The sequence below is a fragment of the Henckelia pumila genome, chromosome 2 (genome assembly GCF_033568475.1).
Source record: "Henckelia pumila isolate YLH828 chromosome 2, ASM3356847v2, whole genome shotgun sequence".
Taxonomy (NCBI): Eukaryota; Viridiplantae; Streptophyta; class Magnoliopsida; order Lamiales; family Gesneriaceae; genus Henckelia; species Henckelia pumila.
Window position 1 is genome coordinate 10,131,597 of NC_133121.1, and position 70,591 is coordinate 10,202,187.

General features: G+C 35.3%; 9 protein-coding genes across 16 annotated transcripts in view; 5 read left to right on the top strand and 4 right to left on the bottom strand.

Annotated features, from left to right (window-relative positions):
- Positions 1-816: 816 nt before the first annotated feature.
- On the bottom strand, positions 817-4,259 carry LOC140881876 (ubiquitin-conjugating enzyme E2 5-like). 2 transcript variants are annotated; one of them, XM_073287514.1, is made up of 7 exons: positions 4,035-4,259; positions 2,962-3,045; positions 2,721-2,800; positions 2,381-2,495; positions 2,155-2,207; positions 1,490-1,618; positions 817-1,118 (listed from the first exon to the last, which is right to left on the bottom strand). In XM_073287514.1, exons 2-7 carry the CDS (start codon positions 3,003-3,005, stop codon positions 973-975), a joined length of 567 nt encoding a protein of 188 aa, XP_073143615.1. In that variant the 5' UTR covers positions 3,006-3,045; positions 4,035-4,259; the 3' UTR covers positions 817-972. The 2 variants fall into 2 exon arrangements, with proteins under 2 accessions (XP_073143615.1, XP_073143614.1); XM_073287513.1 differs by having other exon boundaries at positions 2,962-3,029; positions 4,035-4,258.
- A 2,290-nt stretch (positions 4,260-6,549) lies between these two features.
- LOC140880321 (DNA repair protein UVH3) lies at positions 6,550-14,398 on the top strand. 2 transcript variants are annotated; one of them, XM_073284661.1, is made up of 16 exons: positions 6,550-6,756; positions 6,836-7,086; positions 7,216-7,373; positions 7,454-7,589; positions 7,767-7,844; positions 7,929-7,982; positions 8,248-8,432; positions 8,656-10,324; positions 10,857-11,051; positions 11,268-11,353; positions 11,502-11,754; positions 11,859-11,995; positions 12,258-12,342; positions 12,673-13,245; positions 13,326-14,007; positions 14,262-14,398. In XM_073284661.1, the coding sequence occupies exons 1-15, from the start codon at positions 6,669-6,671 to the stop codon at positions 13,953-13,955; spliced, it is 4,578 nt and encodes a 1,525-aa protein (XP_073140762.1). In that variant the 5' UTR covers positions 6,550-6,668; the 3' UTR covers positions 13,956-14,007; positions 14,262-14,398. The 2 variants fall into 2 exon arrangements, with proteins under 2 accessions (XP_073140762.1, XP_073140763.1); XM_073284662.1 differs by having other exon boundaries at positions 6,659-6,793; positions 6,868-7,086.
- A 2,335-nt stretch (positions 14,399-16,733) lies between these two features.
- On the top strand, positions 16,734-18,909 carry LOC140884188 (uncharacterized). Its single transcript, XM_073290855.1, has 2 exons — positions 16,734-17,020; positions 18,007-18,909. The coding sequence occupies exon 2, from the start codon at positions 18,012-18,014 to the stop codon at positions 18,558-18,560; it is 549 nt and encodes a 182-aa protein (XP_073146956.1). The 5' UTR covers positions 16,734-17,020; positions 18,007-18,011; the 3' UTR covers positions 18,561-18,909.
- A 322-nt stretch (positions 18,910-19,231) lies between these two features.
- LOC140878412 (CRM-domain containing factor CFM2, chloroplastic) lies at positions 19,232-25,979 on the bottom strand. The gene is made up of 13 exons (XM_073282014.1): positions 25,196-25,979; positions 24,191-24,719; positions 23,728-23,858; positions 23,292-23,603; positions 23,055-23,211; positions 22,663-22,955; positions 22,111-22,170; positions 21,962-22,018; positions 21,765-21,869; positions 20,639-20,881; positions 20,315-20,525; positions 19,999-20,129; positions 19,232-19,918 (listed from the first exon to the last, which is right to left on the bottom strand). Exons 1-13 carry the CDS (start codon positions 25,889-25,891, stop codon positions 19,652-19,654), a joined length of 3,192 nt encoding a protein of 1,063 aa, XP_073138115.1. The 5' UTR covers positions 25,892-25,979; the 3' UTR covers positions 19,232-19,651.
- A 7,756-nt stretch (positions 25,980-33,735) lies between these two features.
- Positions 33,736-35,727, top strand: LOC140878413 (protein transport protein SEC13 homolog B-like). Its single transcript, XM_073282015.1, has 2 exons — positions 33,736-33,873; positions 34,554-35,727. The coding sequence occupies exon 2, from the start codon at positions 34,620-34,622 to the stop codon at positions 35,523-35,525; it is 906 nt and encodes a 301-aa protein (XP_073138116.1). The 5' UTR covers positions 33,736-33,873; positions 34,554-34,619; the 3' UTR covers positions 35,526-35,727.
- A 1,104-nt stretch (positions 35,728-36,831) lies between these two features.
- LOC140882696 (uncharacterized) lies at positions 36,832-38,736 on the top strand. Of its 2 annotated transcripts, none has more exons than XM_073288847.1 (8): positions 36,832-36,958; positions 37,121-37,290; positions 37,443-37,505; positions 37,599-37,678; positions 37,786-37,830; positions 38,137-38,204; positions 38,342-38,472; positions 38,592-38,736. In XM_073288847.1, the coding sequence occupies exons 1-8, from the start codon at positions 36,886-36,888 to the stop codon at positions 38,724-38,726; spliced, it is 765 nt and encodes a 254-aa protein (XP_073144948.1). In that variant the 5' UTR covers positions 36,832-36,885; the 3' UTR covers positions 38,727-38,736. The 2 variants fall into 2 exon arrangements, with proteins under 2 accessions (XP_073144948.1, XP_073144949.1); XM_073288848.1 differs by having other exon boundaries at positions 37,659-37,678.
- Positions 38,737-39,334: 598 nt separating this feature from the next.
- LOC140882694 (type I inositol polyphosphate 5-phosphatase 4-like) lies at positions 39,335-42,016 on the bottom strand. 5 transcript variants are annotated; one of them, XR_012150266.1, is made up of 7 exons: positions 41,559-41,834; positions 41,250-41,360; positions 40,567-41,175; positions 40,087-40,350; positions 39,749-39,906; positions 39,517-39,655; positions 39,335-39,378 (listed from the first exon to the last, which is right to left on the bottom strand). XR_012150266.1 is itself a non-coding variant. In XM_073288845.1 (7 exons), exons 1-6 carry the CDS (start codon positions 41,838-41,840, stop codon positions 39,753-39,755), a joined length of 1,326 nt encoding a protein of 441 aa, XP_073144946.1. In that variant the 5' UTR covers positions 41,841-42,016; the 3' UTR covers positions 39,518-39,655; positions 39,749-39,752. The 5 variants fall into 5 exon arrangements, 4 of the variants coding, with proteins under 4 accessions (XP_073144946.1, XP_073144947.1, XP_073144944.1 ...); XM_073288845.1 differs by lacking the exon at positions 39,335-39,378 and having other exon boundaries at positions 39,518-39,655; positions 41,559-41,649; positions 41,744-42,016; XM_073288846.1 differs by lacking the exon at positions 39,335-39,378 and having other exon boundaries at positions 39,518-39,655; positions 39,749-39,897.
- Positions 42,017-62,863: 20,847 nt separating this feature from the next.
- Positions 62,864-65,093, top strand: LOC140881796 (inactive LRR receptor-like serine/threonine-protein kinase BIR2). The gene has a single exon (XM_073287385.1). It carries the CDS (start codon positions 62,973-62,975, stop codon positions 64,773-64,775), a length of 1,803 nt encoding a protein of 600 aa, XP_073143486.1. The 5' UTR covers positions 62,864-62,972; the 3' UTR covers positions 64,776-65,093.
- Positions 65,094-66,500: 1,407 nt separating this feature from the next.
- The window catches only part of LOC140880062 (glutaredoxin-like), a 4,299-nt gene continuing 208 nt past the window's right edge, over positions 66,501-70,591 (bottom strand). The window contains exons 2-4 of the mRNA XM_073284155.1: positions 70,235-70,323; positions 66,826-66,924; positions 66,501-66,745 (exon numbers count right to left, since the gene is read on the bottom strand). Of these exons, the coding sequence (XP_073140256.1) occupies positions 66,666-66,745; positions 66,826-66,924; positions 70,235-70,323 (268 nt within the window). The 3' untranslated portion in view covers positions 66,501-66,665. The remainder of the gene's footprint in view (positions 66,746-66,825; positions 66,925-70,234; positions 70,324-70,591) is intronic.

Below are 70,591 nucleotides of genomic sequence, written 5' to 3' on the forward strand. Positions count from 1 at the left end.
GGAGTGCATCGAGAAATGGCTGAAAAGAAGTCATCGTTGTCCCGTTTGCCGCTACGAGATGCCCGCGGAAAGCAGAGAGCGAGTTCCTTATTGAAGATATATATGCTTCACTTCTTTTTAGGCCATGCAACGATTTAGGCATCTTATTTTGTACAAGTCAATTCTTTTTAATTCACTGTCTTACTTGAGAGTAATGAAAAATTGTAATTTTTACTCTTATAAATTGTGCTCTGTTTTTAGATTTATTTTGTTTTGATGTTAAATTTCAATGAAACTGAAAAAAAACATTATAATATTCTATGATGATGTTCTCGCAATTGTGACCAGACTAAGGCCACCCGCCCTGCAAAAAGATAATAAGGAAAAAGGAAACGAGAAAATAGTTTTTCCCCCATTAAATTGTTCATTTTTCTTGGTTTTAGTTCATCAATTTTTTAAAGTTTGGTTTTTATATACTAAATTTTAATTTTCAACTATTTTGATCCTGACATAAAATTAAAAATATTGATATATCAAAAGTGTCAAATCTACAATTGAACCAAAATAAATAAAAATTAAAAATCAATTTACAACACCAAACTTTGTAAAGTTAATATACCAAATCCAAAAAATAAATTAGTTAATAAAAAAACATTTTCCCAAAAAAACACGAACATATGATTATACAGGGGCACTGTGTTAAAATAAATAATAAATAAATGAAAAAAAAATACAAGAGCTATTAAGTACATGTTTATTTTAGATAAATACTTGCTATACATAAAAAGCCTGCCTCCCGGAAGACTGAGTTAAAATAATGTCCATCAAACAAACAGATACAAGAGGATGACATGGTTATGAATTAGTCTGAATGTAAAACCATTTTCTTCATCTGCTTTACCAACACATACAACAAGAATTTTCCATCATTACAAAAATAAACATAAAAATAACACATAACATATTTTAAAAAATGGATCCCTTGCGGTTTGCCTAAGGATCCACACGTCCTGCGATTTGATCATCGTCGCTATCAGTCCGGCCATCACTGAACGCCTCGTCCTCGCTTACTTCCTCGTCGCTCTCTTCCGTTAAAGTGTTTACGATGTGTTCTTTCTTCGCATAACGCTCACAGTATTCTGCACATGCACATATAATCTTGGTCGGATTTTTTTTTTTTTTAAAAAAAAAATTGTAACATTTTTCTACGTCTTCATTTAGTCACGACCTTTAATCTCATGCAAAAACTGCAATGCTTGAATAATACAGCATATATAAGCATAATCCTAAAGGTTCAACACAAGTTAGAAAATTTAGGAGGTTGTGTCCTTGCATATCAAAATATCAGTCGAACAAATATGAAATAGCTAAGATTTTCACCAGTCCTCTATGCATACACAGAGAAAAATGTAAAGGTGGGACTGCAACTAACCAACTACATTATTATTTTCTCGTGTTAGTGCGATTTGAAACTACGAATTCATAAGAGAAGAAGAATAAATTGAATCACCTTTCACTTTTTGATCATATTGCACCTTATCTTTCATCATGAGAGATGCCGCATCCCCATTCAGAGGATCAGATGGGTTCGGATAGAGCAAAAGCTGTGGAAGGAAGACCTCAAACACATTCAACAGATCTGCACAAAAAATTATAGGATTCGTGAGAGACCAGTTGCTAGAGCCTAGAAATTCAATTTAAATTTATATTTTTCATATAGTTTAAATTTAAAATTATAAACCAAAAGCCAGTCCTATATCAAAAAACGGTTACCTGCCCGTGTGGATGTCCCCATATAGGGATCGAATACGTATAAAAAATGATACCATACGATTAAGCATGGGTCGGATAGCAAAAATAACGCAGATGCGGATATCCTCATTTAATGGAAGGAATATAATTCGAAAAATATACTATCAAACTATGTTGGATACAATAGCGAAAATAGCACATGGATTGAACTTTTACCTAATGGCATTCATGAATCATGAATCACGATAGGGTCTATAATGGATAAATCATGATATCTATGAAGTGTCTATTTCTTAAAGGATCGCGAGACATGATAAATCCAAACTCATGAGTAGACTATGCCATATTTTATATTACGAATCACATATGTAGCATAAAGATACATAAAAAGTGACCCCTTTTTTCTGGGAACTCTCAACTTACCAAACATTGGGCTCCATGACTGGTTAATGACATCCAAGCACACAGAACCGGACCTATTACAGAAAAAACTGGATTTCATCAGCACCATAAACTATGCAACACCTGAAACAACTGAAAGCTATTGTAAACCAAGTATAGGGATGTACAGGAAACATCAGGATACTAAACAAACCTCCATATCTTTATTTTCCAATACCTACCATACGAAAAGGAAAAATAGACTTACAGCTCATCGACATTTGGGTGGAAAATTTTGTTGAGAAACCCAATGGAAGGAGACTTGTAAGGATAAGCATCAGGAAGTTCAACACGAACTTTCCAAACTCCGCCTTCATAAGGACCTGCAATAATGTAGCAAGAATATCACATTCATTTGTGGCACTACCATGTCATAAGCCCACGGGCAAAGTCCAAACTCAAAGATTTTATCCTATAAGGTGACAGTCCTCAGAAAATTCAGAAATCATTCCATAACCCCAAGGAACTGATGTGGGCTCGTTACAGCTCACATCATGAGGGTAAGTGGTAACCATATAATGGAACCTATAAAGCCATGGTGACATTACTTTCTTTTGGACCGTGAAATTCCACATTGAACTCATTGATTCCATCATTAATCGGTTCCACACTGTAGTCACTCATCATTCTACAGCCAGAAAAGCAAACAAATGATAAAAGTATTAAAAGAATGGTTATGATACTCAGAAAATAACATGAAAGAGTAAAATATTATTTAAATAAGATTCATATATAATTAAAATGAAGTGGTTGACATATATTAGAGAACAACATCGACGGAGCCCTTACAATTTCATGACATCCATATCTCGCCTTTTGCTCGGAGATGACATTTTGTAGAATTACCCGTTCCCAGCCTGTAGAGGAACGCGACTAAACAAAATCATATGTTTATTTCGAAACATAGAAAAAAAATACTAAATAGTGGAACCAAGATCACAAGGGTATCCGTCAGAAGAAAAAAAAGAGAAAGATCACGAGATTACAACTACCTGACATAAAAATATTCATATCGTATGCTTAATAAATCTGTCATTTCATGAACTGAAATGGAAATAAATAATCCCCCTGTTGTGGTAAAGACCATGATGGACAAGCCATGTTCTTAGATTTCATTTAAGTAATAGCATAGGCCATTTGCATATAATCAAAGGAATAACAGGGGAACTTCACAAGAAAATGACTTGTTTTTACTACAATTTCTCTTTTTAAAACTACATTTCATAAATGATGCTGATACCACTCTTAAACTATGTAAGTTTTTGTGTATCGTTTCTGGGTTCGCACTATTTCAAACTCTTCTGGTTGTCTGATCTTATAAACTATTCTGCTAACCATGAATGGTTGAAAACACATCAGAGTACTAGGATGAAGCATGAAATATTCATCATTCTGACTTCAAAAACTAATTTTTAAGCGTTAAATAATATTCAAGACCAAATCAGGAAATACCTCGCTTAAAATCAATAGCCCCTATTCCCTAATGTAAGTTCAACTGATACCCCAATGTCAACCATTTTGTTTTCGCTTCATTTTCCCTCTCTTGGTACATGAAAACTAAAACAAAATCCCCATAAACAAACTGTGGGACACGTGCAATCATCAACCAAGGTAAACACATATTCAAGCACCAACCAAGAATCCAACCTCCAATGCATAGAGAAAACATATCCAATCCAGAAAATAACAAACATCCACCAATCAGCATATAAATCAAGAATCAGCAACAAAAATCACAACAACCCACATCAGAACAAACCAAAACCACTCACTTGAAAACCTAAAAACGAAAACCCAGATCATTTCTTTCCAAGAAAACAGCTTTAAAAAAAAACCAAGATTAACATCATCTATCAACTTACCCCCAAAACGATCCAATCTCGATCACTAGATCAATAACCCACCAGACTATAAACAGATATAATTTTCCGTTCAGCGGGAGGTGTACGTATCGAGGATAATAATGAAGATAAAGAAACTATAGCGGCGAGGAAAGTGAAACAATTTTAGATGTAGAAACGTAGATGGGTAATAGAGCCACAGTCCAGCCGATTTTTTTTTTATCGTTTGAGTTTGTCTCGATTATAATCGAGTCGATTTCGAGCTCCCAAACTTCTTATGAATATTTAAATTTATCTAGTTTATAACCGTGTCGAATTCGAGCTAAAGAATATAGTTATGAGTTACCAATTTATTCGAGATTTTATTGTATTTAGATTTAGATTAACTTAATAAATATAATCATGACTCATGATTTTAAATATTCGTCGAATTCATTAAATTAATAATTAAATTTTTTGTTTAGAAAAAAATATAATATTCTTATTAAAATTCTTGTAATTTATTTTTAATAAATAAATAAAATCAATTTTTACATATTCGTCGTGAGTAAAAATGTAAAACATATAAATCGAATATAAAAATTATCATTTTTCATCGAGCTGACTCACCCTGACTCACGAGTTTGTTTACAAGCTAATAAACTGAATATTATACAGTTTAATCTTAGTTTGTCTATTTCAATGAGCGCAAACGAATTCTTATCGAATCGAATTTCGAATAATTTTTCAAGATGTTTGATTAGTTTACTATTTAATCAAATTTCAAAATCATCATTTTTCATCGAGTTGGCTCACACTGACTCACGAGTTTGTTTACGAGCTAATGAACTGAAAATTATATAGTTTAATCTTAGTTTGTTTATTTTAATGAGCACAAACGAATTCTTATCGAATCGAATTTCAAATAACTTTTCAAGAGGTTTGATTAGTTTACTATTTAATCAAATATCAAAATCATCATTTTTCATCGAGCTGGCTCATACTGACTCACGATTTTGTTTACGAGTAAATGAACTGAAAATTATAAAGTTTAATATTAATTGTCTATTTTAATGAGCTCAAACGAATTTTTATCGAATCGAATTTCGAATATCTTTTCACGAAGTTTGATTAGTTTATAATTCGTTATGAAATGTTAGGGCAAGTTCTCGTGATCAGGGGCGGCCCTTACCCAGGACGGGCAGGGCACACGCCCAGGGCCCCACCCAAATATTTTAAAAAAAATATTATATATATATATATATATATATTTAAATAATTATTATATATAATGAGATCCAAATAATTATTTTATATTATAAATATAAATAATGAAAGCAAACATAAAACTTTCAACGTCGTATGAATTGAATTGTCAATATTTGAGAAAATATTGTGTAAATCTTGAATCTGTTTTGAAAAAGAATGAAAAGTCTGATATTGATGCTAATATGATCTACTTTTAGAATTACAAATGTTCAATATATTCTATCTCTGAAAGCATATGAAACAAATAAATCTTGAATAATCATTAAAATTTTGAGTTTGCATTGAAAATGTAAGTTTTTCTTATGATCGTGGTTGCATATCAAATTTTATTAATTATTCATGTGACTATAGCATCAGCTGAAAGTAGATTTTTCAAGTTGAAATTATTAAAATTTTAATTGAGAGCACAGTGAATTAAGATAGTTTCAAAGAGATTTTGGTTTCAGGTTTGCACGTGGCTTTGCTTCAACGTCACACATCAAACAGTGGCTAAATGTGGGAAAAAGACAAGGCCTCGTCACCTCCACGATTTTCTCACGATCGCATGATTTACCTCAGTTTTCGCAGGGTAATTTTTATCGGTTAATTATAATTCAGTCCCCAAATCTAAACAAAAATTAATGATTAGTCTTTGTCAGAAAAAAATTTTGTTTAAACTACCTGGGCCCACATGTTTTTTTTCGGATAAAATTCAGTACAAAACATGAAAAATATGGTACAAATACATGATATTTGAGTATCAAATATGTTAGATCTAATATAAATATATGATTTTCGAGTACTAAAAAATATTGATATTAATAATACATTTATCTTATTTGGATGAAAATCGATACAAAACATTGTAAATATGGTATACATATGTGATTTTTGAGTACCCAATGTGTTAGATCTGGTACAAATATATGATTTTTGAGTACTCAAACACATGTTGCAAGTTCACGTTAATAAAGATGTTTAGATTTACTCAAAATTGTATTTTTTGTACTCGATCTTGAACAATTAGTGCTCAAATATCTTGTATTTGTACCATATTTTCAATGTTTTGTACTTAATTTTATCCGAGTAAAATAATGTGGGCCCAGGGAGTGCAAACAAATTTTTTCTGATAAAGGACTGATTCTTAATTTGCTTTTGGATTTAGGGACTGAAAACCAATTCACCCAATTTTCATTCATTTAGTGACATGGTAATAAAATCAAATATTTGGACCGTATATTGGGCTTGGTTTGATTGTTTTGGAATTTGGATTCGGCCCATTTCAAGATTGATGTGTCCAGCTACAAGCGGCTCCATTCAACTGTTTCGTGTCTCCACATTGGCGGCAAGAACTCACCAGACAACCCCGCCACAACGCAGTTACCAATTCTTCAGCGCCATTGAGTGAAGTGAAGCGGAGCTAAGGGAATGGGAGTCCACGGCCTCTGGGAATTGCTGGCTCCGGTCGGCCGCCGCGTCTCCGTAGAAACCCTCACCGGAAAGAAACTCGCCATCGGTATGGAAAATCCCTAACCTGAATGGCTCTATTGTAGGTATTCCCATTGTTATCTCTTACTCCTTTGTGTGTGTTTTAGATGCGAGCATATGGATGATACAATTTTTGAAGGCGATGCGAGACGAGAAGGGAGAGATGGTTCGGAATGCTCACATTTTGGGATTTTTCCGTCGGATATGCAAGCTACTCTACCTCCGCACGAAGCCAGTTTTTGTGTTTGATGGTGGCACCCCAGCTCTCAAGCGCCGTACAGTCATAGCACGACGCCGCCAGCGTGAGAATGCCCAGGCTAAGATCAGAAAGACGGCGGAGAAATTGCTGCTTAATCACGTGAGTGCTCTAAATAGCTGCTCTTTGGGCAACTTGCATTTGTAGGCAAATAATAATAACGAATAAAAATTCGATTTTTAACCGGAATCTCGAATTCTTCCATGTGATTTTCTTCATGGCTCTTCATAGGTCAAGGCAATGAGGCTGAAAGAACTGGCAGCTGATCTTGAAAATCAGAGACAGCAGAATGATGTCAAAGGAAAGAAGGCCATCGTTGATGAACCAAACACACGGAAAGGAAATGACGAGGCGCCCAAAAGTTGGAGTCGGGAAGAGCTGGATGAAATGTGAAATTCTTATATGGATTTTTACTTGATTGTTGTTTTAGAGTTGATTATGTTCTGACTTCTGTCGTGTATTGATTAAGGTTGGCAGCCTCTCTTGCTGCGGAAGAAAATGATGGTTTTACTGCTGATGGACTCAGATCAGATGCAGCTAGGAGTCCGGGTGACAAAGTTTTCGAAGACGAAGAAGATGATGACGAAGATGAAGAGATGATACTGGTAAAGTTATATTTTGTAATTCCACCCTCTCTACTAGGCCTGCAAAGCATTCGTGTGCATAAAGAGAAGAGGGGGTGGGGGGTGGGGCATAGTAACAGACTGAGGGTAATTTTACATTATATGTAAGGGTGTTTTTCGTCGTGTTTCTATCTAACTGTCTTCCCGTATTTCCTGCAGCCGGAAATGCATGGTAAAGTCGACCCTGCCGTACTGGCGGCTTTACCTCCATCTATGCAACTTGATCTCCTTGTTCAGGTAAAATATCTTTGTTTTCCAAGTTAATGTTCTTGTTGGAGCTGTTTGCGGCCCTTATCTGAACTGTTTATTTCCTATTTGTAGATGAGAGAGAGACTGATGGCCGAAAACAGACAAAAGTATCAGAAGGTGAAAAAGGTATGGTAACAGAGATTGATATGGATGAAATCCTACATTTAGGAATTCTTTTGTTCCTTTTCCATGTATGTACATTTTCTTTAGCAAGACAATGTCCACTAGCGGTAGAATTGGCATCGATGTAATCATAGAGCGGCCCATGATAGTGTTTTTTTGTGGTTTAATTTTGGTTTTGTATTATTGACGCATTGTGAGGCCAAAATGTCCTTATTAGAGAGCGTTGTTTATTTGTCCACTGTTGATAATCAGGTATTATCTTGTTTAGGTTCCCGCGAGGTTTTCAGAACTCCAAATACAGGCATATCTCAAAACTGTGGCTTTTCGGCGTGAGATCGATGGGGTGCAAAAATCTGCTGTGGGAAGGGGGATAGGTGGCGTGCAAACTTCAAGGATCGCCTCCGAGGCCAATAGAGAGTTTATTTTCTCATCGTCATTTACTGGAGACAAACAGTTAGTAAACATTTGAATGTTTCTTAGATTGATGGACTTCTATTCTTTTTATGAAAATTTATCATTTCTGATATAATCTGTTCTTTATTGTTTCTTGCATTGATGGACATTTTTTCTTGTTGATGCATTTTTTTTCGTTTATCGTGGAGTCTAGTTGATTTCCCCCTGATGCATCCTGTCTTGTATGGCTGTCTGATTGAATATTCTGCTTTAATTCGATCAGAGTTCTTACCTCTGCTGGACAAGAGAGTAGTGGCAGTGAACAAAATCAAAACTTGCCTGTGAATTCTTTTAAGAGAGCTGTCAGAGAAGTCAGGTCTATCGCTAGATCTGATGCACTGAATGGACTGACTGAGGATCAAACTGGGAATGCATTGAATCATGATGTCAACACCTATTTGGACGAGAGAGGTCGTCTTCGAGTCAGTAGAGTAAGAGCAATGGGAATTCGCATGACTCGAGATCTGCAAAGGAATTTAGATCTGATGAAGGAGATTGAGCAAGAGAAAACAAATGCAAATCTGGAGAAGCTTAATGGAACTACTACAGCTAAAACATTGGATGATGTCCTGAGTAATGCACTTGAGAGAATCCAGCATCATGAAGTTGAGAATCAGAACAATGATGGAACGAATAATAAAGATAACGAAAAAGAAGATACTTCTGAAAAAATTGGTACCATGGAGATTTCTTTTGAAGACACTGGTCGTATTCATGGCCATGATGATGATGATATATTTGCTAGTCTTGTCGCAGGCCACCCATCTGTTGTTGATTTGACCCCAGATTATTCTGCCTCGTTGAAACAGTCCTTGGATTCTGATTCTGATTCAGATTTTGAGTGGGAGGAAGGAGTCATTGAAGACAAAAGAAATATTGTTCCCAGTCACTTTCAAGCTGAAACTAAGTTATCCTTCATGGAAGTGGGCACCAGTAATGACGTCGATGTTGAGTGGGAGGAAGGAGTTCAAGGTATTCAAGTGAACTCATCGTCTTTTTCAGATGAGATCCCCCGAACTGTTAGAAAAGGGGCTTTGGTAGAGGAAGCAGAGTTTCAGGAAGCAATTAGGAGAAGTCTTGAGGATCTGATAGATAATAGAGCTTCGAATAATCCACGTGAAGATCAAGAACAAGGAAGGTCTGAGAAAATGGTTGATGGGGACACTACTTGGAGACCTGTTCATGAAGCGAAAGGACCTCAGGTTGAACGCACAGCAAGGGATACGGTCCAACCAATTGAATCTACCCAGCCATATGATATTGCGGAGACAAATCCTAACGACAGCAGTCAAAATCAAAAGCTTTTGAATCAAGACGTGGATTACAGTGAAGCTTTGTCTGGAGAATTAGTTGTGGCGCCAGACGCTCTGCTTGAAGAAAAGGATTTGTGCAGGACTAAAAAGCAGATAATTGATACTTGTAGTATGGGTGGTGATGAAGATGGGATGAACAAACCAGTGGATACTAGTGATGGAGAGCTTGCACATAATAGAGATAGTTCCTTGTTGAGTTATTCCTTCAACGATTCTAATCCTGAAAATCTGCATGATCCTGATCTTATTGATGCTCAACATGGCATGTCTCATGCGGCGATGGATGAGCCCTTCTGCAGAACTGAACAATCGACAAGGATTTCTGCTAGTGATTCTGTGACTGAGGAAGATTGTACAAAAGAGTTGGCTAAGGAAAATATATTTGTTGGCTTATCAATTGAAAATGACATACATGGGAGGAACCCTTCCTCTATAGTCGTTGAACATGAAGTCAAGGAGATTGATCTGCAGGAGGAAATGATATTTCTCCATAAAGAGCGTGAAGAACTTGGAATTGAACAACGGAAACTTGAGAGAAATGCTGAATCCGTGAGCAGCGAAATGTTTGCCGAATGCCAGGTTTTTTCCCCAAACTAAAGATGAAGTTGATAATGGAATTTAGACAACTTCCTGATAAGATAACATGACAATTGTTGCATTCAGGAGTAAAATTTGGTGGGGTTGTGCTCTACTGGGTGTGTTACATCCGGTGGAGCACAACCCTTGGATCAGTGGGCCACACATAACTCGCCTGGTGGAGCACAACCCTTGGATCGTGGCCCCACATGAAAACATCATGTGGGGTCGACATTGATCCAAAGGGTGTTCTGCACCTGGAGTAAATCTCCAGGTGCAGCATAGTGTCACCCAGCAAAATTAGCTATACTTAAGAAATCAATGTAAATACCTTAAAACTTAAATGTTTCTTTTAGGCCATGAATGAACTTCAGTTGCCATCTCAAGGACTGGCGATTGGGTACTTTGAAGCTTTGAAAATTGTCTATATTCCCATTCTTTAAAGCATTTACATCGTTGTTAGTTAGCACTTTGCTGTGATGTCATGAACAGTGGGAACTTATGACTTGACTAACCAGATGTTTGTATATTTTAGGAGTTGCTTCAAATGTTTGGCTTACCATATATTATAGCGCCAATGGAAGCTGAAGCTCAATGCGCATACATGGAATGTCTTAACCTTGTCGATGGGGTGGTTACTGATGACTCTGATGCATTCTTGTTTGGAGCACGGAGCGTGTACAAGAACATCTTTGATGATCGCAAATACGTAGAGACATATCTTTTGAAGGTTGTTTTTCCCCTCAAAATGGCAATTATACTGTGAACCAGCTGTTTACTTATAATAATCTGGCTTGACCTGATGATGATTATGCAGTTGTTTAAGATTCTATGTTTATTATGTACTATACAGAATATTCATGCCATCGAGATCTTACCCTTTTATTGAGAAATATAAACTTTTTACTTTAGTGGTTGATCTTGGTGGTGTTCTATTATTTTTCAGGACATCGAGAATGAGCTTGGACTAAATAGAGAAAAATTAATCAATATGGCCCTCCTTCTCGGGAGTGATTACACTGAAGGTGTCAGGTAATCTCCGTCATCCTAGTCTGCAGTGCGTGCCCTTCTTGGTAGATGCACTCTTTAGCATCCTATGATTGATTCAAGAACCTTTGTTGTTCAAAATGAACTATGTCAAATTGTGTGTGTTTCTTATTCATCTCTCAAAATGTCACAGCGGCATTGGCATTGTCAATGCCATGGAAGTCGTAAATGCATTTCCTGAGAAAACTGGCCTTCATGAATTTCGGGAGTGGATTGAGTCACCTGATCCTACCATTCTCGGAAATTTTGATGGACAAGGAGGGAAACCAAAAGGCAAAGGGTCAAAAGATCAAGATATATTAAAGAGTTCTTCAAGTAGTAATGCTGAAGAGATGTCTTGTGATCAAAACATCAAAATGATGACGCACATTTTCATGGATAAGCATGTAACACTTTTTTTTAATCACATTTATCCTTTCAAATGCTACTGTGATGTTGATTCTTCTCGCTTTTATTTGCATATTCAAATTCATGAACTTTTGATGTACAGAGAAATGTCAGCAAAAACTGGCACATTCCTTCTTCTTTTCCTAGTGATGCCGTGATTTCAGCATATACTTCTCCACAAGTGGATAAGTCCAACGAACTGTTTTCATGGGGAAAGCCGGATCTGTTTGCTCTTCGCAAGTTAGTTTATTCCCTCATTTGCCTGTGGTGTTTCCCCTTGAGTGCTTGGAATTGTTGACTTGATATTCCATTTGACTTTATGCATGCTTGTCTTTGTTCTGGTCCATGCTTTAGGAGTTGTGCTCCTACTATATCATGTACTTCTCTCGTTCGTTGTATAATGCAATAGTAACCTCAATATGAAAAGATAACTATGTTGTTTGCTATGTTTCTCTAATTAACAGAATACGTAATAGATACCTGACTAGCTGTTCACGTGCAGATTGTGTTGGGAGAAGTTTGGGTGGGGCAGTTCAAAAGCGGATGACTTGCTGCTACCAGTTTTGAAGGAGTACAACAAGCATGAGGTTGGTGCCTGGTCACTAAATTTGTAATTTAGTAAGTTTTCGTGATGTTGTTGGCATGATCTGACACATCTATTTTTGTTTCAACCTTAAGAATCTTTGATAGCTTTAAGTTTTTGGGCGACGAAAGTAAGATGCTTAGGTGTCTCGAGATCATATCGAAGGCATTACATCTTTTGAGAGCATTCATTCAAGATGATGTGTTGCTTTAAGATGAGATCAGGGCTGAGGGTCGTTGATTTTGCCTGTCACATGTTAATATTATGGAGATTGTTGGGGAAGAAGAGAGCTTAAGCTGACATAGTTTTTGTTTGTCTTGTTTACTCTGTGTAGACACAGTTGCGATTGGAAGCATTTTATACATTCAATGAAAGATTTGCAAAGATTCGAAGTAAGAGGATAAAGAAAGCTGTTAAAGGAATCACAGGAAATAAATCTTCAGAGCTGATGGATGAGGAAATGCCACAACAATCGAGAGTTGGTAAGAAAAGAAAAGCTAAGTCCAGTGGATTGGAGGATGATACATCAGGAACCGGATCGAAAGAACCAGAGCATACTGGCGCTGCTAATCAAATCAGCACCAAAAAAGAAACAAATGTTGGGGTTTCAAAAAGAGGGAGAAAAAAGGACAATGCTTCAAAGTTGGATGGAAGTACTTTAGAACAATCTACAAGTATAAACCAGAGCCTTAACATGAAGGGAAAATCAGGTGCAGGAGGAAGACAGAAAGCACGAGGCAGACAGAGAGAAATTGGGGGAGGTTCAAGAAAAAGGAATTCCCGTTTCGAAGATGCTGAAACAAGCTATGATGATGATGATGATGACAATGGTGGTGGTGTTGGATGTAGAGAAAAAGAGGGAGGATTGCAATTTAATGGATCCGAAGAATCACATCAAGTACGGAGGGTAAGTTTATCTCTTTCTTTGTTTTTACGTGATTTTGTTACTTTTGATTTTTAGTAATATGTTTTCTATGTATCTTTCAGTCCGGACGTCTTCATAAGGTTGTGAATTATTGTATTCCTGATGAATTCGATGACCGTGACAAGGAAAGTGAAGTTGACAAAGACACAACCACCAAGGATTCAGCAATGGAACCACCCGTTTCTGATGGGAAGGATGCACATGTGGATGGGGTTGAAGACCCTGGAATTGGAGGTGAACTCTTTGTAGATGAGACTAAACAAGAAACTATGACTGATAAGAGGGACATTACTCAAGATGATGATTATTCCGGCAAAGACCAATCAACAAGGGAATATCTTCAATTCGGAGGTGGATTTTGCTCAGACGGGGAAGATGGAGGCATTGAGTTTGGTGGGCGTGCAGCAAGCTCTATCTCTGAAAAATCAAACATGATTACTGATTTTGATTCTGAAGAGGAAGAAAATCCAGAAACTGGTTCTTGGAATTTAAATTCAAACCGAAGAGCAAATCTGAGAAGAACTGATGTATCTGATTCACAGATTATGAATGATAATGTTGACGATGATTCCAATCCATCGAGTACTGTGTTGATGAATTCTTTGCAGGATGCTGGGAACGACCGTGAAAGTCGCTCTATGAGATTTCTAAGAGCAATGCCGAATTTGAGAAGGAAAAAGAAGACAACTTGAGGATATTCTCTTTCTTGAGTAGGTGATGGGAAACCTCCTGTCTTTTTTGTAGGTAAATTACAATATGGATTTTGCCATATTTCAGAAATTCTGGTAGATTTAACGCTATGCGCTGCATTTTTACCATGTGTAGAATTATAAAATGGCATTTATATATTAAATTATTTTAGAGCTTAATTTAACTTAGTGTTTGAGATTGCTTCTAAAAAGTGCCTGAAGGAAAAGCTCATAAGGACTGTTTGGAAGCAATCCCAAACACTACATAAGAACATATACTGATCAGCTGTGACATTGTTTGGTTTGCAGAATGTGGATGGATAGTTTTTAAATCCAATGTCGTCCCCCGTATGTCTCAATTGATGAGAGGCCCACATCAAACATTGGCCACTCATTTGACATTATTACTATTCAAAAAAGAGAACAAATCCTTCAATGTCCATGTGATAATTCATGTTACAACTACGGAATGAGTGGTGGTATGAATAATATTGCATATTTGTCCTTGTCTCTGTAACAAAGAAAGCCCTACTACATTAGATGACAGCTGCAAAGAAATCCTCGATCTTGTGTGGCCTGGGTTCAAGGAAACTGAAGAGATACACGTATATGGAAGAGCGTCTCTGCAAGGTAATTCCCGGTACACATCTTTGTTCGCGCACATGTTTCAAATCCATGTGGTGTTAATCCAATCAGTTATTGTCAATGGAATTTAGCTCTGAGAAAGAAGATGTGTTTGTTGATGTGATGATTCATATGATATGAATACCCTTTATTCTCCTTTTCACGATTTTACTATTTTGAATCCATATTCTATTTGAAATGGTCATCATATTGGAAACTCGGCATTGCATGTTTATCGGTTTTTAATTTGTTTAAATATTATGTTCATCACTAAGGAACGTTGTCTATTTTCTGGTTCTGTGCATCGACGCGGGGCTCGGCTCATTATTGCTCTATGTCCTTGTTTCTTTTGCCAGGTACTCGATAGACTTGACACACAACAGCTTCTCAACATGACAATATCCCATGATCTTCAATACACTGGGCAGTTTTTTTATACTGGTGATTGGCTGGTTGCCAGGTTCCCACTTGTACACAAGTGTGTGTGTATATTTGGAATCAATGCTGATCAATGAATTGTGAACTCCATGAAGTCGCTGGATGCAGCAGGTGTATCTCAGCTGCAATACTTGGATCCTTACCGTATAGCAGCATGTTGCGATGTTTCAGAGCAGGAATCGAAGGAAAACATCACTTCGTCAAATACAACTGTGATGTCTTTCTGGTTTTGAACAAACCGCTATCTGCGAAGAACATGAAAATCTCGTGTTCGTGATGACGGGAGGAGTAGGGCAATATGTGCCGAGTTACCAGCTTGAACATGCGCTTTACCTTCTGCACATCATTGTTAGCTGGGCAACTTCCTCCCAAGTCAAGAATTAGATAGAACATCAAGGAAAATCCAAAGAGTCTTGAAACTTAACATGTTATCAGTTAAGGAACTTAATAAACTATACTGAAAACATCTATTATCATAATTCATGGATATAAAGCTAAAGATTTCAAATTTATAAATTGGTTTGTTGGAGTAATTTCAGTTGACAATGAATCTCTAAGTTTAATTGATTATTTTTCGAGTTATTTTTTTTTAGATAAAGAGTTATTGTTGAGCTTGTTTGCACTGGTTAATGATAACAGGAGACGATGGGAGCTACATTAGCAAACGGGGTGGATTGGTTAAAAGTGAAATTTATTTAAAAAATTATATAAGAAATATAATATTTAATATGTGTGTAACATCTATACAATCCTCGTAAATTAATATAAAAAAATTTTAAATTAATAAAAACAAATTTTTTTTTGAAATCGTCTCATAAGTTAATTTTATAAAAATATTCAAAAATATTCGATGTAATTCGACTTATGAAAAAGTTACTTTTACATTTAAAATATTATTTTTACCATAAAAAGTTTTAATTTTTTGTTGTAAATATAAAACGAGTGAACCAATCTCAATCCGTTTAACTTTCAACGGAAGACCAATTCTCTGTTAAAAAAAATACCTAGGACAGAATTGGCAAAGTTTATTTCAAACGAGATAGAACTATTTAAATAAACTTCAAGTTTATCTATGATGATGTATCATTTTCTTTTAATTTAAACAAATTTTGCTTCTTTGTTTTCAAGCTAACTTTTTAAATTGATAGTTTTATTTTACATTAATTTAAAAGAACAAGAATTGTTTTTTTTTAAAAAACACAAAAAAGGTTATTAAAAATTAAATTTGTCTGAAGTTGTACTTTTTCGATAAAATATTAATTTTAGTTATGTAAGTTGACCTATTTTGTGTTTTAGTCCTATAACTTTTTAAAGGTTAGTTTTAGTCTAATAACTTGAATTTTTTTTGGTCATTTTTCCATTTGAAGTCACTAAATTAATTGAATATTACTTATCTGGTATCGTTATTTTTCACAAGATTTTTGTGATTAGAATTAATCTTATATTATATATATATTAAAATATACCTAATAAAAATAAAACAAAAAAAAAAGTTTTTTCTTCACAAATATTGAGCGTCGTTTTTTCTTTATATTTGCATAATAAATTTTAATTTGTGTAAGATATGTTTATTTCTTACAAGACGAACCATATAAAAGAGAATTGATGTCAAAAAATAATATTATATTGATTTAATGACATTCGACCGAAAAAAAAAACCAAAACCTAAAAAAAAAAAATTTACTTGCTCAAACAGATCACATATAACCAACTCACCGCACTGAAATTGCATTGCAGTTTTCCTGTTTTTCCTTCAAACCTGAACTGAGAACTTGTTTTCGATTCTTGGACTCTTCACTTTCATCTTCGCCTTTCGGATTTGGAAATTCATCGCGAGTTGGTTTTTCAACGCCCACTCCACCATAATTCCTCAACCCCTTTTTTCTCAGGACATTGATACTAATTTTGCTTTCGGCGTTCCCCATTTGGCGACTCTTCGCTTCTCAACTTCCCAAGTTTGCTCCTTACACAGATCCGGGTGTCTCAGCTTTCTCGAATTAGATTGGGTTTGTGCCAAATTTGCTCTTATCGCATTTGTTGATTTTTGCGTAAAGTTTTGTGATTTTCTGTATTCGACTGCCACAAGGATAAGCTTTAATTTCAGTTTGCTTTCTGCTATTTATGATGTTATTGGGAAACCCTTTTCGATTAATCTTTGAATTCAGTTCGTATTGAGTTCAGTATTTTGGGAAAAAAATGGTTGCTTAAGGTTCGTGCGACTTCTTTTCTTTGTTCACTGTCCACAACTATTGTTCTCACAATCTTTGGATCTTAATTACTGTTTTTGGGGTCATCTTTGAATTTCTTACTTTTGGCATAATTCTTTGATCTCTTTGAGCATGTTTGGATTTGGTAGATATTTTTTAAAAAAAATGCTTTTTTAAGCTATAATCTTTTGCTTTTGAAAAAGCTTTAATTTTGTTTAAGCACTTATTTTGCCATTTAAACACCTTATTAACTAAAAAAGCAGCTTTTTTAGCCTGGCTTTTGATACCAAACGGAACTTTTGTTCTGTCACTCGTAGTCTCCAAGTTCAATATGTACATGCTGATTTTGCTTTTACTGTGTCAAATTTAGTTATTTACAGTTTTGATTTGACATTCGTGTATTATATTCTGTATTTTGGTAAATATTTGTTGTCAAAGGTTGATGATTGATTTTCCTTAACTTGTTTGTTGTCTAAATCTTTTGGCCTTCTAATCATTAGATGATTTCATAATTGTCTATCTTTGGCTATTATACTCTTTATCCTTTTAGATTTTCTGTTTCTTTTCCTATGTCTTTGCGTCTATTTGCAACTGGACATGCATTTTTTGGGCTCTTATTTTGAGTTTTAATTCAGCTTCATGCTTTGAGTTCTGGATTTTTGGAGAATTTTACTGTTCAAGGATTGTGGGGTTTCTTCACATTGTTGTCTGATTTTATCGGTTATGTAATTTGTAGATGCTGATTTCATGTTATTTAATTATTTGATCTCGAATTTTTTTTCTAGTGACAATGCCGCAAGGATACGCGATCGAGCTTTACTTCGACCCAGCCCTGGAAAACCAAGTCCTGAAGGCCTGGAATGTACTTGCTCATCGCCAAATCAGCACACAGCTGATCAAGATTGAATCCAGACCTCATATTACGTTGTTTGTTGGTCCTTTAACTGACATCCCTAAACTGGAGCATGTTATTAGAAATTTTGCTTCTAAACAAGAACCATTATATTTGTCCTTCTCTTCAATTGGAAGCCTCCCAAATCCCAACAATGTTCTGTTTCTTAGCCCAACCCCATCTATGTCTCTCCTTCAATTTCGTTCCCAGCTATGTGATGCCATGAAGAAAGAAGGGATCCAAACAGGGGAGAACGACTCTCCCAATATGTGGATTCCTTACTGTGCAGTGGCTGAAGAGGTGCCAAAGAATCGTATTGCAGAGGCATTCACAGTTTTGCGTGACTTGAAGCTGCCAGTTGGAGGCTACGCAACTGATATTTCACTGGTAGAGTCCTCTCCTGTTCGCGAGCTCTTCTCTTTCCCCCTTGGTGACACATCGGAGTAGTGAAATTAGAGGCATGTTCATGAGCTATCTTGAGTAATCTTCTTGTTCTTTTTCCAATCATTTTAGCGTCTCCATGCTTTTATTCCTACAGTAGAAAATACATAATTTTGGTCCTTTGTCGAGTCCATGATATAGCTAACATGTGGATAGAGAATTTTGAGGTCGCTCGATGAAATCCACGAGGGTTGAAAATTCCAAGTGTTCAAAGTAGTTGTAATGTTGAATTTGTAGGTTGTTAATGTTTACATTTCTTCTACAGTTCTTATGTCACAGCTGATTGATGTAAATTTCACAATGCTGTCACCTCTTTGGTGATGATAGTGGTGGAATTTGTGTGCATCTATTCCATATGTGAAGCGAGAAGATCTCCTAAAAAATTGTTTTGGCCAATTATGTTATTCTACATTTCATCAAGTAAAAATTCGCGATTATAATATTATCTCGATATTATGATATAAATCAAAGTATAATTATAAAAAGTTGATTAAATCTTAAAAAATTTTAAAAAGTAAAAGATTGTATAAACATACAACGTGGGAGAGACGAGTTCTTCGTTAATTGTACGCCAGGTATGTTGTTTTTCTTGGAGACAGAATAAAAGGTTTCATTTGATCTAATAGAAGCAAGTGATACAAGGAGTTAACACCACTTGGCAATTGCTCCAAACTATCAAGAGTAGCACATAGAATAAGGAAAATTCCGAAATCCACAAAGTAATTTTGGCTTTTGATCCCCTAAACTGTCAAAATGTACGCATAGCAAATATTTGTTCATATCATACAGAGCAAGAGGCCATTGACAAAGCCTTGTACACATACTTGGACACCAATCCTTCAAGATAATGTAATCTTTACGTGATACAAGAATGGTCTATACAGTCTCCTGGATCAATGAACATGTCCGTATTTTCCTTGAATTCCATTTGAATTTAAGGTTCTATACCTCCGGTTAGATTTCATGGGCAGAAAGTGTGACTTGTGGTTCAACCATTGCGTTGCCACTAAGAAGAAATCAGTGGCAACATAAGCCGGGAATTTGACTCTGTCAACCATTTTATACCTTCAATTCAACTCCATGGCCCTGAATGATAACTAACTGGCAGCACCATCCATTAGCCGCTTCCCCCCGTCATCTGTCGCCTCTGAAGCTAACTTCAATCCACACTCCATCCTGATTGCTGACATGAGCTCAGGAGATACAAGTCGTCCTCGTCCCTTTCGCTCAGCATCCACTCCATAAATTTTCGAGTCGACTTTGGTGTTTTCACCATTTTGGATAGGTTCCTCTTCTGATCCTCGACGCTTATAAAGTATGACTTTGCTAGGTTCTTGTGACACAAGAACAGATCCCGTTGCTTGCTGAGAGAATAAGACGGATATGAAAATTGTTGATTCTATGATGGTTAATCAAGAGGTGGAAAAGTTTCCCAATTACAGACCTCTAAACTGTGAATCACCTCCCGTATTGATGTCCCATTGGCTCTACCTTTGATACTAACTATGGCAAGAGAATGTTTCTTGAAATGTGCGTTGATTGTTTTAGCGATTCCAGACATGATATTTCGTTTCCCTAGTAAATGATAAATCATAAATTAGCTCAAATAGGTAACATAAAACTTAAAAGGCAGATTATATGCACTGGATTCAAACCCACTGAGCTCTGGCATACAGGAGTCCAAAAGATGTTGAGCCACATTATAGGCGGTAAACAGTATAAAAATAAAACGGTTCAAATAGTGTAAAACATTAGATTACCTACGGCCAGCACAGGTCGGTTTTTCATTCTGAGGGCCTGCTTTCTTAGAATAAGCCTCTCTTTGTTAGAAAGTTGTGTAGCCCTGTAAAATGCCGACTCATTTTGTGTAGCTTTCCCAGCTGTGTGTTCTAAATTAGCCTTTGAATGGTCCGTTTTAAAGTTGCGAAAGTGAGGCTGAATTAAAGTGGTGGCTGAAGTATTAAACTGATCCTGTGACCAAATAAAAAAAAAAGGCATCAATCATTGTTGAGTAAAGTTTTCGCATCCAAAGTGAAAAATGCATGCACATAAAACACACCACCCAAACTTTTTCTTGACTTTACCTTCCGACGAAGTGAAAAATCAAGGTGTCGCTCAGCAATATTCAAAGAATTTTGAGGATCTTTAGGCACTGATATAGGTTGAGGCTCTTCCATTGGCATGTCATACAAATCTTTGCCATCAATGTCTGAATGTAAACTCTCTCTTGTTAAGCCCAGTCGGCCAACACTCACAGAACCCTTTGAACTAGGCACAAAGTCCTCTCGTTCCACAGAATTTGTATCAGTTTCTTGGTTTTCCCTGATCTTCAACCACGAAGGGAAAACGAGAGTGAGATGCAATTTAGTTTTGTGAAGGTACTTACTTACATTTTCAAATAGAAGTAATGAATCATTGTTCCGGCAGCATAAAACAGAAAACAGAGGAAAAATATGAAATAGTCAATCGAGTTTCATTAACACACGTCTCACAAACAAGATTGATAGATCACAGCTATTGTTAATCCCAAGGTTTGAAGCTATCAGCCTCAGTTACATGCGCACCCACGAACCCAGGAGTGAGAGAAGGGGTTCATCATATGCATGGTGTAAATAAAGGTGCATTCAAGAGCATGAGGGATCCGGAGTCTAAGAACAAGGTGCAAGGAGAGGCACGCAATATTGAAGCGGGTTTATAATGGTAAAATTTGAAAAACTATAAACACGTGGCGAAAAAAAATGTCACATCACATCTAATATATGCTTTACAAACTATTTGTAGAACAATAAAAAAAAATTTACAGTCGTATAAGCAGATACGAATTATTACACAAGGCATTTTACATTCATAATCTTTACATGTGAGGAATGGCTAGGACAAGAACTCCATGAAATCGTAAAGCTTTACCGTGTCTCAAGCAGATGTGTATAGTACGTCAAATTAATTTGAAGTTCCACCCACAAAATGAAAGGAGAAACGTATGTTAGGTAACATCAATTAATGTTCGAGGTGAGGATTTAAGATTATGTCTCACAAAGCAAAACCCAAGTACAGAAGAACTAATTTGATGATTGCAAAGTGACTTTTTCAGGTGCAATTTAAGAACTGTGAAGGGGTAAATACATGAGACTAATCATTAGCCCAAAATCTGTTTAACAAGATGAACCATAGATGATAATAGAGCCAGAGTCATAAAATGCTCATTGATACCTCCTCGGCAAGATCTTCAAAATGAGACTGATCTTCACTGTCAAGATCTTTATCAAATGATTTCTCTTTGTTCACATAAATCTCACCAAACTCCGGCTCCTTGACCTGGATGACAACACAAGCTCAAAGTAGTTTAGATGATCAAATTTTCAACTCACAATAAAATAAAAATAGGAGGATCTACTATCAAATGTGACTAAGCCAAGTTTTAAATCTTTGGCCAACAGCAGATCTTTGGTATCTTTATCTTTAGCCTAACACAAAGAGTGTAGCCAAAATCACTGAAACACCTAATTTATAAGCTTAATGACTGGAAATGAATAATGTTGGAACAAAACATACCTACCATTTTAAGCTTCAATTCGTCAACGTTCTTGGTGAGCTCCAAAACATGAAGTTTCAAGGACTGCATTCATGAAAACATATGCAAGACCATGTGGCCACTAATCAGCTGCTTGAAATGACAGAAAAAGTAAGGGAAAACTGAATACAGAAAACAAAAGGAACAAAAAATTCAATCCAAGTACATGAGGCAAGAATGTATTTCAATTTCCCAAAATACAAATTTTCATCCAAGGTAATAAAAAAAGGCACAATTGTTCCATATAGTTTTATTAGGCAGCTGATAAGTGATAACCTCCCAAACAGTACAACGAATCAAAAAGACTTGCAACTAATTTACTGCTCTACAAACCCCATAATAGGAAGTTAGATAGGTCATCAATTCATAAGATATAAGCACTACCCAACCCTGAGTCCTGAATCATATGATATAAATCTTAAGTATGCTTCACTACTTGAATTGCATTTCGAAAACAAAAACTAAAGGATATGGAATGTAAAAGTAGACAGCCGTATTCATAAATACAAAAGCAAAATCCTTGTCCACTAACTACACCTGACGACGCTGAGCCTCTTTTGAACGTTTCAATGCTTCTCTTTTACTTAGAAGTGTTTGTGGCCTTAAAGAAGCTGGGCGTTTATAGTTCTTCCCACGGTAAATGATGATTGCATAACCTTTACTGACTTGCTCAACTGCTACCAGTATGCCACCACTTTCAGCTTCTAAAGTTTGTGCTGCTTGATGTACTTCTTCAATGCTCCTCCTGCCTATAAGTATCTTTACCAATTCCCGATATTTCCAATGAAGATGCATGTTCTCAACTGTTCCATCAAAAACTCCTCGACGGCCTGTGAGTGGGAAGAGAAAAATTCACTTTATCCTCGATGCCTCTTCATTTAAGATTGAATCAGGCTTTCATCCACGAACTAGTTTCTTACTATACTTACCCATTAGTAGGAACGGTCTCATTCTAAGCGCCATTCTCCTCAACATATACCTTTCTTCTTCAGTTATACCCTCCTTATCCGCTTCCGGTCGTTGAGAAATTTCTTCCTTTTCCAAGTCTTCTAAAAGCTTTTCAGCCCTTGCTTTTTTGGCTAATGCCTACAGTAATAACATTAACATCAGGAATGTGTGGAACAATTGAGGAAAATTTTAAATTAGGGTTTTTCATCAAGACCTACAATGTTCAACTTTGCACTAGTTCTCTCAATCGCTGCCTCTGAGAATATTAGCTTCCTTGGTTCAGAGAGGACATGAGATTTCTGGTCTTTTTGTTCATTAAGTTCAACTTCAGGAGAATATTCGTTGATCCCATTTGCATATTCCTTTGTATTAATTATTACGTTGTTATCTGTCCTGGGTTGTGAAATGGCCAACATGCGTCGCCTTCGCCTTTCTATTGCTGAAGAGACTGCAACCGGTAAAAAATCCTTTCCTCGGTAGAGAGAAATAAATTCTCTATCCCTTGACAGCAGTATCCCTCCAGTAAGCTCCTGCAAGAGTTCACTTTCAGGTTAATAGAGGTCTTAGAAACTGAACCAAAAGGTTGAAGATTCAAGACAGGCCAACTAATGAGAGTTTTAGTAACCATCACAGAACAGAATTCAAATAACAAACCTTTAGCTCTTCAGCCATCAGTTCACTATTTGTGTTTTGGACGCCTCTCTTGACAGCAATTTTTGCAATTTCACATTTCTCCCAGAGCTTAACAATGGAAGCAGCCAATCCTTGAAGTTTCCTATTCCTGCCTGCAGAAAGAACTAAGTGAAGAACTCGCAGGTACCAGATAGAAGAGAAAAATTATCACATTCTTGAATCTCCAAGACAAAATATTTTCACTCTAATGTACTTATTCCAATAAATTTAAAGAGCATCATATTTCACGTCACCTGCTATGATCCATAGATAATGCAGTACACGTGTGATCAACTCATTTCACAATCCAGTCAATCCAATGTAGAATACACTAATACAACCCCACTAATACAAAGCAAAATGACATACAAACACTACAACAAGTAATGGGTTGTTTCATTGTTTAGCAGCAATTGATCTCAGTCCGGAGAAAAATATATCCAACCTAATGCAAAATGACAAGGTAAAGGCAGACCAAGTCTGCGTAATGTAGTCATCTCATCGTTTGTAAGTTTCGGTTTCACTCCATATGGAAGTAGACGGAATGGCCTCCTGTATCCAGGAACTATTGCCGGCAAAAGATCAGCATCTACAGGTAGAGGATCATAGCCCCACCAATCAGTAAACCGCGGACCAAGCCCTTCAAGAAGCTTGTCAGCTTCTTCTACAAGAAGTGCCTCGCCAGGAAGCTGGAAGCGAACTCTATTTGGCAAACCCACTCCTTGAATGACTGGTGCACAGGATACGCGGGTCCAAGAATTATGTACAGGAGATTCCATAGCCTTGTTGCCTTGCGAAGACATCCCTATTTCACCATTTAGTCCTTCATCGGTGATTATATCAGGAGACAATTCAGAATAAGAGTCATCTGACGAAGTATTGTCAGTAAAGAAGTAAGGATACTTGTATTCAGCTCCTCTATACAGTATTATGTTACTCCCAGATCTCCAAATAACTAAACCTCCAGTTTTTCTCTGAAAACACATTACCAATTAATTTGGTGAGAGTAGAAAAGTATTGCACAAAATTTGCCACATTAGGCACAGGCTAGGCAGTAGGCAAGCACTGACAGTAATAGGAAACTATTCATCTCGCATTAAACTCTATGACTCGAATATCCTTCAGATATCATGAGCAACAAAAATCTCCATTTATTGATCGAATCTCCCTGTTTGACCATTATAATGAATAATGATAAAACAAAATATATGAAATAAAATGTTCATCTCTCAAATCTCATATCATTTTCTAACTCTTTTCTTCAATCACTACTTACCAAACATTGTAACTGCATTGAAACAGTGAAACTTAATAACCAGTTCGAGTAAAGAGTTTCAACTACAAATTACTAAATTTATGCGCTGAACAATTCATCAAAGTCCCTTTTTTTATAATGTAAACAAATAATGTATCGTTTATTCAGATCCTTAACATTATAAACGCTGATTACCTCTAACAAATCATGTGTCCTCTTCATGTTCAACCTGCATATATCCTCACATGCGATCCTCACAACCTCGTACCTCCTCCATCGTTCATGAATCCCATTCACAATCCCCTCAGTTATCCCGGCTTTCCCAACTTTCAACTTCTTCTTCAACCCAATCCCAAGACTCGTCAGTCTCTTTATCTCATTCACCGGCAAAGTTAGCTCCGCTAGCGTTGGAGCTCTCTCCTTCTTTTGGTTCCTCAACCTCTCCTCCTCCTTCTCCTTCAAAGCTCCACGCCTTAACTCGTGAAACCTCTGCATAGCATCACCCGACCCGGGTTCGGGCACTGGGTTCTCGGGCGTGCTCCAACTCGGGTCGAGCGTGTGCCCCACCCGATTCTTTGGCAAATGCGATCGTAATGGGACAAATATCTCACCAGGGGAAAGAGAAACAGCGCGAGAATCTTGGGTTTCTTCTGGGTTTTCCTTGTCAATTCCTTCTTCCACGTAGCCAAGGCTGCGGAGCTTCTCTGCGATGCGCTGAATGGCAGATTTCGGAAATGTTTGGGTGTCCTCAGCGAGGGCGGCGTACACTCCAACCGAAGTTCGCTGTTGGCTGGAAGAAAGCGGTAATTTCGAACACCGGAATACTGAAATCGCAGAAGAGGGGAAGTATAGGGGAACATTTCGATTGCAATTGCAATATGAAATCATCATATTTACGATCAAAATTGAGGAAACTGAGGTTCAGACTTCATCTGTGAAGAAGAAGAGATGCCATTGATATTACCCAGCTTCGCTTATGCAGTGCAGCTGCCGTATCTTTGTACAAGCTTATATTCAGATAAATATAGATTAATAAAAAAATAAAAAATTAAATTATTAGATATTTTAATATCACAATTAATAGAAAAATAATAATATTGTTGAAAATATATTATTATTATATAATTTTGAATGTTGAAAATTGAGTTGTAAAATTTGGAAAATTAATGTGTGATGATGTAGATGATGATGTTTTAATTTTTGGACTAATTTCCAAATAAGATCTATAAATAGATCTCTCCATTTGTGTAGAAAATCACAATTAAATTGAGAGTAAAAAATTTGTTAAAATAAGAGTTTGATATATTTTGAGTTTTGGAGTTTTTACTTTTTACCATATTATTTTACTTTTTCACAACACGTTATCAGCACGATCGCTCGAAGGTTCTGTATAATTTCCAAAGCTCTCAAATACAAGGAAAAGACAAAAAATATTCAACAAGTAAGAATATTTATTTTTACTGTTTATATATTTTTATTGTGTATATATTAATATATAATTTCATGTTATTATATAAAAGGATGTCTATGACTCCGACCTTATAATAACGTGATATGATATATATTTTTGATGTGTATATATTAATATATAATTTCATGTTTTTATATAAAAGGATGTCTATGACACCGACTTTATAATAACGTGATATGATATATATTTTGTATTTATATACTAACCATATTCGTATAATTTCATGTTATTATATAAAAGGATGTCTATGATACCGATCTTATAATAATGTGATATGATATATTATACCTAATTTTATACTAACTATATTAGTATAATTTCATGTTATTATATAAAAAGATGTCTATGACACCGACATTATAATAATGTGATATGATTATACTATATATTAGTGCTTATATTTTTTTATTGTGCATACTAACCATATTCGTATAATTTCATGTTATTATATAAAATGATGTTTATGACACCGATCTTATAATAATGTGATATGATATACATAATTATTTAATTATGATTATCATTATATGCATCGCATTATTATCACAAATTTTTATTCAACACGTAATCAATATTTTTTGACTCCCAACGGTCACAAAACGGTAACAAAATGGCTATTTTTTTGCCTATAAATATGATCACTCAAACACATTTTAATCACACCAATCTTGTATTTATCGGTGAATATCCAACTCACACTTTTTATTTATTTTTAAACATGCTTGTACTCGTCGTTTTTCCATTATTTTGTATTGTCATATTAATTGAAATTAACTAATGAAATGCATTGTTATTTTTCTAGTACCACCATGTCAAATTTGGCAAAGTTTGAATTCGTTGCTCTCAATATCATTAGAAAAGAACAACGAATTGTTAATGAGAAATCATCAATCCCGACCCACTGTATCTACGGCATTTCTAGAAGCAAATGTCATAAGTAAAAATGAAAACCAAAATCAAAGGCATAAACTAGATTTTGGTCGAGGTCGATGACGTGGGCATGAACGTGGACGTAGAACGATCGCGGTCGTGGTTGCGGCCGTGGATATGAAAATAATCGAGATAGTTACTTCAATAACTCGTCTCAAAAGAACGTCACGAACCACCCACCAAAAAAGGCAGCATGAAAATATGAGTGAAAATAAAAATCACTCAAAAAAATATGAGAGTGCTTGTCATAGATGTGGCACTCCAAGACATTGGTCACGTACCCCTGAGCACTTATGTAAGCTCTATAAAGAATTGATAAAGGGGAAAGAAAAAGATACCAATTTTGTCAAAAATAGTAACCATTTAAGTGGCTCAACTCATTTTGATGCTGCTGATTTTTTGAATGATTTTGAAAACATTAATTAATAAATTGGTGGAACTAGAATATAACATACTGTATTTTTCATGTATTCTTATGAAACATGTTATATTTTGCATATATATATTATCCTTGATTTTTTATATTGCATTTTTTTGAAGTTAAATATGAAAAATGCTATGAGCAAAGATAAACCCATGGAAGTTTGCATACCCGATAGTGGCACAACGCACACTATTCTCCAAGATAAAAGATATTTCTTGGAATTAAAACCAACAAAAATAATGGTGAATACAATATCAGATCTTGTAGATTTGATTGAAGGTTGTGGTAAAGCACATTTTTTGTTACTTAATGGTACAAAAATTCTGATAAATAATGTTTTATATTCACCACAATCAAAAAAAAATTTGTTGAGTTTTAATGTCATATATTCTCATGGGTATGATACTGAGACGATAACCGATGGAAATAAAAAATATATGTGTCTTACCAGATATAAATCAGGAAAGAAATATGTAGTTGAAAAACTACCAATGCTCCCTACTTGATTGCATTATACACATATAAGTCAAATCGAATCAAATATGGTGGTTAATAGTTTTTCAATATTAATCAATTGGCATGATCGATTGGGACATCCTGGTTCAATAATGATGCGAAAAATTATTGAAAATACACATGGTCATCCACTGAAAGGCCAGAAGATATTTCAGAATAATAAGTTTCAATGTAAAGCATGTTCTCTTGGAAAACTTATTATAAGACCATCGCTACCTAAAATCCAAACAGAATCACCCATATTTCTTGAACGTATTCAGGGTGATATTTGTGGGCCAATTTATCCACCATGTGGATCATTTCGATACTTTATGGTATTGATCGACGTCTCTAGCAGATGGTCACATGTATGTTTATTGTCAACTCGAAATGTGGCATTTGCAAGATTAATGACTCAAATAATAAAATTGCGGAATCAATTTCTCGATTACACAATCAATAAGACTTGATAATGTTGGAGAATTTATTTTCAATACTTTCAACGACTATTGTATGTCGATGGGAATCACTGTTGAACATCTTGTAGCTCATGTTCATACACAAAATGGATTAGCTGAATCATTGATCAAACGTCTACAACTGATTGCTGAACCAATGATTATGAGAACAAAACTTTCTATTTCTATATGGGGACATGCAATTTTACATGTTGCTGTATTGATTCGCATCAGACCAAGTGCATATCATAAATTCTCCTCATTGCAGCTTGCATTTGGTAAAGAACCAAATATTTCTCATCTGAGAATTTTTTTATGTATGGTGTATATGCCTATTGCACCACCTCAACGATAAAAAATGGATCCTAAAAAAATCGGTATTTATATCGGTTATGATAGCCCATCAATCATTCGATATCTTGAGCCTCAGACAGGCGACGTGTTTACAGCACGTTTTGTTGATTGTCATTTTAATGAATAAATATTCCCAATGTTAGGGGGAGAAAAGAAGCACATCGAAAAAGAAATCTAATGATATGTACCATCATTGTTACATTTGGATCCAAGAACCAAACAATGTGAAAAAGATGTACATCAAATTGTGCATTTGCAAAGAATAGCAAATCAAATGTCAGATGCATTTGCAGACACAAAAAGGGTAACAAAATCATATATATCTGCTATAAATGCCCCTGCTCGAATTGAAATGCCAAAAAAAACAAATTGATGACACTCATGATGTTATAAAACGCTTGAAGCGTGGAATGTCAGTCGGTTCCAAGGATAAAAATCATAGGAAAAGAAAAGTCATAGAGAAACATGATGATCACAAAATAGAAAATGGTGTTCCAGAAGAAACACCTGATGATGAAAATGTTTTGTCAGAACACAAACTAACGAGAATCGTGAAATCTCTATCAATTATATTAATACTGGAAAAATATGGAACCAAAAAAATATAGAAGATATTGATGAGATATTTTCTTATAATGTGGCATGTGACATCATAAATGAGAATGAAGATCATGAACCAAAATCTTTTGGTGAATGTAAAACTCGGCATAATTGGGCAAAATGAAAATATGTCATCCAGGTTGAATTGGATTCGCTAAATAAACGTAATGTTTTTGGACCTATAGTCCTTACACCTGAAGGTGTAAAACAAAACCTGTTGGATACAAATGGGTTTTTATTCGAAAGCGAAATGAGAAAAATAAAATAGTAATATATAAAGCTATACTTGTTGCACAAGGTTTTTCTCAAAGGCCTGAAATTGATTATGAAGAAATGTATTCTCCTGTTATGGATGCAATTACGTTTGATTTTTGATTAGTTTGGCAGTGTCTGAAAATTTGGAAATGTGTCTTATGGATGTTGTTACAACTTACTTATACGGATCACTTGATAGTGATATATACATGAAAATCCTTGAAGGATTTAAGATGCTTGAAGCACAAAGTTCAAAACCTAGATAATTTTATTCTGTAAAATTGCAAAGATCATTATATGGGTTGAAGAATCCGGTCGAATGTGGTATAATCGACTAAGTGAACACTTGATGAAAAAGGGATATATAAATGATCCAATATGCCCTTGTGTTTTCATCATGAAAACAATATTCGGATGTGTAATTATTGCTGTATATGTTGATGATTTAAACATCATTGGAACGAATAAGGAAATTCAAGAAGTTATGATGTACTTGAAGGAAAAATTCGAAATGAAGGACCTTGGAAAAACCAAATATTGTTTGAGTTTGCAAATCAAAAAAAAAAATGTGAAATTTTTGTTCACCAATCAAATTATACAAAAAGGTTCTTAAACATTTTAATATGGATAAATCAAATCCATTAAGTACTCCAATGGTTGTAAGATCATTAAATATCGAAAAGGATCCATTCCGTCCATGTGAAGACGGCGAAGTTATTCTTGGTTCAGAAGTACCATATCTAAGTGTCATTGGTGCTCTTATGTATCTTGCAAATTGTACCAGACCTGATATATCTTTTGCTGTAAATTTATTGGCAAGATTCAGCTCATATCCAACAAAAAGACACTGGAACGGAATTAAACATATATTCCGTTATCTACGAGGAACGACATATTTGGGACTTTTGTACTCAAAAGACACCAATCAAATTATCATTGGTTATGCTGATGCAGGATATTTATCTGATCCACACAAGACACGTTCCCAAACCGGATATGTATTTACTCGTGAAGACACTGTAATTTCTTGACATTTACAGAAACAAACACTCGTAACAACTTCATCAAATCACGCCGAGATTATTGCATTACATGAAGCAAGTCGTGAATGTGTATAGTTAAAGTCAATAACCAAACATATCCAAACATCATGTGGATTGTCAGTAGACAATAAGCCTGTTACACTATATGAAGATAATGCTGCATGTGTTACTCAAATGAAAGAATGATACATCAAAAGTGATATAACCAAACATATCCCCCGAATTTATTTGCCTACACTCAATAGCTTGAGAAGAATAAAGATATTGATATCTGTTATATTCAATTAAGTGAGAACTCATCAGATCTCTTCACAAAGGCACTTTCCACGACGATATTCAGAAAGCATATATATAATATTGGGATGCACAATCTACGAAATATGTGAAGAATCGTTCGTATTAACATAGAGGGAGTTTACGTGGCCGTACTCTTTTTTCCTTATTATGGTTTTTATCCCAATAGTTTTTCCTAATAAGGTTTTTAACGAGACAGTATAAAACACGTAATAAAAACAGTCATCATATCACACCATCACAAGGGGGAGTGTTGAAAATATATTATTATTATATAATGTTGAATGTTGAAAATTGAGTTGTAAAATTTAGAAAATTAGTGTGTGATAATGTAGATGATGATGTTCTAATTTTTGAACTAATTTTCAAATGATATCTATAAATAGATCTCTCAATTTGTGAAAAAAATCACAATTGAATTAAGAGAGAAAAATTTGTGAAGTGTAGAGTTTGATATATTTTGAGTTTTGAAGTTTTTACTTTTTACCATAAATTTTTATTTTTTCACAACAAATATAACACTACTACACAATAATATATTAATTATTTTATGAAGATGCTGAAATATTTACAAAAATATTGAGAATACGTGGGAGTGGCCCAACTTTAAAAAAAAAAATACTGATATTTTACAAGTTTTTTCAAAAGTATTTTACCAAATACGTTTGTGGCAAATCGCTGGCATCTTATGAATTATTCTGGAAAACTTATAAGCTCAATTGAACATTTTTTAAATTAATTTTTTAATATGCTAAATTTATTAGTTTTTTTCTCGTTGATATAGTAGATTTTTTTTCATATGTTTTTAGGACAATTATTTTATTAAATTAAATTAAAGAAATGCTAATTTGCTATACATACTCCAAAAATTGCTCATTACATTATACCTTATTTTGTTATTTCATTAACCACCAACATTCCTATACAAATTTTAGTTGATTTCCAAAATTTAAAGGAAAAAAAACTTTGCATATTAAATAGGATAATAAAAAAGAATTTATCATAATTTCGTAATAATAGTAAGAGCAACAACAAGCAACAACATCGTGGATATTTCTAATTTCTATACATATTGAACCAATTTCAAATAATTTAAATCAAATATTTTTTAATGTTGCTAGTAGCTTCTCATCAAACACATGTTTTTTGTTTTACTTTTTATTAAAATAATAACTATCGACACGCAATACAAATATTTCAAACATATACGCTACATCACAATTCTAATAATTTAGCAAAAATGTTGAATCTAAACTATAATATAAACTAAATATTTTAATTTATACAACAATCCAAATAACGGTTTTGTTCATGCCACCCGTAGGATAGTACCCTACGGACGATGTGTAAGTTGTAACCCATGATTGGTCAAAATTAATGGATTTTATGTGAAATCCATTAATTTTGACCAATCATAATCCGCCAGGATAGCCCAAATAACATATCTTAATTGTTCTCTCGAATTTTCACACGAAGGGAATAACTTCTTAACAAACATAAAAAGCGAGTAAGCAAATTGTGTATGGTTTCCAAAAATATATTCGTTCTAAGAATAAACCATAAAATTCAAATCTGTTAATAGTTTAGTTAAACAAAAACACAGGGTAGTGTAAATTCGACAAAAGACTACGTGAAGGAGATGAATAAATAAGTAGCGGCGGTGCTCAACAATTATAGAACCAGTGAAGCAGCCAAACACTCCCTTATTTTAATATATATGGAAAATTGCATATATCACCCCTGTGAAATCTCGAGTTTGCTAATAACTTTCTATGAAAGTTTTTTAAACTAATAATCCCCTACGATTCAAAATTTTTAGCATACACACCCTTTTCAATTAAAAATTGACAAAAATACTCTTACTTAAAGAAATAATTAAATTAATTTTGTTTTATTATTCTATATTTAATTGAGTAAAATAATCAAATTTTATTTAAATAACTATAAAAATTATATATAATTATTTTATCATAATATTTGTCATACACGAAATATATTTTAATATTAAATTGTATTATAACATTAAGGACATTTTAATAATTTTTCAGCCAGAAGGGGGTGTATGCTACATATTTAAAATTATAAGGGGCTTCTAGCTCAAAATTTTTTATAAAGGATTATCAGCAAACACACGATTTTACAAGGGTTATATATGCAATTTTCTCATATATATATATAGAGTTCTTTTATGGTGCCCAACTCATATGCCCAACTCCATGCCCACCATGTACAATATGTGAGTTGACCAACACAATTGATGAGTTGACTTATCACATATTGTACATGGTGGGCATGGAGTTGGGTATATAGAGTTGGGCACAATAAAAGAACTCTATATATATATATATATATATATATATATATATATATATATATATATATATATATATTTTGTCACTCAGTGGAAAAAAAAAAAAGAAGATATTTCATTGTTTCTCAACATTCATTCAGCTCTCTGGCGTTTTTGTTTGTTTTTATCAGAATTCATATCCAAGCCACGCAGCTATAAAAATCAGATCCATTTCGCTCAGAATCTCACGTTCTCTCAGGTTATTAAGCAATTTCCTGGGAAATTTCTGTTTTTTTTAAATCTTGAATCATTATGTGCAAAAATTGTTGTTTAAAGGTTTGATGATCGAAGATTTTCTTTTTAGATCCGGTCGAATTTCATAGATCCGTCAGTTTTATGCTTAAACATGGGTGCGTTCTACATTCTGTTATTAGTGCTCTGTTTTTGGAGTCGTGCGTTTTGGGTAATGTTTCGTTTTTAACTGAAATTTCGAAATTTTCTCGAGAAGGATTTGTGGGGTGAATTTGGTTGATTAGATTAATTGGTTCTGAACTAGGTTTATGGTTTTCATGCATGTATTCGGTTTGCTTATTCTTGTGATTGATTTGCTTATCTTTTGTATTCGGTAGTTGGAGATTGTATGGAAGGCGATAATTTACTGATTTTATTTTTAAAAAAAAATGATTGAGTAGGGTTTAAATTGTTAGACCATTTGCGGAGCACTATTGACCCTGTTTTTTCCCATCTATGGATTCCCGGAATTTTTTGCTGTGAGCCTTGCTTTTTTGTGAAAGTTTGGTGTTTATGTTCTCATATTATATCTGGAAAAATATGTCATGGACATTTAGCGTGCCACACCGTATATGTTGTGATACGAATTTGAGGGGTTCGAAGTTTGTTTCTTAAATTGATTGATTACATTTGACACAAATGTTACAGGAGTTAATAAGTTTAGGATTAGCAGTTTGAGGAATTTGATAATTGGACCTAGAAAAACTGCAAAACATGCCTGCACAAAAGATAGAAACGGGCCACAATGATGTTGTCCATGATGTCTCAATGGATTACTATGGGAAACGGGTGGCAACAGCTTCATCTGATGCCACTGTAAAAATAAACGGTGTTGGCAATAACTCGGGATCTCAGCACCTGGCTACTTTGAGTGGGCATCGAGGCGCTGTCTGGCAGGTTTCTTGGGCACACCCCAAGTTTGGTTCAATTCTTGCTTCCTGTTCTTATGATGGAAAAGTTATTGTCTGGAAGGAAGGTAATCAAAATGAGTGGTCACAGCTCCATGTCTTCGAGCACAAATCATCAGTCAATTCTATTGAGTGGGCGCCTCATGAGCTTGGACTCTGCTTGGCCTGTGGCTCTTCTGATGGTAACATCTCGGTATACACAGCTCAATCCGATGGTAGCTGGGAAACCACAAAAATAGACCAAGCACACCCCGTTGGGGTTACATCTGTTTCTTGGGCCCCTTCAATGGCTCCTGGTGCACTAGTTGGATCGGGGATGCTGGATCCTGTTCAGAAGCTGGCATCCGGTGGTTGCGATAACACAGTGAAGGTATGGAAATTATACAATGGAAACTGGAAAATGGACTGTTTCCCAGCTCTTCAGAAGCACTCGGATTGGGTGAGAGACGTCGCATGGGCCCCGAATTTGGGGCTTCCGAAGTCCACGATTGCGAGTGCCTCGCAGGATGGTACGGTTGTTATATGGACCGTCGCGAAGGAAGGCGATCAATGGCAGGGTAAACTTATGATGGATTTCAAGATGCCTGTTTGGAGAGTATCGTGGTCTCTGACCGGAAACTTGTTGGCCGTGGCAGCTGGGGACAACAACATCACACTGTGGAATGAAGCAGTTGGTGGGGAGTGGCAAGAGGTCACCACAGTTGATCATTAGATTTCAGGTTATTGCCCTAAGGAAGATGGAAGGGTGGATTTATCTTGTTTGTTTGTTTCAGTTTTGCCTCATTTTTTACCTAAGTTTTTTGTGCTTTAAATTTGTTGTAGTTTATTCATTTCGTTTGTATAAGATGATCATGGACTTGAGGGTAAAAAATACATGTGGTATTCTCGTGCATGAATAATTCCTTTTAGTTTAAGCATAATGTTTTTTTCGAATTTAAATCCTTCAACCTCTTCCAACAATGCATGATTACTCTTTAAAAAGAGACCTCTTAAAAATGTCCTTTTGTTATTATTTGGTACTATGAAATGATTTTCCCTTATCCCATTAAATTTTTTTAACGATCGTCAATAATTTTTGTTTAACCACACACAAAATAAGGGCTCATAAAATAAAGTACAAATCCCTTAAATTAAATGTTCGACTAAACTACTTCAATATCGAGTAAGTATCGAGTATCGAGTATCAATGTATCATACTTTTTCTATATTGCTTCAACTGTTCTAATGTTCTTGGATATTGTTTGTAAAATATAAGTGATTTTGGATTTTTTTTTATTTTTTTTACAAATTTGTTAAAAATATTTATAATCATTTATTTTTAGAGGTTGCAATTATTAATTTAAAAACAAATTATCTATCTATCTATCATTTCTATTTAATTCAATCAAATTTACATATATTTTTTATCCATAAAATTATCATCCATGAACAATATTGTTGTTAAATTCCAACACTGTATAGAGTTGCAACAATAAAATTGATTCATGTCAAGATTGGTAAACAGAATAGCTCATCGTTTGGCTCGTGAAACCGGTGAATCTTCTTGTTATGTTGAATGGTGTAATGGTGATATACCACAATATCTAAAAAATGGAATATGGAATTGAATTTGGAATTGAAATTTGAATTGGAATTGAAATTTAAATTCATGGAATTCAAATTTCATTTTGGTGTTTGAAAAAAAAGTTAAAATACATATTGAAATTTACTAGCATAAATTTTAGGAAATTGATATTTTGTAAAAAAAATATTAGAAAAACTTAAATTTATTACTAAAGTTTATAAATTTATTGTTAGAAATAATTTTATTGTTTTTATAAACCGAAATTCCATCAAATCCCATGAAATCCCATCAAATATCAATCTTATTTTAAAATTCCATTTTATCAAACACCAAAACAGTATTTGCAAATCCAAATCCAAGCACTCCAAATCCAGTCCACTAAACACACTTGTAAATTTAACCGTTGATTAAAACGAGAGGCCAAGATTCGTTCGTTCATAGTCGTATAATTGAGGCGAAAAATATATTTCACGCCAAATACTTGGAAACCGAATTCTGGAGGGGGAAAATGGCGGGAAGTGATTCGCAGAGACAATTCCTGTCGCTAATCCGGGATTTCGCTGCCGAGAAATCTCAAGGAGGTAACTCCAAACCGTGAAAGAATATTTGATCTTCCATTGTTTATCCAGCATTTAGTTCCTGATATTAGTCTTCCCAAGCAAATCGGTTGTGAGGATTCAGTTGTTTCGATGATCGAAATGGAATATACTCATCTGGCTCATGCTTTTGGTTTATGTTTTCAGAGCGTCGAATTGTGAGCCAGAAGAAACGAATTGAAGAACTACAGTATGAGTTAGAAGCTGCGAGCAAAGAGCTGGTAGAAGCGAAGCTAGAGAGGGAGACTACGGAACAAGAGCTCAAGGGGTACGAAGTTGAATTATCCATGAATCAAGTTTCGATTCAAACCCTAGAGGTTCGTGATACTGCTGCAGACTCAAAAATTGAAAATTATTGTGCTATGATTATGCCAAAAATATTTTAATTATTCTGGAAAAAAGTAGAATTCGTCGCCATAACGTTGCATGGATAAATACTTGAGCGATCGTCCTCATGCCGTGCTTACAGTCGAGGAACGCTCAGACTAGCAAGGAGATATCAAAACTTGGATCTGAACTGGAGGCTTTCAAGGTATACTGAAGCAATATTTGAATGAAAATATGAACCTAATTTTTCTTACACGTTTCAATTTATGTACATTAGTATACTTACTGAGACTGATAGAGTTTCGAATGCACGTGTTTGAACTTTGTTCTCGCGGAACTATGCTTCACTGACTTGCAGAATGAAGAAAATTCCTTGAGGTACATATTTATGCATGTGTTATATGTCTCTTGTACATCAAATAAGTTACTTATAGTTGTGAATTATGAGTCCACGGTCATTTTAATGTCTACATTTGTTTTGGCAGAGATGGATTCATCACAAAAATGTTTCAGCTGAATGCACAAATAAGGTTGATTTGCTTACATTTTTACTCCGATGGTTTTATTTGGCTTCAAATGAAGACATTCCCCCAAATCTACTCTATTTTAATCTATTTGGCTGTTTTCTTCTTTTCTGCCGTAAATTTGTCCTGCACGAAGTTTAAGGCCAATTTTATGCTTTGTAGCGTTACAGAAACATTTAGTACGATAACATATTGTGAAAGTAGCTTGATAGTCTAGGAAAAATGTGTGAGAATTAAAATATAGTTTCAGCTTAGTTATGGTGCATCTTAGTCTGCATTTCATAATGTTGTTCTGAATCTTGTGGGTCGCAGGAAATCTCAACAATTACCAGATTCCATTTTCAATGCTGAGAATTTGTGTGAGGCAAAATCAACGGATGGTATGTGTAATGTTGTTCAGAATTAAGCACATGCTAAAAGTAGTTTCGGGTCTGGATGTTAAGTATTTTATGTCAAAACTTTAATGTACTAGGCCTCTCTGTTGTTGCTAACGATATTTTGTGTTCGTACAAAGCAGTATACTTCCCTGCTCTTGTTGGGGATTCTCCAAGGGACAGAAGTGTTATTGAGGATAAACTTGCCCTAATAATCTCTCAAACCAATGAGAACGAACAACAACATAAAGCTGAACAAGTTGTGCATGAACAGGTGAGTATTTCATCTCCAGTGGATTATTTTGGCATTATTGATATAATTTCTTGTCATCCGATGAATGCAGTAAGGTTAGCGTTTCTAGATAAACTGAATGATTTCTGAGCCTTTTGCAGGTCCGACAAGAGCTTATTAAATTGGAAAAGAAAGTGTCACTCATGGAGTCAATTATGGCCGAGAGCGTGGAACTTCAGGAGCTGAGTAAATATCCTTTGATTTTGGCTGGTCGTTGCAATCATCCTTGGTTGTAAAATCGGGATTCTAAGGGGAAATCCTGATAGAGGATTAACATGTAGAGATATTGTTTTGGAAAATATAAAATACACATGAGCCATGGGAGCATAATTTGCTTAATATTTGGAGTTATGGAATTTGTATCCATTATCTATCTTTACTTCACCACGATGATACAATAGGTTGTCAAGGATGCCGGAGTTTCAGAAAAGAGATGCAAGATAAAAATAACTTTATGATTAATCTGTTATAGCCCTTTGTGTTATGAATTGATTTTGGTAAACTCTGACACGCATTGCACATATCATTCTACTCGATCATTACTCTCCGTACTTGTGTCAGGTTGAATGACTTGGCATTAGAATCAGCATGTTATATTCTTCGTTGCTATTTTGCCTTGACATGTGGTAAGCAGATGCTGGAACTGGAAGAGAAATGTGCTTCTCTTGGCGATGAGCTGCAGAGAAGGTTTTTCTGCCCGCATTGTCATAAAGATAATTCAGAAAAAATGAGTGAAATTCTTTAGATGAGCGCTGAAAGCTAGCAGCTGTAAGTGGTTTCATTCGATGTTTGACCTGTTAATCTTTGTGTAGTTTTATCAGATGTTGATATACCGTTTTAGTCTTCTAGAGAGCACTATAACATTTATATGCCTTAGCTACTGTATTTCTGCAATCAGATAGAAGACCACATTGCATAGGTGAGATATTTACCATTCAATACTTGAATGCACATGTATTTTCATTTGGATATCATGATGCCTATAAATGTGTGGGTTATTCTACTTCTCTAACAAACAACAGTGACCTGCATTTTGTGAGAATGTCTGTCATTAGATGAACCCATGTGCTTTCACCATCTCATGAAGATTGAATTTCTTTCATGATTAATGGCACAAAGTTGTGTAGGCTCGTGCTGCCTCGTTGCTTGCTTCCACAGTCCCCTGCTATGAAGTTACTTGAGAACTTGAGCGTGGTGACCAGCTCTTTATTATATATATGTTTTCCTTCATAAACGTGAGTCAGACTAGTTTACTTACAGTTTTAGCAGGACCTTTGGATTGCATTGGTAGATTTTGCTGACTTAATCTGGGTAGAGAAGAGTGCTGAGACAGGCCGATGATCAGAAAACTTGCTTTCACTGCGGAAATAAGAAAGTTGCCTCACCCCTATACCATTCCATAGAATCCTGTCACACCTGCAGATGTGCATCGTTAAAAGTACTAAACTACAAATTGCACAGTTTTCCCAAGCTATTCTCAGAACACCGTGTCTTCACAAGAAACTTTAATTTGAAACCCCTAAAGTCACAATGACACAATAAATATCCAATTTTATAATTTTCGAAAATTTTGTAAAAGATGACAGATAAATGTACCATGCTGGAGTTCTTTGCTTCTCTCCGGCTCTATATGGAATTTCACCCGAATACCTATTGCAGTTAGAGGAAGAATATTTATAAGTAGGTGCAAATTCTATATCTCCTTCTTCCCATCCCTGGAATACACCTCCATTTTCTTGTTCCTTCCGCAACTGATCAAACTTCTGCAGCTCCCTCCAGTTTGCTCGTTGTATCAACTCCCTTGCTAAGTTGTCTTCTAGGCATAGTCTGTAGTTGAGATCTCCAAACCAGAATATCCGACTGTTCTAGAACATGACACATTTTATCATTTCCAACTAATGACAATCATTTTATTAACTTACTTTATACTTCCACAGTTAGATAACATATGCCAACGGTATCTGTAACCTTTTAAGTGCCTAGGCATCTCCTTCTGGCATCTAATAAAAAATTTAGGGAAACCACACACACATATAACTTTTATGTTTGATTATTTGCATTTGAATTTCAACTTACTCGTGCCCTAAGATTGTGAGTGGATGAATGCCATCTCCATCGTCGTGGATTCTTGGGAAAGTAGTCCTCCTAAAAATCTCCGACACTTGGTAGTTCCTTCGTCCTTCATCACCTTTCTTTTCGCCGGAAGCCAAGTGCGCAGCTATGAAGCAAAATCTAGTTCCACCAACAGACAAGCTAATGGAAACTGATCCTTTGTTTCTCAAATACCCCATGATACCGCAAGCCACAGAGCAAACTCTCACACCCGATACATTGTATCTATTTAACAATTCTTTTCTCATCCAAACACTTAGAAAGACACCAGCCATCTTCTTGCTTGCTATTAAGCTGTACCTGCTAAATCGATTTTGCTTCCCGGATTGAATCCCTGGCGGATATTTTCCAGGAATTTCTGTTTGTTTGCTAACGCTCGGACTACTTTCAGAATCAGAAAGGCTTTCATAATGATAATCCTCGTTTTTAATGGGATGTATCATTGGTGTTGACCACGGGCATCCATATTTATCGTTAAGAGTTTTGCCAATAAGTAGATTCCAGTTTGTAGCTTCTGTCGGATCTTCCGCTCCAATAACGGTTTTAGCTGTTAGAGGCACGATTTCTTGAAATCTGTAGGATTAAGAATCTTAGTCTCAGACAAAACGACACTGAAAACATTTATTGACAGTTTGATTTTCGCATACCCAAGAACATAGATATCTGCTGCGTCCTTGAGATTCAACCATTCATCCACATCTACAGCCAAACTTCCCGTAGGAGACCTTCCCGCTACATTCCAAGTACCCACGAAGACCCTGTAATACACAACGCAATGCATCAATGAATAAGACTTTATCGATTATAAAACAAACATATACATCAACCTTGAAAAATTAAATTACATGATTTCGAATTTATATACAAAAATATGATTTTTGGTCCTCATAAAATAGACCAGATCATGGTCTCGTACCATATCATTCTATCAAAAAGATACTACAAGTACGTCTCACCTCAATTCCATATTTTTTGCATTGCCTGGATCACTCTCCGGAAACTCAAAAGACGAATCATCAAAGAAATCCTCATCTTCTTCACTGCCAGCTGCATTTTCAATGTCCTCATCATTTATCAACAAAGAAATATCTGGAGAGAAATCGGGACAAAGAAAGAAAGACAAAATTATCATCCTATATGCCTGAAATTTCATTGAATTCAAATGTATCGGCTCTTCTCTTCCTGGAAAACAACCGTTTAAGTATTCCAATTCTCGAGTTTTGGTTCTTTTCTTTCATGACAGCGATGAACAGAATTAGTCATTTCCCAAATCACCAAGAAACGAATGAAACAGTTAAAAGAACATGTAGCTATTGCTTCTCCGATCCCTTCTCATAAAAAAAAAGTTTGTGCATTTTCCTGGTACGGACGACACCAGGGTCTGGACCTTTTCCTGGCCTGTATATTGTATTGATCGCCAGCACAGACACTTTGTAAAAGAGATAACAACAAAGACATACAACAAACGGTAATAACGAGAGAAGTCAAATATACAACAGTTGGCGTAGAAACTGAGAGGTGGCACCGCCCTTTCCCATACAATAGGTAGCCTCGATGCTAATTATCCGGTAATTAAAAATAATTATCGAGAATAATTAAGTAAAAAAAAAAAACCATATACTAACCACTCGTGAGCCAATACGGGACAATCGGGCAAACATAATATTATACGCGGTTATCTATTTCTATATCATCCATTATAAAAATGCGAATCAAGGAAAAAGTTTTATTTAGTGTATTGTCAACTTTATCGTTTATTTATATATACTTGAGATATTTTGCGAGCATATTTTTGTAAAATTACTTATTATGATAAGGTCAATACTGTCAAACTACGTTCATATTAAATAATGATTCAATTTCCAAGAAGAAATTTCGTTGTTTTTTTTTTTTTGGATAAATTTTCGTTGGTTTTTATTTGTTTGTAGATAGATGAATTGCAGAATTTTTTTAACAAAAATCTTAATTCTAGAATATTGAAATTATATTTTATTCTACCAATTATAAAAGTATGAATCAATGTCAAAGTTTTACATTGTGTATGGTCAACTTTATTCTTTATTTATACATACTTGATATATTTTGCGAGGATGTTTCTTTAAAATTAATTATTATGATAATATCAATATTGTCCAACTACGTTGATATTAGATGAGGATTCAATTTCCAAGAAGATTGAAATTCTAATTTATTTTTTTTGTTTTTATTTGTTTTTAGATATATGAATTGAACAAAAAAATTTCCACAAAAATCTTAATTCGAGAATATTGAAATTCTAAAATTCGCTTGTTTTATTTGTTTATATATGAAGTAGAATTAATTTTTATACAAAAACTTAATTTGTAGAAGATTGAAATACATAAATTCTTTGGTTTTTTTTACGGTCATAAATTCTTTGGTTTTATTTGCTTGTATATAGGGTGAAAAGATTTATCATACAAAAAACTTATTTTTTTAAGGACACGACATTAATATCCTTTATGTGACATAAATTAAGATTAATTATTTTAAAACGGTGAATTAAAACAACAAATTCAAATAATTAAATCATATGTTATTGAGGTTGGTGTCATGAAGAAGGTTCGATCGTTAATTACATTTCACTAAAGTGATATGTGCATTATTGGATATATAAGAGAAATGATTCTTATAAATACTTCGTGAGTATTTATTTTATTTATATTTCTGTATATATAAAAAAGAAAGCCAAATAATATTTTTAAAGGCTTAAATTATTATTAAAATTTAATAGTATATGATTGAATACATATAGTTTACTAAATAATTATTTTTTCTTCTCCGTAAAGACCAAAATTTATAACAATTATGTGGTGGGATGATCTTGCAATTAAATAATGAGTATTTTTACGAGAGATATAGATTGACAAAAAGATGATGTATAACAAATGTATCGATAATTAAGATATTGACGTGTATGTAATAAAAGACAATAACAACACAAGAATGGAGATTGTGGTTAAAGAAATTATTGCTACTATTACAAATTAAGAAAGATTTTCAGCATTAAAAAAATAGGTCTTTCAACAAAAGAATCAAAGAATAAAAATATGAATATGCAAATGATTGATGACGACTATATCATTAGAATTATTATTGAAGATGATGAGAATATTGTTTTTTTCACAAAGATAAAAAAAACAGATGACAAAAAACCCGTGAAAGAGATAAAAATCTAAAATATAAAATAAGTAAACATTTGACACAATAATTTAATTTAATGTCTAAAACTTATTAATCATATTATATGTTTATTTTTCATAAATTAATAATAGTAAAATAAGTGGTTCAACACTATTCTTTATACATTTTTCTACTCTTAAATTTATTTCAATTACAATATTATGATATCAATTCTCTATTATTATTTTTCAACGTCTAATTTATACAAAATTATAAGATGAATTGTTAATATGTTTTCAATAATTATAAATTCATTTAGATTTGCAACACATAATTTTTTTAAACAAATGTCCTTTGAACACATTTTATAATATATATATATATATATATATATATATATATATATAAACCTTGAATTTACTACTTTCTAAAATGAAATGAAAAATTATTTTGCAGCAAATTAATTTCTTCTCAACTTATTTTTTTAACAATTTTTATCAAAAATAAAAGTGTGCTCTTACATGCGACGCACATGTCTTTTCTTAGTATTAATACTAAGAGCTAGTTTTGATACAGAAGCATTTTATTTAAAAAAATATTTTTTAAAGTTGTTTTTAAAAGTATTTTTTTTAAAGTAAAAGCTGTATTAATAAGCTTTTTTAAAAAAACACTTATTATGACTTAATTAAGTGTTTTAAAAGCACTGCGTGTCAAAAAAAAAAACTTCATATCAATCCAAACACATTTTTAACAATAAAATCATTTCCATTTTTTCTACTTGGCTTCTTAATCCATATATAATATAGGGAATCCGAGGGTCTAGTTTTATGCATGTTTTTTTTTTTGAAGGCATGTTAAGTTTTATGCATGTTAAGTGGCTCGATATCTAACCTTAAAGTGCTCCTATCTCTCCCAATAATTGTCAGTTATTGGAAAAGGGTTTTTTGAGAAATAATTAATTAGTTTAGTAGGAAAGCGAATAATATGTTGTGTTGGATACTGTCGTAAGATTTATTCTAAGATTTATTCGGATTGAAGTTAAGTAATTATCAATAGTTATATATCTTAATATCTTATTATTAAATTAAAGATTATTAAAGAAAAACACCACATAGTAATCGAATTAAAATTAATTTGGTGAAGTCAAATATAAAATATCTAAAATACCCTTCAAAAAGCAAAAAAAATAAAAATTACAAAATTAAAAAATCTCTATCTCTATTTTAAACTTCTTCATTTTGTGATTTCATTTTATTTTCAAATTTAAACTGATTTGAAACAAAGATATAATACATATATACAATAAATAATATTCATACTTTAATCACACGTAACTAATTTATTTTTAAATTTAAATTGATTTGTAACAAACATATAATATATATATATATATATATATATATATACAATAAATAATATTAATATTTTAATCCCACACACAATACGTGTGCAGACGACTATTTGATAAAACGAGAAGCAATTTGATTTTACAATTGATATCAAAGTAATGTCAAAATTCGATTCTTATGTAATACAAGAAGTGCATTTATATGCAGGGTTGTTCCACATCATATGAAACGACCCTAACTCTATAATTAATAAATAAATATGCAGAATTTTTTTTTTTTTATTACTTACTAAATAAAATATGTACATATATGCCCATACATATATGCACCGAATAAAAAGATTTAAAATAAATAAATAAATAAATAACTTAAATAAAAATGTATTCTTTAATAAAATAAATATCTGAGTCAAATATTGAATTAAAATACTGCATAAATAAAATTATTAAAGTTTGCATGCACTGAAAATATTTAAATAAAATATTCCAAAACACAACCACTGAAAAAAATACTTAAAAATGTAACATGCTAAAAATATTCAAAACATGCAATGTGACTCAGACATCTATCACGGTCACGGGGTCACTGCATGTCCGCTCATATGTCCTCGCCGCCGGTAGGAGCTACATCCTCCTCTACGTATTCACCTGCACCATACCAGTGTAGTGAGCCTAGAGGCCCAACATGCTAACATAACAAGGGTTTAAAATAATTTAAATCAATTTAATACTAATACATAACATATACATAAATGAGCATGCTTCAAAATATCATATCATAACTTAATTTAAATTACTCAAATATCATAATACATAAATATTGTTGAGCAAATTATTTTCTAACATCGCATGGTTGTATCCGTAGTGTAACCTTAAATCATACATTAAATACTGATCAGCGTGGAAACCAACGTACGTGGCGGTGACGAATCACCTCTTAAATTGGCAGTAAACTGCCCTTCAATAGTTCACATATGGGGACGAATCCCCCTCAAATCTCAAATTGTCACACTACTTCAACTTCCAACATAAAAATATTTTATTATTGCTCAACCTTAAACATTTAATCGTACATAAAATTATTTCATGAATGCATGTACTTAAATAAAATGTGTGTCCTTCATATATATTTAATTTAATTTCATACTAACATATAAATATTAAAATAACTTCAATGCATAAAAATAATTAAATATATATTCAGGACACATGCAATTTCTTATGGATTGTACCGGACTGCTGGCTCTAACACTCAAGCCCAATTACTTAAATCTGGCCCATTAACACTGAGACTGACCCATTAACATACTTAAGCCCAATAAAATTATTCTAAGCCCAATTAAAATTAATTAAAGCCCAATAACACAATTCTGACCCAATGGGCCCAAAATCCCAAAGACTGACCCAATAATTTCCATGGGCCCTAAAGCCCATAGAAATTAGTGGATCAACATAATTAAATTAATTAAGCCCATTAATAAAATTAAGTGAAGCCCAAAAATATAATTAAGCTAATTAACCCAATAAAACACTTAAATTTAATAATTAACTTAAAATTAAAAATACCCGAGCCCAATTAACTTAACCCGGATCCGGACCCACTAACTTAACCCATGACCCATGAACTTGACCCGGACCACCGACCAGACCCGGAAGCCCATAGGAAAACCTAGAACCCGTAGCCCTAATGAAACGATCCTAACTCTATAATTATTAAATAAATAAATATGCGGAATTTTTTTTTTTTTTTTATATATACTTACTAATTAAAATATGTACATATATGCCCATACGTATATGCACAGAATAAAAAGATTTAAAGTAAATAAATAAATAAATAACTTAAATAAAAATTGCATTCTTTAAATAAAATAAATATCTGAGTAAAACATTTAATTAAAAATACTGCATAAGAAAAATGATTAAAGTTTGCATGCACTGACAATATTCAATAAAATATTCAAAACTCACAACCACTGAAAAATAATATGAAATGTGTAACGTGCTGACATAATCAAAAACATGCATGTGACTCAGACATCTATCACGGTCACGGGGTCACTGCATGCCCGCTCATACATCCTCGCCTCCGGTGGGTACAACCTCATCCTCAACGTACTCACCTGCACCATACCAGTGTAGTGAGCCTAGAGGCCCAACATGCTAACATAACAAGGGTTTAAAATAATTTAAAACAATTAAATACTAATACATACATATACATGAATGAGCATGCTTGAAAATTTCATAACATAACATAACTTAACTTAAATAACATAATACATAAACATTGTTGAGCAATTTATTTTCTAACATCGCATGGTTGTATCCGTAGTGTAACCTTAAATCATACATTAAATACTGATCAGCGTGAAAACCAACGTACGTGGCGGTGACGAATCACCTCTTAAATTGGCAGTAAACTGCCCTTCAATAGTTCACATATGGGGACGAATCCCCCTTAAATTGTCACACTACTTCAACTTCCAACATAAAATATTTTATTATTGCTCAACCTTAAACATTTAATTATGCATAAAATTATTTCATGAATGCATTTACTTAAATAAAAGGCGTGTCCTTCATATATATTTAATTTAATTTCTTACTAACATATAAATATTAAAATAACTTCAATGCATAAAATAATTAAATATATACTCAGGACACATGCAAATTTCTCACGGATGGTCCTGGACTGCTGGCCCTAACACTCAAGCCCATTTACTTAAATCTGGCCCATTAACACTGAGACTGGCCCATTAACATACTTAAGCCCAATAAAATTGTTCTAAGCCCAAACAAAATAATTTAAAGCCCATAAAACATTTTAGGCCCAATAACAACTTAAACTGGCCCAATGGGCCCAAAAGCCCAAAGACTGGCCCAATAACTTTTATGGGCTCAAAAGCCCATAAAATTAATGGACTAACTTAATTAAAATTTTAAAAGCCCAAATAAAATTATTTGAGAGTCCAAATAATTTTATTTTAAATTAATAGACCCAAAAACCCATTAATTCATAAAATATTTTTAAAAATAAAAAGACTCGAGCCCGACCCACCAAACCCAGACCCGAACCCACTTAACCCGACCCACTACCCTACTGACCCGACCCGGACCACTGACCCGACCCGGACCACTGACCCGACCCGGACCACACCTAAAACCCTAGAACCCGACCCCTAGCCTCTTCTTGGCTGCGGCCGTGAGCAGCAGCCACTCCATGGCTGCTGCGGCCGCCCCTGGTCGGAGCGCCGCCGCCCAGACGTAGCCCACGTCTGGGCGGACCTGACCTGACACAGCCCCAGCCCCAGCCCCCATGCAGCCCCACGCACCAAGCCATGACCCTCTTTCAGGAAACCCTAGACCGCGACTCCCCCTCGGCCGTGCTGCAGTAATGGCTTCCCTGGGATCGTTTGGCTCGAGCCATCCGAGCCACTCGAGTCCAATCACACCTAGGACACCCTAGGGACCATAGCCAGCAGATAGAACGCACCCATGGCCTAAAAACGTGAACATGAATCATGAAAACAAGTAACCTTGGAAAAAGTCCGAACACTCAAACCATTTTCTGAAAAAATTTGAAGGATTTGATGCATACACAATCCACACAATATAATATCTGATAGGTACAAAAAGATTGGAAGAAAATCATGCCTTTCACCGAAAATGAAGAGAAAAACGGGCGTGAGACGATTCCGGGACGACGGGACGACGACGACTTGCTTTGGACCTTCAAAAACGTGGCTATGGTGTTCTTCCTTAGGGCTGCTCGGTTGAGGAAGATGATGAATAGTGGGGGTGGCGGCTGAGAGCGTGAGGGATCGGTGGGTTTGGGGTAGATTAGGTTAGAGTTTTATTTTTAATTAAAATAGGTTTTAGGATAATTAAAAGTTTTAAATATAAAACCTAAAATTTTAAAACTCTAAATAAAAACTAAAATCTGATAATTTAAGTTAATCATATACAAAATCCCGAAATTATAAATTTAGGAAATTTTAAAAATACTAAAAAGTCAATATTTTGGCTTATTTTGAATAAAAATGGACTCCTAAAATTATATAAAATTAAATACTAAAAATTTTGAGATAATAAAACTCAAAATAATATTTTAGGTCTCTAAAAAGACTCATGAAATTAATTGGCTAGAAAGTTGTCATCTCGTCCGTCCACGGTCCCGTCTACGCGATAAGATAATTAAAATACTAAAAATCATAAAAATCACTAATTATGGGTTAAATGCTTAAAAATAAATTAAATCATGCACAAATAATTCACATAATTATTTAACCCATAAATCTAAAATTTAAATAATTAAATATCCTAATTATGCATGCGGATTTACGTATTTAAAATACCGGGTGTTACAATTCTCCCCCCCTTAAATTGAATTTCGTCCTCGAAATTAGAGTACTTACCCGAACAACTCCGGGTAGCGAGTCCTCATATCTGCCTCGGTCTCCCAAGTAGCTTCCTCCTCCGAGTGATTCAGCCACTGGACTCTGACCATCGGTATGACCCGCGTCCTAAGCCTCCGCTCCTCCCTTGCCAAGATCCGCACTGGCCTCTCCTCATACACTAGATCTGGTGGCAACTGTAAGGGCTCGAAATCCAACACATGCGACGGGTTGGAGACATATCTCCGAAGCATGGATACATGGAAAACGTTGTGCACTGCCGCTAGCCCCGGTGGTAGAGCTAAATGGTAGGCCAACGTGCCAACTCTCTCCAAGATCTCGAATGACCCTATATACCTCGGATTAAGCTTGCCTCTCCGACCAAAACGCACTACTCCCTTCATCGGTGACACCTTCAGAAATACGTGATCACCTACAGCGAACTCCAAATCTCGTCGTCTGGCAACTGCGTAACTCTTCTGCCGACTCTGAGCAGTCCTCATCCGATCTTGAATCTGAGTCACAATGTCAGCTGTCTGCTGCACAATCTCAGGACCCAGTAAAATCCGCTCACCAACCTCATCCCAATGCACAGGAGATCTGCATCTCCTCCCATACAATGCTGCATAAGGAGCCATACCTATAGACGACTGAAAGCTGTTGTTATAGGTAAACTCCACTAATGGCAGTCTAGTCTCCCAAGAGCCCCGAAAATCAATGACACAAGCTCTCAGAAGATCCTCGAGAACCTGGATCACCCTCTCAGACTGACCATCTGTCTGGGGATGAAATGCTGTACTGAACAAAAGCCTAGTCCCCAAAGCCGTGTGCAGACTCTTCCAAAACGCAGATTTGAATCTCGGATCTCTGTCTGACACAATAGACACTGGTATGCCATGCAGTCTAACAATCTCTCTGATGTAAAGCTCTGCATACTGTGTCAAAGAATAAGTAGTCCTCACCGGCAAGAAATGAGCTGACTTGGTGAGTCTATCCACAATCACCCAAATCGCTGTGCAACCTCTGGCACTCCTCGGTAAGCCAACCACAAAGTCCATCGTAATATTCTCCCATTTCCATTCCGGAATAGGAAGAGGTCTAAGAAGTTCTGCTAGACGCTGATGCTCTGCCTTGACTTGCTGACAAGTCAAGCACTCTGACACCACTCTCCCGATGTCACTCTTCATTCCGGGCCACCAATACAATAGCTACAAATCTTTGTACATCTTCGTACTTCCGGGGTGAATGGAGTATGGAGATGTGTGAGCCTCTGCTAAAATCTCAGCTCTCAACTGATCGACGTTCGGTACCCACATCCTACCACGGTACTGAACGATACCATCCTCCACTGTATACAAGAGGTTACCTCTAGCCTCATCTCTCTGTCTCCATCGCTGCAACTCCTCATCAGTAGACTGTCCCTCCCTAATCCGATCTCGAAGAACTGGCTGCACCGTCAACACTGACAAGCTTGGTGTATGGCCACTCGGATAACACTCCAAGCCAAATCTCTGAATCTCGCTCTGTAGTGGTAACTGTACGGTCAAGCATGATACCACTGACGACTTCCGACTCAAAGCATCGGCCACTACATTAGCTTTACCCGGATGGTAGCTAATGTCACAGTCATAGTCCTTCACCAACTCCAACCATCTGCGCTGTCTCATGTTCAACTCCTTCTGTGTGAAGAAGTACTTGAGACTCTTGTGGTCTGTGAAAATCTTGCACTTCTCGCCATACAGATAGTGCCTCCAGATTTTCAAAGCGAAGACCACTGCTGCCAACTCCAAGTCATGCGTCGGGTAGTTCTGCTCCTGAATCTTCAGCTGCCTCGACGCATACGCAATAACCTTACCACACTGCATAAGTACTGCGCCTAAACCCAGTTTAGACGTATCGGTGTACACCACTAACTCCTCGTGTGGTACTGTCATCGCTAACACTGGTGCAGTAGTGAGTGCTTCCTTCAGCTGATCGAAGCTCCTCTGACAGTCTGAACTCCAGATTAACTTCGCATTCTTCTTGGTCAAGGAAGTCAAGGGTACTGCAATAGAGGAAAAACCCTTGATGAACTTCCTATAATATCCTGCCAAACCCAAGAAACTGCGAATCTCCGAAGCATTCTTCGGAATACCCCAATTCTGCACTGCCTCAACCTTAGACTGATCAACTGCAATCCCATCTCTCGAAATAATGTGGCCAAGAAATGCCACCTGCTCAAGCCAAAACTCGCACTTGCTGAACTTGGCATACAACCGATGCTCCCTCAACGTCTGCAAGGCTGTCTGAAGATGCTGTCTATGCTCCTCGATGCTCCTAGAATAGATCAAAATATCATCAATAAAGACTATGATGAACTGATCTAGATACGGCTGAAAGACTCGGTTCATGAGATCCATGAAAACCGCTGGAGCATTGGTCATCCCAAATGGCATCACTAAGAACTCGTAATGCCCATATCGTGTCCTGAAAGCAGTCTTGGACACATCTGCATCTCTAACACGCAACTGATGATAACCAGATCACAGGTCGATCTTGGAGAACACCGAAGCTCCCTGCAACTGGTCAAATAAATCCTCTATCCTTGGCAGTGGATACTTGTTCTTCACTGTGACCCTGTTGAGCTCTCGGTAATCGATACACAGTCTCATACTGCCATCATTCTTCTTCACAAATAACACCGGAGCTCCCCACGGAGAAAAGCTAGGACGAACAAAGCCTTTCTCTAACAACTCCTGAATCTGCTCCTTCAACTCTTTCATCTCGGTCGGAGCAAGTCTGTACGGTGCCTTAGAGATAGGCACGGTGTCTGGCACTAAGTCGATGCTGAACTCCACATCTCTCACTGGTGGAATTCCTACAACATCCTACGGAAAGACATCCGGAAAGTCACGAACCACCTCTATCTCTGACAATGATCTGCTAGATGGCTCTGAAGTCGTGACGATACTCGCTAGAAACCCCTGGCAACCCCGTCTCAACAACTTCCTCGCCTGAATATGAGATATCACCTGAGGCATATCACTGCTCTGAGATGCATGGAAAGTGAACGGGTCACCTACTGTAGGTCTCACTGACACTGATCTCCGACGAAAATCAATCGAAGCACCATTGACTGTCAACCAGTCCATGCCCAAAATCAAATCGAATCCACTCAAAGGCAAAACCACCACATCTGCTCGAATGGAGTGTCCCTGCAGCTCTAACTCCAGTCCTCGAATAACCTTCGAGGTAGAAATAATCTGCCCTGACGGCATAGTAACATCATACCCACTGTCACTACTCTCAGGTGTGATGCCTACCCGCCTGATAAACTCCAGGGAGATAAACGAATGCGTAGCCCCTGAATCTAGCAACGCAAACGTGGAGTTGCCTCCAACTAGAATTTTCCCTGCATGCAGAAAATTCCCAACAGTTTCATACCACTACTAAATTTTCCCCAACGAGTCACTACAAATTCTTAATTCTAATCACAAGTAAAACATGCTTCCTATTCTAACATGCAGTTAAATAACCCAAATAACAACAAATTCCAAATTAAAGACGAAATTTTTTACCAAAGGAAAATTATTAAAAGTTAGGGGTAAGATATACCGGTGATCAAGGAGGTGTCTGGATCTACCTCCTCGGCCTGCATCACAAACACCCTACCAGCGGTGTTCTTCTTCCTCGGGCAGTTAGCTATCTGATGCTCTGGCTCCCTACAGTGGTAGCAAACTCCTGCTCCCAATAGACAAGGTCCCGAATGCATCTTCTGGCACTTCGGGCAAGTAGGATAAGCTATGGCATTAGGGGCCCCGCCCCTCTGCTGCTGCGGCCTCTGCTGCTGTGGCCTCTGCTGTGGATTTGGGCCCTTAGCCGGCCCTGTAAACTGCTTCTTCGCAGGAGGCTGCGAAGATGGTCGCTGATACCCAGCCTGAAACTGCCTCTTCCCTTGCTGCTCTCTCTGAAATCTCTCTCCGACCCTCCTCGAAACGCAAGGCTCTACTGACTGCAGACTCATAAGCAAGGACGTCTGCCATGCGAACATCATGCTTGATATCCGCCTTCAAACCCTCCACAAACTGCCTCAACTTCTCTGGTGGACTATCTGAAATCAGAGGCACAAAGTGACAGCCCCTCTCGAACTGTCTCACATACTCAACCACTGTCTTGTCCCCCTGACGGAGACTCATAAACTCACGGATCATGCGACTGCGCACATCCTCAGTGACGTACTTGGCGTAGAAGATACGCCTAAACTCTGCCCATGTCAGTGTAGGAAGGTGAACTCCCCTGGCTGCACCCTCCCACAGAGCGCTGCATCACCCCATGTCAGTGTAGGAGGTGTAGGTGGAGATCCCCCACGTCTGTTCATCGGTCTAGGAGGCATTCTGCACCACCACATATTTCTTTACGTAAATCGCCATGCATAACTAAGTTGTTTAAAATTAATACTAACTTAAATTCTAAAAATTAAATCATGCTATAAACACTTAAAACTTACAGACCGGTAGCGTGGATTTCTGAGCTCGCATAGCAGTAATGACCCCTCCGAGGACCGTGCTCTGATACCAACTGAAACGACCCTAACTCTATAATTATTAAATAAATAAATATGCGGAAATTTTTTTTTTTTTATATATATACTTACTAATTAAAATATGTACATATATGCCCATACGTATATGCACAGAATAAAAAGATTTAAAATAAATAAATAAATAAATAACTTAAATAAAAATTGCATTCTTTAAATAAAATAAATATATGAGTCAAATATTTAATTAAAAATACTGCATAAGAAAAATGATTAAAGTTTGCATGTACTGACAATATTCAATAAAATATTCAAAACTCACAACCACTGAAAAATAATATGAAATGTGTAACGTGCTGACATAATCAAAAACATGCATGTGACTCAGACATCTATCACGGTCACGGGGTCACTGCATGCCCGCTCATACATCCTCGCCTCCGGTGGGTACAACCTCATCCTCAACGTACTCACCTGCACCATACCAGTGTAGTGAGCCTAGAGGCCCAACATGCTAACATAACAAGGGTTTAAAATAATTTAAAACAATTAAATACTAATACATACATATACATGAATGAGCATGTTGAAAATTTCATAACATAACATAACTTAACTTAAATAACATAATACATAAACATTGTTGAGCAATTTATTTTCTAACATCGCATGGTTGTATCCGTAGTGTAACCTTAAATCATACATTAAATACTGATCAGCGTGGAAACCAACGTACGTGGCGGTGACGAATCACCTCTTAAATTGGCAGTAAACTGCCCTTCAATAGTTCACATATGGGGACGAATCCCCCTTAAATTGTCACACTACTTCAACTTCCAACATAAAATATTTTATTATTGCTCAACCTTAAACATTTAATTATGCATAAAATTATTTCATGAATGCATGTACTTAAATAAAAGGTGTGTCCTTCATATATATTTAATTTAATTTCTTACTAACATATAAATATTAAAATAACTTCAATGCATAAAATAATTAAATATATACTCAGGACACATGCAAATTTCTCACGGATGGTCCTGGACTGCTGGCCCTAACACTCAAGCCCATTTACTTAAATCTGGCCCATTAACACTGAGACTGGCCCATTAACATACTTAAGCCCAATAAAATTGTTCTAAGCCCAAACAAAATAATTTAAAGCCCATAAAACATTCTAGGCCCAATAACAACTTAAACTGGCCCAATGGGCCCAAAATCCCAAAGACTGGCCCAATAACTTTTATGGGCTCAAAAGCCCATAAAATTAATGGACTAACTTAATTAAAATTTTAAAAGCCCAAATAAAATTATTTGAGAGTCCAAATAATTTTATTTCAAATTAATAGACCCAAAAACCCATTAATTCATAAAATATTTTAAAAATAAAAAGACTCGAGCCTGACCCACCAAACCCGGACCCGAACCCACTTAACCCGACCCACTACCCTACTGACCCGACCCGGACCACTGACCCGACCCGGACCACACCTAAAACCCTAGAACCCGACCCCTAGCCTCTTCTTGGCTGCGGCCGTGAGCAGCAGCCACTCCATGGCTGCTGCCGGCCTGCTCCGGCCGCCCCTGGCCGGAGCGCCGCCGCCCAGAAGTAGCCCACGTCTGGGCGTACCTGACCTGACCCAGCCCCAGCCCCCATGCAGCCCCACGCACCAAGCCGTGGCCCTCTTTCAGGAAACCCTAGACCGCGACTCCCCCTCGGCCGTGCTGCAGTAATGGCTTCCCTGGGCTCGTTTGGCTCGAGCCATCCAAGCCACTCGAGTCCAGTCACACCTAGGACACCCTAGGGACCATAGCCAGCAGATAGAACGCACCCATGGCCTAAAAACGTGAACATGAATCATGAAAACAAGTAACCTTGGAAAAAGTCCGAACACTCAAACCATTTTCTGAAAAAAATTGAAGGATTTGATGCATACACAATCCACACAATATAATATCTGATAGGTACAAAAAGATTGGAAGAAAATCATGCCTTTCATCGAAAATGAAGAGAAAAACGGGCGTGAGACGATTTCGGGACGACGGGACGACGACGACTTGCTTTGGACCTTCAAAAACGTGGCTATGGTGTTCTTCCTTAGGGCTGCTCGGTTGAGGAAGATGATGAATAGTGGGGGTGGCGGCTGAGAGCGTGAGGGATCGGTGGGTTTGGGGTAGATTAGGTTAGAGTTTTATTTTTAATTAAAATAGGTTTTAGGATAATTAAAAGTTTTAAATATAAAACCTAAAATTTTAAAACTCTAAATAAAAACTAAAATCTGATAATTTAAGTTAATCATATACAAAATCCCGAAATTATAAATTTAGGGAATTTTAAAAATACTAAAAAGTCAATATTTTGGCTTATTTTGAATAAAAATGGACTCCTAAAATTATATAAAATTAAATACTAAAAATTTTGAGATAATAAAACTCAAAATAATATTTTAGGGTTCTAAAAAGACTCATGAAATTAATTGGCTAGAAAGTTGTCATCTCGTCCGTCCACGGTCCCGTCTACGCGATAAAATAATTAAAATACTAAAAATCATAAAAATCACTAATTATGGGTTAAATGCTTAAAAATAAATTAAATCATGCACAAATAATTCACATAATTATTTAACCCATAAATCTAAAATTTAAATAATTAAATATCCTAATTATGCATGCGGATTTACGTATTTAAAATACCGGGTGTTACACCTAACCCCATCTCGGCTGCGGCCGAGAGCAGCAGCCCCTCCGTGGCTGCTGCCGGCCTGCTCCGGCCACCATTGGCCGGAGCGCCGCCGCCCAGACGTAGCCCACGTCTGGGCGGACCTAACCTGCACCAGCCCCCAGCCCCATGCAGCCTGGACCACCGAACCCGAAGCCTATTTCCCGAAACCCTAGACTGTGCACCAAGGGAGGCCGAACCGCACCAGCAGACTTCCTGGGGCCGTTTGGCTCGAGCCACTCGAGCCATTCGGTCCAGACCCTCCTCACACTACCTAGGACTCTGATCAGCAGCCATACCAGCCATGGTGGACCGAAAACGTGAACATGAAAAAGGAAAACAAGGAACCTTGCGCATGAAACCGAAACAACCGAACCATTTTTCTGAAAAACTTGAAAGTTTTCGATGCATACACAATCCACACAACATAATATCTGATAGGTACGAAAAAATGGAAGAAAATCATGCCTTTCACCGAAAACGAAGAGAAAAATTGAGTGTGGGACGATTCCGGGACGACGGGACGACGACAACCGACTTGGACCTTCAAAAACCGAGCTATGGAGTAGTTGGAGGCTGCTGGAAACGATGGAGAGTGATGGAGGAGAGTGGGGTGTCGGCTGGGGCTTAGGGTCGATGGGTTTGGGGTAGATTAGGTTAAGTTTTTAATAAAATAGGTTTTTAGGAAATTAAATATATTAATAAGGATTTTAATATATAAAATATATAACTTAAAAATCTAATTAAGAAAATAAATCTGATAACAAAATTTAAAAAAAATATAAAAATCCCGAAATATTAATTTAGGGAAATTTTAAAGATAATAAAAAGTCATTATTTTGGCTTATTTTGAATAAAAACGGACTCCTAAAATTATATAAAATTAAATACTAAAATTTTTGAGGAAATAAAACTCAAAATAATATTTTTGGGCTTTTAAAAGGCTCATGAAATAAATTGGATAGAAAATTGTCATCTCGTCCGTCCACGGTCCCGTCTACGCGATAAAATACTTAAAATACTAAAAATCATAAAAATCACTATTTATGGGTTAAATGCTTAAAAATAAATTAAATCATGCACAAATAATTCACATAATTATTTAACCCATAAATCACAAATTTAAATAATTAAATACCCTAATTATGCATGCGGATTTACGTATTTAAAATACCGGGTGTTACATCATAAACTCAGTCACATAACATCATATCAGCAGCTAAACTCATCGATATACATGCTGATATATGATTTTGAATTGCAAGTTTCGAAGTCGGGATTTACGTCGGTTATCGAATTTCAATCGCTACGCCGTTTAATCGAGTTTTTGGACTGTTTTGATATTCGATAGCTAAGCTGAAACACTTATCTTGATGATGTGAATGTTATAGAATTTTATTCTTCCGTTTCAGTCGAGTTTGGAAGGCCAACGACTCGAGACAACGACTTTGAACCGAAGAAGTTAGAGTTGAGGTTTGAAATGCGATTGATTGATGAATTCTTGATGGTTTTGACTCGTTTCTGAAACGATAGATTGAAATGAAGTTTGATATATGTATTTTGGTTGTATCTTTCAGATTTGAAGAGTTCAGAACCGAGATAAACGAAGGTATAATGACGACATCGTGAAGTAGGGACTTTGAAACTCAAGAACGACTAATCTTGAGTTGGCCCGCAAAAACCACATACTTGTTTATGTTTTTGATTTGATTGTGATGTTATCGATCCATCACAGGTAGTGGATCTTTATATTCGAGTTTATATGAGGCTATATTGAATTGATTCTATGCCAAGGTTGTTGTTAACCTTATTTGCGAGTCGGTTACGAACTCGTTAGATGGATATCCATGTCAAGATCATTTATGAATCTTGATGGCCTCGAAGTTATGTGAATCAATTCGTATTTAAAGCGTTTACGTACTCTATTTGTTGAGTCAAGTTTAAATAGAGTCAATATGATTTATTTAACGCTTTCTATATGTTGGTTATACTGAGAATTGTTTCTCACCGGAGTTTATCCGGCTGTTGTCTTGTTTTGTATGTGTGCATGACAACAGATGGGGCAGGAGCTAGTCATCGACGTCATTGACAGCTGGGAGAGAGTCTAGCACTTGAGGACTCGGGTTGTAGATGATGTCTTGAACTTTAGAAGCACTAAACCTTAGTTATGTTGGTTTGGATTACATGTATAAAGTTTGAGATAATTGATGTCGTTTACGATATTTAGCAACTTGTTTGATGTAAATAAATGCATGTATAAATGCTTATGACTTTGTTTATGAGTATATGCATGTTTTGGACTTGATATATCATGTATTGGACCATGTTTTGATGATTTAGATTGGAAGGAATCGGATTGACATCAAAATGTGATCTGCAGATTTTCTGAAAATTTGAGACCGCTCGATCCGCAGAAGTTGACGGATCGAGCGAGCCCTGTATTTTGCAAAACAGAAATTTGAGTTTTTGGCTCGCTCGATCCGCAGAAGTTGACGGATCGAGCGAGACCAAATTGTTTCAAGACCGAGAGTTGAGCAATTGTGCTCGCTCGATCGGGTGTTTTTCACCGATCGAGCGAGACACTGGATTTTTTAAATTTTTTTTTTTTTTACTTGGCTCTTGGTTTATTTAATTGATGTTTAATGAATGTTAATTGTTCATTAATTGCCCTAAGAGGAGATTAGCAACCCGAGGTCCCCACAACAGGTATGATATTAAATATTTATGATTATGGTTTGTAAAGTTCATTCGAAGCTTTTTTATTTGAAGAATTATGGTTTGTAAATTATGATTTTCCATTTTTATTGTAAATACAATTTTTTTTTATTTTATCATGATATATAATGATTTGTATGAATTTTATATTTCAAAGTAAGTTGTTTTTTGAATGTGTACTTGTTAAACAAAGTATCATACGCTGTGTGTCCGAGACGTGATAATTAGGAATTGAATCGTCAAAAAAAAATCGTGTAGGAAGAGGCTGAGAATTTGGATAAATGGTATGATTGAAATAAAAAAATTTCATCGCTCTTATCAATAAACATAAGATTTCATCGTTCTGGTCCTTTAATAGTTACTTTGATCATATCCCATAAGGTAATAACATAGGATTTCATTGCCCTGATATTTTAATGGTTATTTTGATCTTACTTCATGAGCATTACTCATGGATAGATGGAACTTTGGTCTAAATCATGAGGCTCATAGAGAAGAACTCTACAAGCACCCTATTAATTCCACTTTCTTCGACACAATTCCCGTAAAAAAAGGTGAGTTGACCAGAAAATATTAACTAGCAAACAAAAGAAAAAAATTATAAAAAAAATGGCAATGACTCGAATACCCGATTGACGATATAGAAAATAAATCAATTAAAAACAATTAAATATTAGTAACCAAAACCGTATCCAAATGGTACGTTCTGGTTCCATTTAAAAAAAAATAAATCAGGGTCGTAGATTCTAGAACCCGAACAGTCATCATTTAGAATGATGGTAAAACATAATTATCTATGTAATAACAATAATAATAATTCCTGTCAAAAAAAAATAACAATAATAATAATAATAATGAATAAAAATAGAAAAAAATGTGAAATTGATTAAAACTTCGTGGATCTCATACTTAGAAATTTATTTTTATTTTTTGAAAATCATTCTTAGTTTTTATATCTACGACACCATGTCTTTTTCCAACCTAGAAAGCCTCTCATCACGAAAATATATATTAACATCGAGCACACTCATTATATACGCAAACCATATTATGTTTTTATAATATAATTTTATGTCATTTCTTTTTTACTATCTTATCATGGATGTTATTTGACCAATATTTTAGACGATCAGGGCTGTCTTCAGAGACTTTAGGTTAATTTTTAGATAAATGCAATATATAATTTTTTTTCCTATTAAATAACGATATTACCACTTCATCTAATAATGGCAACTCCAAATTCTTTTAATTAAAAAAAATGATAAACATTTGCATTGAAAGAGAAAAACAACTAAACTAAAAAGAACTCAATGAACTCCGTCTAATCTCACGAGAGATTTTGTCACAAAACAAATCTAACAAAATAAATAAAAACTATTATATTTTAAATACTAACATATGCAAGAAATAAGGATGATTGAATTGAGTAAAAATCAGTACATGAGTCGAATAAGAAAATTAAAATATTCTATAATATCGACTAAAAATCAAATCAATTAAAAATATAAACACCAATCGCAACACACAAACAGACAAAAAAAAATAATGTCGAACAAAAAAACATGACATGATAATTGATTCAATATGAATAATCTAACTCACTCAGAGCAATTTAACCAAAAACGAGATATTTTTTAAAGAAAAAATAAGGGTTTTTTTAACAAGAAAAAGAGAGAAGTAAAGTTATAAAAGGTTGACTATCGTTTCAAATTTTCAACAAAATAATTGAGAGGCTCGCCTAAATTTAAATGGAAAAACAAAAAAAAACTAATAAATATAATGAGGCTTCACCAAGATTAGGCAATAATGGACCGTTGGATCTCATTTGGACACTACCCCAATGGGGTAACATCATATCACAAAAGATCTACATTTTTAGATAATATATGATATAAATTTTCGTAGTTTGTTTCCAATTTTGTTAAATAAACGCAATGATATTGTTTATGTTGGAGAGGAAAAACAAACAAACAAACCATAACAAAAAGGCCGATGGTGGGTGGCTTACTTTTCAAATATTCGGTCTTCCGAAAGAAAAATGTTCCCAAATCACTGTTTTTTTAAAAGAGGAAGATGATATGTATTCGATTTTTTTAAAGTTTTCTTCCCCCTTTCCATCTAGGGTGTTCATATAGGTTGGTTCGGTTTTAATTTGTCTAATTTCGGTTCGGTTTTTCGGTTTATAAAAAATGTATTCCGAAGTCAAACCATTCTACTTCGGTTCGGTTTTTGTACTATAATGGACCGATTTATACGGTTCGGTTTGATCGGTTTTATCATTAATAATACATAACACAATAAAAAAACATAAATTTAATCCAATATATAATTTAAATACTTCAAATCACAACTTAAAGTTATAGTCATATAGTGAAGAAACAAAAAATAACGAACAATACAAGAACAAACATCCAACCACAGTCTTATAATATTTTCAAAAAAATAAAACAAATTTTGATACAGTTATTTCGATTTTGATACAATTATTAAAATTAATAATAAAAATACATTATAAAATATAATATGTTTTTTACATAATTTATTAGTAAAAACTTTAAAAATAAAGTCTAAATGACTTACATAAACAATAATCAACTAAAAATTACATAAATAACAATCAATTAATCAAAAATAAATTACATAAACAACAACAATGAATTAAATAAACAATAATCAACAAAAAATTATTCAAAATGATTATTCATTCACTAAATATCATCTCATAACATATAATATAAATAAAAAAATATAAATAAAATTATTAATTTAATTCAATTTCAGTTTTTTCGATCGGTTCGGTTTTGACATATATAATCCAAAACCAAACCAAATAAACTTTGATTTTAATATTTATATTCGAATTACAAAATACGGTTTTCGGTTCGGTTCGATCTTTGATTTTTTCGGTTTGGATTTTCGATTTTTTCGGTTTTATCCGAAATATGAACACCCCTATTTCCGCCCTCAACTTTGATAATTAGTTAATGGGTAGTATCGTAATTTGCTGTGGACAAGATAATATGAATATTTATATATTATATGAAATATTAGATTTATGGTCAGGGTATATCTTTAGGGTAAATCGAACTCTATCATATATTATATATAATTTAAGTAACACGATAGTGATCAAAATTGATAAAATGTCGTATAATATAAGAATCGCTTCACATATACATACTTCATACACAAATTAGTATATTTTCATAATCTAATACGTGACTCCCCCAAACCTAAAATCCTCCATCACAATCGCAATATTTTTTTTATATTTTCATTCAAAGAAATCTTTTTCCGTTAAGAAATGATTAAAAAAAATAGTATATGATTGTGATTAAAATGCTCCAAGTTACAAGTGGGCCAAACCCCATTTTCCAACTCAGGAAAATTCCAGTCAAATATTCTTTTAATTATCAGTTTCAAACATCAAAATCAAATCCAGCAATCCAAAGAATGCGAATGCCTCTTCATTTCCTTTAACTCTGCAACCCTACCAATCTTCGTCTTCTCCGGCGACCAGAAGCAATGAATCTTCCCCTCCACAGATCCATATCCATCTGCCTTTTCCTGCTGTTCTTCAGCTGGGTTTTCGCGGAAGATGATGTGCAGTGCCTGCAAGGAGTGAAGAATTCATTGACTGATCCGGAGGGCAAGCTCAGCTCGTGGAATTTTGCTAATTCTACGGTTGGGTATATCTGTAGATTCGTCGGTCTTTCGTGCTGGAACGACCGCGAGAATCGGCTTATCAGTATGGAGCTTCGGGATTTTAGTCTTACTGGAAACATCCCAGATGCTCTGCAGTACTGTCAAAGTCTCCAGACGCTGGATCTCTCTGGTAATGGTCTTTCCGGTTCGATCCCATCTCAAATCTGCGATTGGTTGCCTTATCTCGTGACTTTGGATCTGTCCCGGAATCATTTGGCGGGTCAAATCCCCGCCGATCTTGCTAACTGTTCGTATTTGAATAATTTGATCTTAGACGATAATAAACTGTCTGGGAGCATTCCTTTCCAGTTTTCGACTTTGAGGAGGTTGAAAAGGTTCTCTGTAGTGAATAATGATTTGTCTGGTCGAGTTCCTTTGTTTAACTATCCTTTTGAGCAGGATTATGGTGGAAATGGTGGGCTTTGCGGAGGTACGTTGGGTAAGTGCGGTGGCTTGAGTAAGAAAAGTTTGGCCATTATCATTGCTGCCGGGGTTTTCGGTGCCGCGGCTTCTTTGTTATTGGGATTTGGTTTGTGGTGGTGGTACTTTACCAAGTCGAGTAGGAGGAGAAAGGGCGGGGATGGAATCGGAGGAAGAGATGATGGGAGTAGTTGGTCTGAAAAATTGAGGTCTCACAGGCTTACTCAGGTTGTGTTGTTCCAGAAACCGCTTGTAAAGGTTAAGTTGGCGGATTTGTTGGCTGCCACCTATAATTTTAGTGAGAAAAATATCATAATCACGAGTAGGACGGGGACTACGTACAAGGCGGTCTTGCCAGATGGGTCAGCACTTGCCATTAAACGGCTTCATGCTGGTAAAATGGGGGAGAAGCAGTTTAGGATGGAGATGAATAGATTAGGGCAGCTAAGGCACCCGAATTTGGTTCCGCTGTTGGGGTTTTGCTTGGTTGAGGAGGAGAAACTCTTGGTATATAAGCATTTGTCGAATGGAACTCTGGAATCTGTGTTGAATGGCAATCCCGGTGTTCTTGATTGGGGAACCAGGTTTAGGATTGCTTTGGGGGCAGCGAGAGGACTTGCTTGGCTTCACCATGGTTGCCATCCTCCCATCTTGCACCAGAATATTAGCTCTAATGTCATTTTGCTTGATGAGGATTTTGATGCTAGGATAATGGACTTTGGTTTGGCGAGGCTTGTAACTTCTTCGGAGTCTAATGAGGGCCGTTATGTCGTAGGGGATTTGGGTGAAATTGGGTATGTTGCTCCGGAATACTCGAGCACAATGGTTGCTTCTCTCAAAGGGGATGCTTATAGTTTTGGAGTGGTACTTCTTGAGTTGGCAACAGGACAAAAGCCGCTTGATGTTAGCATGGCTGCCGAAGGGTTTAAGGGTAATCTGGTGGATTGGGTGAATCAGCTCTCTGCATCTGGTAGAATTAAAGACGCCATCGATAGGATACTATGTGGTCGGGGTAACGATGAGGAGATCGTGCAATTCTTGAAAATCGCATGTAATTGTGTCCTTTCTAGGCCAAAGGATAGGTGGTCTATGTACCAGGTTTACGAAGCACTTAAAGGCATGGCCGAAGAACGGGGTTTCTCGGAACAGTATGATGAATTTCCTCTTCATTTTGGGAAACAAGAGTCCACCTCTCCCACTTAGCTTGGGATGGCTAATGATTATTGCACATATTTCTGCGGCCTGGGGTAAGTTCTCGAGCAAAGTGTGTGGTTGCCGTTTCGATTTATATTCGATAACACAAGATATTAGCTGAATATATCTGTATAAATAGGTCGCCTGCTTAAGATTGTATTGTTGAGTTTTATTGTAAGAAAGGGTACTCCATGGTTCTTGGTATCTCTATTGTTTCTCTTATCCTGCTAGTGCAATGCTTTGAAATGTTGCTTTGAATATTTTGGTGGTTGAATGCTTTTGGTGCATTATAACTGTCACAACTCTGAACTCACAATGCTTCCAAGTTTTATTATTTGTAGGGTGAAATGAGAAGAAATCTTGAAATTATTGGTTGAGCCATTTTGGGAAGTTTTTTGTTTTGGATTGCGGTTCGAATTGATTTTAACAAAATTTGCTTGCTTTGACTTGGAATATATATTGGTGGTTCTTGGCATATGATTTTGGTTGGCAAGGTGAAAGATTTTCTCATTTCTACACTATCTATATGGAAAAAAACAATTATATTCTTTTCTAGAATAGACGTGATTCCATTCTGATAACTTCACGTCGTAAAAGAATCAGAATAGAAGGTGCCAACCACGTCTCAGTAATGGAGGAGCAAACAAATCCCCGAGAGTTCAAATCATATTTAAATTTTGGCTGTGGTCAGTTTAGGATCTTCTTTGTTAACAATATAAAGTTTTCGGTTATTATTTTTATTATTCCTTTTCAAAAGCTGACTATAGGTTAATTAATCTCGTATAAAAGAATATAGAAGATTTTCTTTAGCAGATTTTGTGACACATAATTCGTCGAATACGATTTAAATGTTATTATATTAATATGACAGTTTACATGACGCACGTATCAAATAGTAACAACTACAAGTTTCATTATCTAAAATAGGAAATTGATTTGTTTACTTTTCAGAAAAAAAGTTCGAAACCAATTGTAAAATCGATGTTCTTTTAAAATCTTGAATTTTTAAAACGTGAACACAAATAAATCTCAAACGTAAAATTTCAAAGTGTTCATCGTCTTCACCTTTGATGGTACGTCAATATTCCGTGAGAAATTATTATTATTGTTGTTTTTATCATTTTCTCAAAGATTCCATAAGCAATTTTCAAGACAAGGAAAATTGAGATACAGAAAATGTAACTGGAGATGAAGCGACTAGGTGCATTTTTTTAAAAAAATAAAATTTAGAAATTGAATTTGGTCGACTAATAAGCATGTTGTGGGTTTGCAAAAATTTGACGTGCATTGTTATCCTACAACACGCTAGTGATGCACATCTGGTTTTCACATAGCATGCAATTCCGAGCATGAAAATCCATCCAACCGGTAGTATCTTCCGATAGCGTTTGATGTTAGATGAGATGAATGGAATATGTTTACAAATATGATTAAAAAATGATAAGATATGGATGAATAATATGTCGTTTTTAATTTCTTAATTTTGTAAGATTATTACCATTATAATGTCTTGAATGTCATTGTCAATTGCAAACAATTGCAAAAAAAATGATTATATTAGTAAAAATTTCACTCATATCAAATCAATCATGTCACCATCACATGGGCTATGAGTGAGGCCTCATCAAACTCATATGCAATGACATCATGTCTAATGACATCATTTTCATCTATCGTACCAAACGATACTTCTATGTCGATACCACATATGAGTGAGTTCATAGAACAAGCATGTATAATTCACCAGCAAACATATATATCATTTATTCAGCAATTTCAACACAAGTTTTTTTTTTTACCAAGTCCACATCATAGATCAAACGAACAAGGTAATACGTAACGAGAAATAGCATATTTATCATAGCGAAATATAACCACAGATGCTAATTCATCAACCCTCTAAGCAGAAGATTTTGCTACCGCTCCGGCTTCAGTTAGCAGAGGCATGAGCTTTCCATCCTTGTGCAAGGCCGTTGTCGCTGCAGTATACAAAGAGATGATAACAGGGACCAAAGAAGTATGCACTTAATCCAAATTAAGTAAATGATAAATCATATACCATCACAACCACCAATGTGCTTCCCGCTGATGAACACATTTGGAACAGTTCGCTGTCCAGACAATTCTAGCAGCGCAGCTTGTATCTGACTTCCATCATCTACAAAGCCGTCAAAACAGTTGAAATCTCTAAATCATGTGATCCTTGAGTTTTTGCACCGATTATGCACAAGATGAATGCTTTGAACACAAACATTGGGATATTGAAAGAGTAGGTGATTTTTCGGCTTAAAATACTTTTCAGTGTCTTTGGTTGGAGAGTATACAATCACTTAGATAGTTACTTTCTCGTTAATAAATTGTGTCTCAACAAGCACGAAAGCTCTATCATGAGAAACCACTCAAATAAGTATGGTATCTTCAAAGTGTCCCTTATTTTGAGTAATATACCCATTTAAACAGTTGAATTGTTATTCAGGAAGTGAGACTGCATGGCACATGATTTTAGATGACTTTATTCATGCGTAACATTTATTGAAAAGGAAAATTTATCACCCAAACAACCAGGTTCATAGCCGTCGAAGGTGAAGACAAGAAACAATTGGAGTAGGGATGACAATGCATCAAGTCTGTTAGAACTTGAGACCCGACCCGACCCAACCCGACCCGTTTAAATCTGGTTGTACCTAACAGGTAAGATCCATCACACCCCGTCAAACAATTTCAACTTTTTTTGACATATCTAAATTTAAACTAATGAATTTATATCAAACGTTGAACAAAATAAACCAACAAAAATTAAACAAAATAGTTCAAGCATGGGAAGGGGGATGAAATTTAGAAATTAGAGAAAAGCAAACTTTTTCTAAGCACTAAGAGGGTGTTTGGTTAAACTTATTAAAAAGAGCTTATAAGCTCATAGTGCTTAAAAGTTGTTTTACGAGCTTATAAGCTGTTAGAACTTATTTTAAAGCTGTTAAAGTGTTTGGGTAAACTTATTCTAAACAACTTAAAGAATGTTGATATGTTTGGTATTATAACATCTTTTTATTGTCAAAATTACCAAAAAGAGTATAATTCTATGAAAATAAAATTTTGAGTTATACACATACGAAAATAGTTTTAGAATAAACATATATTAAAAAAATAAAATTGTTTTAATATTTTATTTTAAAAAAATTTATGTGATTTGTAATTTTTTTTAAAAATAATATTTAATATTTAATGGGTGGACGGAGGATATTATGGAGATTTATGAAAATCTTCAAGGATATTTTAGAGAGATAGAATATTAAAATAAGATCTTTTTGAAAAAAGTACCTCCCTCTTACTTTTTTAAAAACAGCTTATTTTGGCAGCTTATAAGATGTTTTTAAAATTTTTTGCCAAACAAATTTTGAGAGCTTATAAGCTGTTTGCAAGAGCTTTTAAGCTCTCCCAAACACCCTCTAAATCGACTGAACCAAAGAATACTAATCAAGATAGGGGAAGAGTGACAAGAAAATTCTCTCTCAAGATGATAAATATACACTATTTATATACACACATATATGTATACATGTATATAAGTTAAAGCCCATACTCAACCCCATACCCATTTAGCTAGACTTACATTATGTTGATTATCCGTCATACACCGAATCAGTAGTCATCCCTAAATTTGAACAGTACCATCTTCATAAATTGCAGCTTTTAAATTACTCGATCAATACCTGTTTAGCTAGACTTACATTAGGTCGTGCATCCGTTATGTACATACCAGCTCAATTGTTCTGTTTTTCAAGTCTTCATAGTTATACTGTTTTTATTAATAGTCATGCTTGATTATTTTGCTTAATGATTACCCATTAAAAAGTCTTTTGCCTCTTTAAACCAAAATCTTGGTTTGTACGTTGGTGAAATACTTAAGTGGAAATAACTAATTTATTTTCATTGTAGAATGTAGTTATGCGTTTGCTTTTAAAATGTTTGTGGGGATTTGTACAGACTTAAACATAGTTTCACTGATGTACATAAAAAAAGTTAGATAGAGTTGTTGTGATATTAATTAGTAAACAATCAGTTGCATTGAGAGGGGTATATTTCGATTTTAGGAGAAATCCAGGTGTTTTCGACCCGGATAAAACGGTTATTGTGGCTCACATGTTTATTTTCAATCTTTAACCATGTGGCGGAAGGATTAAGCTGGGAAATATCAAGTAAACTTAAGGACTAACTTGGGACACATGAAAAATGAGAGATTGAACCAGGAAAGTGCAATAAAATGGAGGATTAAACAGGGAATTATCCCTCGGTCATATGCTTATTTCAATATCTTTTAACAGGGCAATTAACAGAAGGACTAAACCGGGAAAAATGAATTACCAACTCAAGACACTTGAAAAATCAGGGGACTAGACCGGAAGATGAGGAAAATGAGAGACTAAATAAGGAATTATTCTAAACAATTCTTTGTTTATAGCAGTGGAAACTGTTAATCAAGTTCAAATTTCTGTTAAGGAGCGTAAAAGATCAAAATAAAGGGAGTTGTTGGAAAATTGAGGACTTAGAATGAAAATTTTGCTCAGATTTCACACGAATAGGAAAATAATTTGGTGTTAAATTAATGTAATAATGTCCATTTCATGTAATTTCTAATCCCATATCTAAATTAAAAAATTCATGGTGAACCCTTTTATCTCTCGAAATTTACCATGATGATGTTAGTGGAGCAGCGGTTGTGGGCTGTAAATGCCATCGAATATAGAAGCAGCGGGCCTATTCCAAATTCTCTCTGAATTTACTACTTCTTTATCCTGATATCTTCATCTAACATTGACAATACTTGCATATGCACTGTGTTAATCTAAAGTAGCAATTTGTGTTTAATTGTTACTGGTTGTATTCGGGAAAATGGGTGTCCATCCAAATGAGGGTGAATTTGAAATTCTACTTAATCAATCCAAACAAGTCAAACAGATTTGAAATCATGGATCTCAAGTCCATAATTTCAAATACCTTAATTCAAACACTCTTAAGGAAATTGACTATCCAGTGTGGCATTTATGGACTACGGCTTCAGAGTATTACATCTGCCGGAAGCTGTGAAATGGCTCTACTAGAGTAGCTCTCTCTACCCTGAACTACTTTCTGTCGTTTTACTTCAGGTTAGGTCTAACATAAATTCCAAATCCCAGTTCGCGAAAACACTTAAAATCCAGTATGCAAGTAAACATGGCGTATCAAATGACAAGAGATCGAAAACATTTCACTACTTCAGAGATTTCATATCTTTATCACAAATTCTAAGTTTCAATTACACGAAACCACTAAAACCCAGCCTGCAACTAAACACGACATATCAAAGAACAAGAGAATGTAAAAATCTACCGGCCAAAAGAAAGATTACAAACAAAATTTTAAACGTTGTAAAAAAAATAATTAAGCATAGTATTAATGTAAAAAATTAGGGCAAAAAAGAAAGAACAAACCCTCTGCATCCAACTCAATGACCTTGTACGAGGCGCCGATTTCCGTCAGCAATTTCTTCACGCTCACGCAAAACGGACAGTAGCTTTTGCTGCCAGTAAACACAGTAACACATAGATCCACGCATGATTCACTCAAAATCCATACAACCTTATCCACAAAGACACAATTCTCCGTTCACCCATTTTCAATTACCTTTTTGTGGTAAAAAAAACAACTGTAAATCCATATCTTACATTAATTTTCACCATATTAATCCTAAAAGATCACCACGCGAGGGAACAATAATGGAAGAAACCCCATCCCATCGTAATTGATAAAAAAAAATTAAAAATTGAACAAAGAACCATTGGATAGAG

Coding starts and splice junctions, on each gene's coding strand:
- LOC140881876 (XM_073287514.1), bottom strand. CDS start 3,005: ATGTCATCTCCGAGCAAAAGGCGAGATATGGATGTCATGAAATT. Junction 1,619..2,154: donor GTCATGGAGCCCAATGTTTG/GTAAGTTGAGAG, acceptor TTTTTTGTGCAG/ATCTGTTGAATGTGTTTGAG. Junction 1,119..1,489: donor ATATGATCAAAAAGTGAAAG/GTGATTCAATTT, acceptor GTGCATGTGCAG/AATACTGTGAGCGTTATGCG.
- LOC140884188 (XM_073290855.1), top strand. CDS start 18,012: ATGCCGCAAGGATACGCGATCGAGCTTTACTTCGACCCAGCCCTGGAA.
- LOC140881796 (XM_073287385.1), top strand. CDS start 62,973: ATGAATCTTCCCCTCCACAGATCCATATCCATCTGCCTTTTCCTGCTG.
- LOC140880321 (XM_073284661.1), top strand. CDS start 6,669: ATGGGAGTCCACGGCCTCTGGGAATTGCTGGCTCCGGTCGGCCGCCGC. Junction 6,757..6,835: donor CGGAAAGAAACTCGCCATCG/GTATGGAAAATC, acceptor TGTGTGTTTTAG/ATGCGAGCATATGGATGATA. Junction 11,996..12,257: donor GATCTGTTTGCTCTTCGCAA/GTTAGTTTATTC, acceptor GTTCACGTGCAG/ATTGTGTTGGGAGAAGTTTG.
- LOC140882696 (XM_073288847.1), top strand. CDS start 36,886: ATGGCGGGAAGTGATTCGCAGAGACAATTCCTGTCGCTAATCCGGGAT. Junction 37,506..37,598: donor CTGAACTGGAGGCTTTCAAG/GTATACTGAAGC, acceptor TGAGACTGATAG/AGTTTCGAATGCACGTGTTT. Junction 37,831..38,136: donor CAGCTGAATGCACAAATAAG/GTTGATTTGCTT, acceptor TGTGGGTCGCAG/GAAATCTCAACAATTACCAG.
- LOC140882694 (XM_073288843.1), bottom strand. CDS start 41,755: ATGAAATTTCAGGCATATAGGATGATAATTTTGTCTTTCTTTCTTTGT. Junction 41,361..41,558: donor GCAAAAAATATGGAATTGAG/GTGAGACGTACT, acceptor TGTGTATTACAG/GGTCTTCGTGGGTACTTGGA. Junction 39,907..40,086: donor AAGCAAAGAACTCCAGCATG/GTACATTTATCT, acceptor GCACATCTGCAG/GTGTGACAGGATTCTATGGA.
- LOC140878413 (XM_073282015.1), top strand. CDS start 34,620: ATGCCTGCACAAAAGATAGAAACGGGCCACAATGATGTTGTCCATGAT.
- LOC140878412 (XM_073282014.1), bottom strand. CDS start 25,891: ATGATGATTTCATATTGCAATTGCAATCGAAATGTTCCCCTATACTTC. Junction 22,956..23,054: donor GAGACCGTTCCTACTAATGG/GTAAGTATAGTA, acceptor TCCCACTCACAG/GCCGTCGAGGAGTTTTTGAT. Junction 21,870..21,961: donor AAGATTTAAAACTTGGCTTA/GTCACATTTGAT, acceptor GTTGTCATCCAG/GTCAAGGAGCCGGAGTTTGG.